Below are 54981 nucleotides of genomic sequence, written 5' to 3' on the forward strand. Positions count from 1 at the left end.
CTCCAGATCATTAATGAAGATATTGAACAAAACCGGCCCCAAGACCAACCCTTGGGGCACTCCACTTGAAACCGGCTGCCAACTAGACATGGAGCTGTTGATCACTACCCACTGAGCCCGACGATCTAGCCAGCTTTCTATCCACCTTATAGTCCAATCATCCAGCCTCCATACTTCTTTAACTTGCTGGCAAGAATACTGTGGGAGACCATATCAAAAGCTTTGCTAAAGTCAAGGAATAGTGACGGGTGATGGTGGGAAGAAAGGAGAAAAGAGCACAGGGAGCGTCGCGGCCAGAGCAGCTACAGTACATAGCAGGTCAGGTGAGACAGGAAGCAGAGGAAACCCAGAGACCTGAAGATATCAGCCTATCTTGAGACAGAAGAGAACCCGGGGGCTGGGGAGCAAGGGCTTCTGAGAGCAAATTGCCTTGATAGAGCTGAGAAGTGCAATATAATCATAATCTGGAGGTTAAAGCAAAAAGCTAGAACTGCAGAGTGCCGGTACAGATCATTTTCCATGCAAATCTACAGAGAAGGGATTGTACTGGGCCTGCTTACGGTGGAGGAAGAGTAAATTGCAGCACTGCTTATGCAAGCAACCCAGTAGGAGCCACTCTGATATTTACAAGCAAGATGCTGGGAATGTGTTACTGACAGCTGCCTTCCTCCTCCGGATCCCTCCGCTGCTGACAACTGAACAGTCTGAAAAAACCCTGCCAGGCCAGAGAGACAAGAAAGGAGGTAAGGGCGGATATGAGCACTGGAGTCAGGGTAGAGCAATAATGAATAGAGTCCTCAGGAGTCAGGGAAGAAACTAGTTCCCTAGCGAGCAATACTTGGACTCCAGGATTCAGGTGAATTTGCAAGAGGTTAATTGTGAATTTACCATCCTGCAAACACGTGCCTTTAGAGGGACAGGTCACCAGCCCTGATAGAATAAGACACCTGATTTAGCAGACACAGAGGGATGTAAACTTGGTTAACTTCAGAGATGAGCCAAAACCAAATACATGTATCTGAACATCCTTGAAAGTTTAGATCCCTGTCCTCCCTTTGCAACTCAATCCCATCTATTTTAAGGTTTTTAAATGCAGCCTATCGCCGTAGGATCTGATCCCATCTCTAGTTAATCCCAGTAAAGCTCTCATCACACAGGCTCAGAGAGTATGCTGCATGGAGCTGGTGAAACTTTGTTTTCTATATGCTGTACCTTTGCATTTCCAGGGATCTCCTGTTCAGCTGGAAACATCTGCCCAGAGATTGATGCAGCCTGTTACAGAGGAGAAACACACGAGTTTTCTCTCCATGAAGCTAGATTTGTCTTGCTTTTCTTGTAGTGTGAAACAAAGGTCATTCTGATTGGAAGTATATATGGTGGCTCTTTGTGTGTGGCAAAACATAATACTGTCAGGCTGGGTCAAGAATTCTCCCTCTGACATTGGCCAGCACCAGATGCTTCAGAGGAAGGGGTAGCTTCGTTTTGAGTCAGTTCGATATTAAACTGCATTTTTCCATCACTGCATTGTCTCATTGGAGCTGTAGTTCAGGAGCCTGATGCCCCCATTCTTCCTCATGGCCTGACTACATCTCCCATAATGCACCCAGAGCCATCTGATTGCCACAATGCACCCCTGCAGCGAGGTCAGAAGGCAATCTGCATTGCATTTTAGAAATATGTAGTCTTCCATGGAGCCCAATCCATAAAATGGATTGGGGACCCAAACTACAACTCCCATAAGATAATGTGCTTATAACGAAAGCAGTTTAGTGTTCTGTTTAAACTGATCAGAAACTAAATGTTTCTGGTCAGTTAAAAAAATGAAATATTCCAATTTGAGTTGAACTGACCCAAAAAGAAATATTTTATCTTGATTTTTCCAATGGAAAATCAAAAATTTATGACAAAATCAAAATTTCAAGTATGTGAAAATGGTATATTGCATCAGAAAATCATTCCAACAGGAATTTCCCAACTTGGTCTAAAGGGTTTACACACACACACACACACACACACACACACACACGGAGCAAAAATCGAAATTGCTCAGACGAAGCAAAAACTGGAATTGCACAAATCAGAATTTCTATCCTATGGGAAATTCCAATATTTCAACCTATGTTTTCATCTTGATTAGGGATGAAAAGTTGAAATCTCAGCATTTTTCATAGAACAAAAAAAAAATTATAATGCAGAAATGTCAAAACAAAATATTGGAAACACCATGAGAGATGTACTCCAGCCACAGAGCCATAGGGGAAAATAGGGTCATGAGGCACCCAAACTACAACTCCCATGAACCTCTGCAGCACCATAGGCCAATGCAAAATTTAATGTTGAACTTAATTCCAGACTAAACATTTCAGTTCAAGTCAACAAACCAAGTTGTTTTTGGGTCAAACCAACTCAAAACAAAAGATTTTGTTTTGACTTTCCTAGTACAAAATCAAAATATTTCAGCAAAATCAAATTTTCTGTGGAAATTGCATTTTCCATCAAAAAATCATTCTGGAAAATTCCTGACTATTTCTAACATATATGTTTGGAAGGAACACTTTGTCTGTTTGTACCTAAGCATAACACTACGTCCCCTTCTGCTGAAAGCATGAATTTTGCTATTCTAAATCTGGAATTAAAGGGACCGTAATTAAATTACATTTTAGGCCATATCTACATTTTAGGCCATATCAGGGGATTGACACTCCTCCGGTCAAGGTAGTGGGGGTCGATTTAGTGAGTCTAGTGAAGACCCACTACATCAACCATGGAACATTCTCCAGTCAACTCTGGTACTCCACCAGAATGAGAAGATTAAGGTAAATACACCACAGTAAGTCAACCTAAGCTACGTCGACTCCAGCTATGTTATTGACATAACTGGAGTAGCATAACTTAGGTCAATTTACTGAACCCTCCCCCATAGTGTAGACAAAAGCCTTAGATTAAAATCAAACTTTGTGTCTCACCATGTGCTAAGGAAATGTACTACTTAACCAGAAGAGATCCATGAATTCCCATGCACTTTAGCCCTCTGGTGAAAGACATAGAGGCATGAATATGCTTATCTTTTATTAATATTATTAATACTAATGACTAGAATTAATAAATATAATTTAAATTTTATTTTTAGCTCTGAATCTTGACTACTGTTACTATATGGAACAAATCAGAACTTGAGGGATAGATTTGCCTTCTGTAGCACCTAACAATGATAGTCTTTACATTCACTGGGAAGGAAGAATTGATAGCATAGAAATGAACTTTGGAGGCTGATGGTTTTATTTCATTGAAAGGAGAGTGAATACATCTTCATGCTCCTCTGATGAATGGCTCTGGAGAGCGTCTCTCCAGAATCTTGGCAGCATGCCTGAAAAGGAGCAGTAAGCTGGTAAAGGAAGCAGGGGATGCTCAGAACTGAGTCTATTGAATAGCTTTATCTGGGATCAGGTGCTGATCAACACCTCAATCTTGCAAGTCCCCTCCCCGAGACTTTTGCAGCAGCAGAATGAAGTTGTTGTGAGCAAGTACAAGTGGAGAAGAGGCCTGGGACGCAGTACCGGGTTTACAATGGCGTCAGTGGTGCCATAGAGCTGGGCTCATGCTCAGAAGGGGCCCCGGCCTGCTCTGCTTGCACTGCCCCTCGAGACCCCGCTGGCTCCCCCAGCCCACCACTTGCTCCTCTCAGCCTGCCCACTGGCCAGCCAAGGGCTCCTCTGTGCCCCCTGGCCAGAGCCCAGTGTACCCCCAGCTCCGGGCAGTCTCTGCTTCCCACCACCTATGGGGCCCCACCTGTCTCCCTAGGACTGAGCCACCTGGGACTGGTGCAGAAGCCTGGCCAGTCTCAGCAGTCGGGGAGGGATGGGGGGTAGGGGAAAGGGGACCGTGGTTAGGGCTTGGCTGGGCTCCTCCAGGCAAGTGGATCCTGAGGGAGCCCAGCCAGGGCAGGCCCTGGTCTGGCTGATCATGCCACTCCTGAGGGGCTGGAGTGATTCCCCACTCTGGGACCAGCCCGGCAGACACAACTGCCTTCCAGCAGGGCCAGTGAGTGTGGCCGGAGGCAGGGCCCGGGGGAGTGGGTGTCTGGGGGGCAGGTGCTGGGCTGTGAGGGGGCAAGGAAGATGTGTGTGTTGTAGCACTAGGGAATGGAGGCTCGAGGGTGTGCTGGGCAGCTGTGGTGGGGCTGTGGGCAAGTACTCGGGTGGAGGGGGTGCTGGGCATAGCGAGTCTGGGGGGGCTCTGACCATAGGGAGTCGGGGGGTGTTGGGCAGGGCTGCTGTGTGGCAGCACCCACCCCCGACAGGAAGGGGCAGGCTGGCAGCACAGGGCCGGGCAGAACATCGTGTATCTGGCAAAAATAACAGCGCCCTCACACTGAGCTGGGCTGAGTGGGGCCATCCCTGCCATACCATGTCCCTGGCCAGCCCCTCGCTCTGGGGACTGATCTTCCCGCGCTATGGTCCATTGCCCTCATGGGGGCCCACAGATATATATATATAAAAGTTTAATCCAGCCCTGATGGGACTGGAGAGGAAAGCTGATCCAGTGGCTTAAGACGTGGGTGACCCTGGTTCAGTTCACTGCTTTCCAACAGGCTTCCTGTGCCACCTGGGGAAAGGCATTATGCCAAGGGCCTCAGAAGTATTTAGACTTTAAACTTCCACTGAGCCCACCTTTGAGCCTTAGCTTCTCTGGGCTGAATGCTCAGTAGGATTTCGATAGATGTTAGGAGCCTAACTCCTTTTGAGCATGCAGCCCTCTATGCCTCAGTCCCCAATTATACAATGGGGATAACAAAACTGCCCTGCCTCACAAAGGCACTGTGAGAATAAATGCATTAAATATTGTGAGGTGCTCAGATACTACAGTAAGGGGTACCAGATAACTGTAGTAAGTGAAGGCCCTGCCAAAGGCCCAGTATGAGGCCTGAGGCCTGAACTAAAGTAATGGTTAAGACTTTGCTAACATAAAGCAAAGTAAAGCTGTGAGCCAGAGGCAGGCCCTGCTCACAGAAGCTGGCAAGGAAAGGGCTGATGCTGCAAGAAGATACGCACCTAAAAGGTACTGAACACTAGAGATCAGAACATTCACATATTTGCACATTCCACAGATAAAAAGGAACAGACTGACCCATTCCAATGACAGGAGCAAAAGGGTAATATGATGGATGTTTTGTTCAAACCAACATGTACAAGGTGAGAGGCGGCACCTTATTACGTAGAGGGGTTGTACCTCGCTACGTAGAGGGGTTGCACCTCAATACGTCAGGAGTGATGTGTAACTTGTTTGTACCTGTTTTGTCCCGGTAGGGGGAGTGAAAGTCCGACATGACTGAGCCAGTCCAATGACTGGGTAGATATTAAGTAGTATTTGCCTGAATTAGGTCAGAAATCTACAGGGAAACTATTTTATGTATCCTATTACGAGCGCATCTGGCCGACGGTGCCTTATCTGCTGTGTCAGCTACCTGCGCAGAGCTGGGGCAGCACACAGAGGGAACACATGCACGCAGCCAAGTGATACCAACAAGGAGAGAGCAGAGCACCACACCGGTAGCATCTGACAACACACCTCTTGACAACAATAACTACCTTAGATTTAGTATCAGGAGCCCCTATATACATACACTAAGTAGTGAGTCTCTGGCCACCTATCCACCTGCGCTGTCATTTGCAAATTCACAAGGTAAAAAGGAATTGGCGCATTGGTGTATCTGAGGGTGGATGGGATTCCAGATAGTTGTCATTAAACATCTCCATGCTCTCCTCTTAGCTTTCATTCCTGCCAAGTGGCCAGAGCCCTCGGTGTCCACCCAGCAGTGCCTCACTAATGCAGGACCTCCTTCCCTTGCCTATCCGTTTGCATCTGGCATTTATTGTGCCACACTGCGCACCTGCCCAGCCTAGGATCAAGCTCTTAGGCTTTGCTGCCATTAATGGAAGTTGGCACATAATGACCTTCTGGTGCCCAGCAAAAACAAGAGGTGAATCTGGCCAAAGCGCAATCTGATGACACCAGGTTGGCTTTCTCCCCTTTCTCCCACTCTGGTGCTGAGTTTGACATATTAATATGGATTAGGACAAAAGTTTTACTAAGGGAACCCTGCTTGATACCAATTCTGGTGAAGGTCCCCCTCCCCGCAAGTCTGCTTATTCTTTCTAAGATTCCGATTTTTAGCAAAACAGATGATTTTTTAAACTTGAATTTGATTCTAAGGCAGCTCACGTTATGGGACTGGGGGACTGATGACATGAAAAGTGACTCAGCAACCATCAGAAAGTCACGTGTGGTGCACTTGTTGCAAGAAAGAAAGAGCCCTGTGTTGTATCTGGGGGTGGGGAGAGGTTCCAACTACCCTCCCCCTTCCCCAGTCCCAGGAGTGGGGAGAGACAGTCCTGGCTTCCCCTATGGCATTACACTGGGCAGAGCTAAGCTGGCCCAGAGAATCCGGACAACCATCTTTTTATGTGTAAAGTGAGCAGGTTTGAGCAGGATGCTGGCAGGCCTACAACAACCTGCACAATGGCCAGGCTGTTGTTGTGCTGAGACCACAGCCGATCATGCTGACCACCATTGTCTCCTTGGTTCCTTGTATTCCCCCGTCTCTCTGTATACTTAGATGATTAGCTCTTTGGGGTAGGGGTGGTCTTTTTTATCTGTGTTTGTACAGTGCCTAGCTAACAGGGTCTTGGCACAGGATAACCCTTAGCCCTGCCCTGAGTGTAGGGGACTGGAGTAGATGATCTCTCGAGGGCCCTTCCAGTCCTACGATTTTGACTCTGTGACTAGGGTACCTAAGTGTTATGATCATGCAAATAATAAACTAATGAATTGCAACCCTGGAGACATGATAATAAATATGGAGCCCAAGGATGCCATTCTTACAGAGACACATTCAGAGTGTAAGGGTACGTCTACCTTCAGTACAAGAACTGCGACAAGCTGGGGCTGACACGGGCTTTCAGGGTTTAGGCTGCAGAACTATTTAATTGCAGTGTAGCCATTCAGTCTCTTAGACCCTGCGGGCAGGGAGGGTCTCAGAGCCTGGGCTCCAGCCCCTGCCTGTATGGCTACCCTACAATTTGATAGCCCTGCAGCCCAAGCCCTGCAAGCCCAAGTAAGCTGCCCCAGGTTCTGAGACTGGGAGCCGCAAGTTTGTTACCTATAGAGTGTGCGCCCCCTTAGGGCGTGTTGGGTTCAGGTGGTGTTGGATCTAGCCTGCCCTGCACGTTGGGCCAGATTCACCAGTCCATTCCAGCTGCTTTGTGGCACGCTGGCAATGCAAAGTCCCCATCGACTCAGTGTAACAGGCTGGTTAAGCTGTTATTGGTGGCTCTGAGATGCCCGAGGGTACCATCGGCTCTGTCCCTTTAAGTAAAATGTAATCTTTCAAAATATAGCTCTTAGAAGAAAATAGATTTTAAAAAGAAATCTACCACACAGCCCCTGGAGACCAACCTCTCCACCCAGCCCATTAAGAAAATTATGCCCACATGCTGCACTGCAGAACCATTTTGTTACTGGCAATTGTGTGCTGAGGTCTATGCTTATTATGGCCCTGATTAATTTTTCTGCCTCTGTCCATTAAATGCAAAAAGTACATGCTAAAAATGTTGAGAACAGAGGTGGTAATTAAGGGGGGACTAGAAATGCTTCTTCTCTCCTCTATCGGCTTCTCTGAGCCCTTGTTACATTAGCACTTTGTCTTTATTATTGATTTGATTATTGGAGGGAGGGAGAGAAAAGACCACAGAAATAGATTTCTGGTTGGGCCTAGTTTTAGGGCTCAATGAGGTCATACAAGCCAGGATGTGAGGCAAGCCTGACTTCCATCCTATTATGCAATGGCTTTCAGACTGTCCTTTTCCTTGGCTAAATTACAGTTAGTAGCCCGGGGTGACCAACCTGTGGCTCCGGAGCCACATGCAGCTCTTCAGAAGTTAATGTGCAGCTTCTTGTACAGGCACCGACTCCATGGCTGGAGCTACAGGGGCCAACTTTCCAATGGGCCGGGGGGCACTCACTGCTCAACCCCTGGCTCTGCCACAGGCCCTGCCCCCACTAAACTCCCTCCCCTGAGCCTGCCATGCTCTCGCTCCTGCCCCCTTTCCCCAGAGCCTCATGCATGCCACAAAACAGCTGATCAGGAGGTGCAGGGAGGGATGGGGAGGTGCTGATCGTTGGGGCTGCTGGTGAGTGGGAGGTGCTGGGAACGGGGAGTTGATGGGGGACTGCTGATGTATTACTGTGGCTCTTTGGCAAGGTACATTGGTAAATTCTGGCTCCTTCTCAGACTCAGGGTGGCCACCCCTGTAGTAGCCAAAGGATCAGAGCATGAGGGAACGTGTAAATCCAGTGTATTCTACTCCCCCCTGAATAGCATATGACTCATGCTGCCAGCTGGGGTAAAAAAGAGACACAGCAGAACAGATCCATCGATTATAATCATCTGAGGACTAAGATACTAGGGTGATGGGAGGCCATATATGACTCTAAAATAGATGATCATCTAGTCCAGTGGTTCTCAACCCACAGCCCAATCAGCACACAGCTGTGACATCCTCAGGGCCACACAGGCAGTGTGTGTGTATATAGTGTGGATATAGCCCGCATTACACACAAAAAGATGCATATGCAGCCCACAATGGTAAATAGGTTGAGAACCACTGATCTAGGCTGACCTTTTGCAGAACACAGGGCACAGAGTTTCACCTAGTGAGCCTTCCACCAAGTCCAATAAGTTGTGGTTGAACTAGATCAGAGCTTTTAAAAAGACAAGTATCAAAGGGGTAGCCGTGTTAGTCTGGATCTGTAAAAGCAGAAAAGAATGCTGTGGCACCTTATAGACTAACACGTTTTGGAGCATGAGCTTTTGTGGGTGAATAGACAGTTCATGTAGACACAAGTGATTCTTAAATTTGCTGACACCTCCTGGACAACTTCAGGAAAAGCTTCTATTCAGAAACAATCCTACCCTGGCATCAGTTTTCTGGGCGTCAGATTCCTTAACTTTAACAGGGGCTGGAGCTCCAGACAAAAAAGCTGAGTTTATTTGTTTACTGCTTTCTCCTGTTTCGCTCCTCCTTGAAATCAGAGAATGCTAGGCTGGCCACATGCTAGTTGTCATGGAAACTCACAGGATGTACATTCTGGAAGTTTTCCTGAGGAGTTGTGCAGTCAGGTGGGGGGAATCATTTGTTGGGACCTGAAGTGAAATCCCAGACTGGCAAGGGACATGTGGGATTGTGAGTCAATTTCAAAGGCTTTATCAGAGATAGAATTGTTATCTTCCTACCTTGGAATTTTATACTGCTGTGCTTCACCATGGTATCTGGGCACTTTGCATGTAAAATCCACAGCAATAGTCAAATCCCTAATGGACTTTATAGAGTCTCTGGCACTTCTCCCTTTTGGGGGTCAAAACTCTGGTCAGGGTAGATTGTTGTTGTTGTTGTTGGTTGGTTGGGTTTGGGGAGGGGGGAGTTTGAGGTGGGTAGGAATAAAAGGAGTGTTTGGATTGCAACTGTCATGGTGGAAAAGTTTTCTCAAAGAGGAAGGCTTTGCAACATTTCCTAAAGATGGCCAGTCTCTGAGTGTGCCTGACCTCTGGAAGATTGTTCCATAGCTGGGGCCTGTTAACAGAAATATTTGCCCCCAGATCTCGAATGTGTCACTGTGGCCTTTGTGCTCTGCACTACCCTTCAGAAGCACAGGTGTTGCGGTGGTTCTTAGATCAAAATTCATTCCTGTCTAGCAGAACTCAGAGAGAGAGGTGATGAGTAATTGCTCCTGCTCTCCGAAGGCCTCCATCTACAGGGTCCCACAAGGATCCCCACTAGCTCAGCTTCTCTTCAATATCTGCACGGGACCACTGGAAGAAAGAGTGAAATATCATGACCATAGCTGTCAACAGTAAGCCAGGGATGGATCTGTGAATTGCTTTGAAAATTAGGTTCAAGGCCTCAAACTGACATCAGAAGTTGTTTGAGAGTCAGTAGAAGGACTTGAGCCCAGACCTCATGTGCACACAGTGGCCTGAACCATGGAGAAGGCAGACAGGTGCATTCTTTGCTAGCTGGAGCCTGTTCATTGTCTTATTCAACTTCAAATACGATACAGTAATCCTGCGTGGAGGTTACAAATGCATGGATCACTGGGTCCAGGTCCTCATCCAGGAGGAAGGAACAAAGCTTTTTTATGAACTGGAGATAAAAGTAGGGATTTTGGAAAATGGAAGATATCTAATTATCCAGGCTTAATGAGGAATCAAATAGGTCCCTGAGGCTTCTCCCCATTTTGACACATGAGGGCTGTGAGACTTAGCTAGAAGGTGAAGACAACATCTTTACCAGCTCTTCAAAGGGTTTCCCCTTTTCAACCAGCATCACTTGGGTCTTGCCTGGGTGCAGCCTGAGCCAGCTGCTCTTCATCAAAGAGCTAATTTCCTGTAGACACTCCGACACTGGAGTAGTGCAGTGGCTTGGAGTGGGTCCTCCCTGTCAGCATCAGAGGGAGGGCACTCCACCCTGTTACAAGTAGTCATGGTAGTAGACCAAGATATACAGTTGAGTGTTATCAGCACCCTGTTGCTGAGCCTTTGCAGGGTTGTGGCAGGAACGGACTCTCTTGTGTCCCCACCAGACCATGATTTGGGCTGCTTGTGGAGTCTTTCCCCTGCTTGTGGCACACAAAAGATTCTCCAAACAATAGAAACAAAAATTGGTTCTTTCCCCTTCCTAGGAGACGGAGAATCAGAGTCAAGGGGGAAAAAAAGACAAAGATAGTCAGTCTCTTCAGCAGTCTCTTGATGGCCCCTTTGGGGCCCAGCTTATCTGCAGGCTCTAGTGTCATTGATCAGGGTTAGGGTGTGTCTCTAGGCCCCCTCCTGTTGGTAACCCTTGCTCTGTACCTGGCCCATACAGTCTCAGGGTATCAGGGGCTGCGAGAGCAGCCTTCTTCTTTACTGATCTGTCCCTGTAGCCTGCTATCTCCCAGGCACAGCGACCTCACCCTAGTTACCACCCCCTCCTGCATGAGGACGCTTCCTTCATCCAGGCAGAAGACGCCTTGCAAGCATGTTTGGTTAGTGCTGGCCTAGCTCATAGGATCTCACTAGCCTAGGCTTTGCCCCCTGACCGAGGTCTCACCGTCTCTCCCAGGGATCCCATGGAGAAATGTACAGAGACGGGGGCAGTATGGGGGCCCCACCGGTGTGGGCCTTTGGAGAAGAGGAGCAGTTACCCCACCCCCCGAGTTGTGCAGGAGAGGAACAACTGGAGCCAATGTAGTGCTGGACCGACTCTGCCTATCCTTGTGATTATTTCTTTTATTGTTCTTTCTGACTTGGGTCCTTTTAGATTTGCCAGTTACTCATATTCAACCCTATACATACATTTCTCCTGTGTTCTCCGGTGGAGACTAATAGAGTTAAAATAACAGTAATGTAGTCAAGGTGGAAAAGGAATCTTAATGTCCTCACAGCTCAATTTTCAGTGGTCACAGGATCCCAGGAGTTAACTCCTAGCCCGGCTACAATAAAGCATATCATTAGACTGATGCTGTATAAGGTAACGTCTGTACTCAGGGCTCTTCATCAACCACCAATTCAGTTCCAGGTGAACTAGCTGGATTGGCCAGGTCATGACCTCAGTTGTCTGGGATCAGGGTACCTTAGAGACCACACTCCTTCCTGTGTCCTGTCACAATGGGCTCCTTTGATTGGGTAGATCCTCAGCCTGGGGAGTACTTCGGAGTATCTCAACTTCCATTCCTAGCTCACACCAAGCTCTGGCCTCTGAGGAAAAGTCCCTGCAAACTGGGGCTGGGTTTGTTTTCTACCCTATCTAGCCATAAAAGCAGCTTGGATCTGAACAAAATGTGTTTTCAACAGCCTATGAAGCATATGCTGCAGCACCAGTTCTCAGGTGCATTCCTCCTCCATTTCATTGATTAGCCCTTTTTAAACAGCATTCAAACCCCACCTGTCCTCCAGTGCCCAAAACCATTATTCATACTGTTATGCCTTGTTTGGCTTTGGTGAGGCCCCAGCTGGAGTACTGTGTCCAGTTTTGGATGCCACCCTTTAAGAAGGATGTGGACAAATTTGAGAGAGTCCAGAGGAGACCAACAAAAATGATAAAAGTTTTAGAAAACCTCACCTCTGAGGAAAGGTTAAAAAACGGGGCACGTTTAGTCTTGCAAGGAGAAGACTGACGGGGGGACCAGATAAGTCTTCAGATATGTTAAGGACTGTTATAAAGGGGATAGGAATCAGCTGCTCACTTTGTCCACTGAATACAAGTTAAGAAGTAATGGGCTTAATCGGCAGCAAGGTGCACGTTGGATATTAGAGAAAACTTTCTAACTCTCAGGGTAGTTAAACTCTGGAATAGGCTTCCAAGGAAGGTTGTGGAATCCCCGTCATTGGAAGTTAAGAACAGGCTAAACAAACACCAGTCAGAGGTGGTCTAGGTTTACTTGGGGCCTGCCTCAGCTCAGGGGGCCGGGCTAGAGAACCTCTGAGAGGGCCCTTCAACCCTGGTTTCTGCACACTGGCGCTCAGTGGGCCAGCTAGCTATGCACTAACAGATGTGTGCGCGCCAATCCTCAGTTTACATGCAGATTGCCAGACAGGAGCCCATCTAGCCGCATACGCATGCAGATTAGCTGCACGTCTGCAAGCAGACAGCCATTACTGCCTCTTGCAATGTATGCTTGTTTGCCTGCTGCAAATGACTGTTATTAAGACGACAGAGGCTGAGAGTCAGGGAGGTTGGTTCTCTTCATGACTCTGTGGGCCCTTGGGCATGTAAGTCCTACCTTTGGAAAGTGCTTTGAGATCTTTGGATGAGAAGTGCTATGTAAGTGCAAAGTGGGATGACGATCAGACCTTCAGGTGTCTACCATCCACACTCACTTCTTCATGCAGTATTCCCAATGCTGCCTATTGAGACTTTTATGGACATGTCCCAATTGACCTGTCATTCCAGTGATTGCCCTGTGCGGTAAACATAACCCACCCACTGAAAAATCAAGTACGGAAGCTTATGTTCTGAGACAAGGAATCAAAATGCCCAGACGAAACAAGAACTACATTGCACAGATGATCAAGAACTGCATTCCCTACTCTATCTATGATTCTAAGAGGAAAGAATGCACAAACCAGGATAGTTCTTCATGTGGGGAGCTTTCAGGTTTGTCACTCATACTACATTGCTTGAGGCTCTTGTTAAACTGGAAACTTGGATATAGCAGAGAAGGTACGATTGTGAAGGCAAGTATGGGCGAAAAGTGCTTGCCAGGTTTCTTAACAAAACATCGCAGAAGGGACTGGAATTTGGCATTAGGAGACTGGTTCTAGTCCTGGCTCTGTGATGCCTAGCAGCCCCAGTGTGACAATCAGGGTCCAGAACCCCAAGGGGGAAACAAGGGGGCTGACGCCCTACAGAATAAGCAATTGAATCAACTGTTGTACACAATGTGATTATGTATTGTAAAATGTAGGTCTTTTATGAAAGCTGGAAATGTTATGACTGTGGTGGTCATTAGGAGACACGTATACAGGCTGATTAGGAATGTAGGCTTGTATACGTGTGCAAAAAAGTGTAACTGCGGTGCAACTTCGGCATCACAACTTCAGCACTACCTCACAACAGGGCAGTGGGCAGCCAAGTAGGAGGGGCTGCCTCCCCACCCAGAGGATACTAGCACCAAGTGTGGGGTTTGGTCACAGAGACTTCCTTGGGACTGTCACCTGATGTGCTGAAATTACCTCTGAGCCTGTTTTCCCTGCCTGCTTGGGACTCCAGAACCCTGCCCTGTTGAGCCAGGCACGCTAGCCTGCTGCAACACAGCAGTGTCTGATCCATGCCCCCAAAGCTGCAGACTTAGATAACCAGCCGAGCTGTTTTCAGTTATCTCCAGCACCAAGACACCTAGTTCCCAATGAGATGCAAACCCCAAATAAATCCGTTTTACTCTGTATAAAGCTTATAAAGAATAAATTCATAAATTGTCCATCCTCTATAACACTGATAGAAAATGCCCAAAACTGTTGGAATGTGGTCTCTAAGGGACCCTGATCCCGGACAACTGAGGTCATGACCTGGATAGAAAGTCCCCAAAACTGGTGGTTTAATCTATAATTAGATTCACCAAGCCAGTAACAAAAGAGCTGCTCTAGCACATTGGTTAAAAAGAAGCCAAACACCGTCCCCTTTAGTCCTTCCAACCCTTGGCTCCCATCTAGGCAAACAGGTCATAAAGTGCTAGGTTACTGAAAACCCTGTTCACCAATCCCAAAGGATCAGGCACTCACTCTCAGGTCAATTTAGATTTCAGTTCCTATTCAAATCAGCCAATCCTTAGTAAACTAACTAAAGATATATTAAGAAAAGAAAAGATAAGAGTTATTGAATTGTTAAGGAATCATATACATACAGGTGAGTTTCAGTGTTCATAGATCAGGATCACAGCAGTGCTGTTACATCTGCTGGTTTGCCCAAGTCTCTTTGGAATTCTCCCAACAGGACAGATTCCAAATGCAGCTTAGAAGTAAAGTCTGACAGAGTCTTTCCATGTATTTTCCAGGATATTCCAAATAACGACTTGGAAGAGCTCAGTCAGACTGCTTAAACTTTCCCTGTTCATCGTTCAGCAGACTAGAGGCAAAAGGATCATGACCAAGGTTCAGTATTTATAGCTCTCTAGCAGACTGATAAGCCTCCTCACAGGAATTGTCACAACAGGCTTTCCTCTGAGGAAGAATAGACAAGGCAAATAGTTTGTGGATCTTTGCTTTGAAGTTAAACTTCTATTTCCTGTGCATACACAGGTAAACTAAAACAGGAGTTTATTTATTTGACAAATTTATTTGAGCTTAAGTTTTGCACAAATAAATTGGTTAGTCTCTAAGGTGCCACAAGTACTCCTGTTCTTTTTGCGGATATAGACTAACACGGCTGCTACTCTGAAACAGGTAAACTAGTTACACAAAGCAATTAGCTGGTCCTCCATTATAAACAGAGATAGTTAAGCTGAGGACAATGTAGGAAACACTATTAGTTTCCTGCAGTATCGCAAATCTTTGATCTTAAGGTTAACTGAACCCAGTCACATACATAATATAAGGCAGTTAAGACATGAAAAGGATTTAGCATCTAAAAGCTAATTTGGTTACACTGATAAAAATTCTAACAGGAGATAGGTTAACATGGACAAATACACTCAGCATCTATCCTTGATTTCTATTACTACAAATGGATGGGTTAATGATTGCTGGTATATACAGTGGTTCTCAACCAGGGTTACACGTACGCATGTTCCCTGGGGGTATGCAGAGGTCTTCCAGGGTACATCAACTCATCTAGATATTTGCCTAGTTTTATTAACAGGCTACATAAAAAGTTCTAGTGAAGTCAGTACAAACTAAAATTTCATATAATGAAATTCTGCTCTGTATATACTATATGCTGAAATACAAGTACAATATTTATATTCCAATCATTTTATTTTATAATTATATGGTAAAAATAAGAAAGTCAGCAATTTTTCAGTACTAGTGTGCTGGGACACTTTTGTATTGCTATGTCTGATTTTGTAAGCCAGTCGTTTTTTCTTGGATACGCAAGACAAATCAGAGTCCTGAAAGGGCTACAGGCATCCGGAAAGGTTGAGAGCCACTGGGCTAGTACATTGAAATTCACGTGCACGAGAATTGTCCTGATACAATTGTAATGCCTCTTGTTAAGTTGTTATGGGTCAGACACAGGTTGGGCTGGGTTGCCAGTGTCACACAAGGAAATTGGTCAGAGAAAATAGGTAACAGACATCTGAAAAAGGAATTAAAGCCTGAGGTTGCGTCTGTCTGTTTGTTTTCTGTGTAACTTGTCTGCGTTTGCTCTCTCTCACTATTTCATCTCTGAATCTGCGATTTTCCTATTAAATAAACTTTGTGTTTATTTTTACTCCAAGCAGTCTCTGGTGTGCAACGTGTGTGTGCCAAAGTGAACTAAGGAGGGGGCTGTTTTCACACTTTCTGGGAGCTAGAGGGGGAAAGTCCGAGTGTCTGGTATTTAAGAACTCGAAGTAGAGGGAATTGGGGAGACAGGACCAGAAGGGCTACTGGGGTCACCCTGCAAGGAGTAACTGGGCTGGTGGAAGCCAGGGTGAGACCTTTATGCTTCTAGGCAGACTACTGGTGTCAGAGCTCAGAGCCATCACAATGTAGCTTTAAGTCATCCAAAGTTGCAAGGCAGGTGGTGACAGAACCTCTTAGTGGCCTGGGTGATCCCCAAAATGTCACACCCAGACAGGGACCAGGACCCTGTTGGGCTAGATTTTGTACAAACACAGAACAAAACGACAGGCCATGGCCCAGGAGGCACAGTCCGGTCAGCTGTGTGTCCTTGGGCAAATCACGTCCCCGCTCTGTGCCTCAGTTTCTCCATCTGAGAAACAGAGATAACGATACTTGCTTTCTCTGATGAAGTCCTTTGGGATCTACAGGTGAGACTATTACAGAGCTGAGTATTGTTATTATTTAGCTCCTATGGCTCTTTTCATACCCCTAAGCGCTTCAGAGCTAACTCATGCAGAGTTAGTGTCTCTTTAAGAGGCACAGTGCTGCAAGGGTGTAGTAACATCTCACTGCTCCATTGCTGGGAGTGGAGTGAAGCCCTCCTGCCCCGCAGTCCTCAGACAGTGAAGAGGTTTGTGGGGCCCTGGCAATCACTCCTGTCCAGTGACTCGTGCTGCAAGAAGAGGCTAACAACGGTGGTTTACAGCAGGGCCTACACAGTCAATAACTAGGGATCACACTGGCTGGGCTAATTTCTTAAATGGCTGTTAGGGTGCTGGATGCTTGTTGTTAGCAGTGAGGAAGGACAGTCTTGGGGGTCAGGACCTGGGACTCAGGAGGGGTGAAGTTAGCAGTACGACCTACCCTCAAAGTTCAAAATCCACGAGGCAGACCTTGAACAATCACGATTGGCCCCAAAGCCGGGAGATTTCTTATTACAATAATTGTACGGTGTGTTTTGCTTTTTCTTTCCCTCTCCCCTTTTCTTTTTTTGCTGTTTCACCTCCCCTCTGCCCTTTCTGCCTCCCCAGGGCAGACGAGTGACGAAGTCACCAGCTCCCCACATTTACCAAGTGAGGGTGGTTCACTGCAGGGGTTCTCGCTGCTGCCCAATGGCACGGAGCTTCCAACTGCTCCCCCAGCCCCGGCTTTGCCCTCATTAATTCTGCGTCGGCCCATCCCCAACCCAGCAATTAATTATGGGACACCCCTTGTCAAGGCTGATTCCCCACTCTGGCACTTCTAGTGCAGAAGGTGGGGGCCCGCAAGAATGCTAACAATTAATACTGGCCACTCCAGGCTTGTATTAAACTCCCAAGCTTACAGCTTCCCTCTGACCCTGGATGGGTAGATGCCGTCACCACCCAAATACAAAAAACCCAGGAAGGCGGACTTGGGAATTCCTCCCTGTGGGGGTGTCATGGTACAATTCCCCACTCTGAACCTTAGCGTCCAAAAGATGGGGTACCAGCATGAATTCCTCTAAGCTTAATTACCAGCTTAGAACCTGTAGCGCTGCCACCAACCAGGAATTCCAGTGCCTGGTACACTCTGGTCCCCCCAAAACCTTGCCCGGGCCCCCAAAGAACCAGACCCTCTGGATCTTAAACAAGGAAAGTAAACCCTTTCCCCCACGTTGCCTCTCCAGGCTTCCCCTCCCTGGGTTACTCTGGAAGATCACTGTGATCCAGACTCCTTGAATCTTGAAACAAAGAGGAAAATTAACTTTCCCCCTCTTCTCTTCCTCCCTCCAGACTCTTCTGAGAGAGACAGTAATCCTGACACAGAGAGAAATTATCCTCTCTTCCCCCTTCCCTCCTTTCCCTCACCACCATTCCTGTGAATCCAGACCCCGTCCCCTGGGGTCTCACCAGAATAAAAAAAAAACAATCAGGTTCTTAACAAGAAACTTTAATTAAAGAGAGAAAAACAGTAAAAATTATCTTGAAATTTAAGATGGATTAGGTACAGGGTTTTTTTAGCTATAGGCACTGGAATACCCTCCCAGCCTAAGCATTCAAGTACAAATTAAAATCCTTTCAACAAAATACAAATTTGAACTCCTTCCAGCCAAAATGCACATTTGCAAATAAAAAAAACAAACGTAAGCCTAACTGCCCTATCTATCTAGTACTCACTGTGTTGAACATATAAGAGCCTGTATTGGAGAGATTGAGAGAAACCTGGTTGCACATCTGGTCACTTTCAGAACCAGAGAGAACAACACCAAAAACAACAGCACACACAAAAACTTCCCTCCTCCAGAATTTTGAAAGTATCCTGTCCCCTGATTGGTTCTCTGATCAGGTGACAGCCAGGCTTACTGAATTTGTTAACCCTTTATAGTCAAAAGAGATATAAAGTACTTCTGTGCTATTAACTCTTCTTATCTGTTTATGACAAGGGGTACCCTCAAGCCCTTTCACACACACACACACACACCCCGTTCGGGGAAGAGCTGAGAAAGAAAACAAAGGAAATCAGCTGTTGCCACCAGCTAATTAAACAACATGTGCACAAAATTCTTAGGACACAAAAACCCAATCCTGGTCTTAAAAAAGGTAAATTTTATTAAAGACAAAAAGAAAGAAAATATATTTGGAACTTGGGCTATTGCTAGATTTAAGAAGAGCAAATACAATAATTAAACATCAAGAATGGTTTTCTTGAGGTCCAGCTTAATAGTTACAAGCAAAACAAAAGCATTTGGGGGTTAGCCCAGACGAGACCACAAACCATAAAAAAAATAAAAGAAATAAACCAAATCGCATCTTCCTAGACATTTCTTGATCTACTTACATATCTGGGGTTTTAAATGAGTGGTTTCTAGGCATGAGCTGATGATTTCCATACCTGGCAAAAAGCTTTTTACAGCATAGTTCAGCCTGGTCCCTGCTCTGTCCCGTCTCTGGAGAACAACAGACAGAAAAAAGGGGAGTCTTGTTTCAATTTTAACAAGTTCTAGCCTTCCCATTGGCTCTTTTGGCCAGATGCCCATTCACTTCCTTTTACCTATGCATGCAGTCAGGCTTTTTAACCCTTTACAGGTAAAGCAAGTAGAGAGCAGCTACCAAGAGGGATTTCATGACTAACAGGCTGGCTGGCTGTCTATAAAAGGGAGCTACCCCCCTCTTCATTTATCACCCGCCCCACATCACTTCTGCCCCCTTCCAGTCCTCACATTTGCCCAGCCCAACTATTAAACCTGCCTATCCCAGCAGCTCCCAGGATTCCTCACTCCCATCTCCCTCCTCTCAGGCCAGGTGCTGCAGGGAGGAGCAGAAGAGACGTCTTGAGCCGCTGGGCTCTTTCTGTTCCCTCCTCCCTGCTCCCCACCCCCAAACTTTGTCTCAGTTCTGCCAGGCAGGAGGGAGCACTCTGCTGGCCTCCTGCAGCAGTCCTGATTGGCTGCACACTGCCGTATGGGGTTCTCCCTCAGGCAGGACTGAAATTCCCGAGAGGGCTGGAGGTTCTCACACTGCAGCCAGGCTGGTTCCCGCCATGGCTGAAATCCCGACTTGGGAGGAAATGGCGAGAGCTGCCAACACCATGTTGTTATTATTAGTAAGGTGGTAGCTACAGGTGCCAAGTGAGACCGGGGTCCCATTGTGCTAGGGGCTGTACATACTCCTAGTAAGAGACAGTCCCTGCCCTGGCAGTGTGCAGTCTAAGCAGGCAAGACAGAAGAAGGGTGGGTGAAGGGAGTATTAATGTGCCCATTTTACAGATGGAGGCCTGCCAGCCAGTAGAACAGCCAGTTAATGTGAAGTCCATGAGGCGGTTAACAGGCTGATTCTTCTAAATCACACACACACACACTTCCATTTTAAAGCAATGAACCATGGAGAGTTTGAGTGATTTTCCAAGGTCACATGGGAGACTATGGCAGAATCAAAAGCTGTACCCAGACCACCTGAGTCCCAGGCTAGGGCCTTAATCTCAAACCCACTTTTTCTCTATGAGCATGAGGGTGTAGGCAGAAATGTTTATGGAGTGCTCAGATATTCCAGGAATGGGAGCCACATCAGCATCTCCAGAGAGAGAGAGAGACCAAACGACAAACCCCCTCAGCAGAACTCATGCCATGCTTTCTTTCAATGGAGAAGATAAGCTGTATTAACTAGCATTCTCCCGGCTTGTGGGAATCTCTCATTTCCCAGGGGTTGCCCTTCTCCAGCCACTTCAGCAGGTTGCTGGCAATGCAATTTGAACAGCTGGGCAGTTTGGCAAGTGTCCAGAAAGTAGGTGGACCAAGTGAAGATTTACTACAGCATGACTTACTGTGGAGGAAGTAGGAAACCTCCTAGGGACTGAGATCTTGAGAGCCAATTCCAGATGACAGCTGCCTGGCTACTGATTCACGATTGGGGAGGGATAGCTCAGTGGTTTGAGCAGTGGCCTGCTAAACCCAGGGTTGTGAGTTCAGCCCTTGAGGGGGACAATTTAGGGATCTGGGGCAAAAATCTGTCTGGGGATTGGTCCTGCTTTGAGCAGGGGGTTGGACTAGATACCTCCTAAGGTCCCTTCCAACCCTGATATTCTATGATTGCATCAGTCTTGGGTCCCAAAGATGCACACAGAGACTAGATTGTGACTTTGGGCGCAGGCCCAAGAAAGGGGTGGTATGTAAGCTGCACCAACCCTAGGGTAGCAGCAGGAGACTTGAACTCACAAGTCTGTCTCTGCTCCCTGCTTGTTCCTGGAGTGTAGGAATTTACTACTTGCCTAGAACATCAGTAAATTACTTCCTGCTTGTGTAGCTACTCTGGCTAGCAAATAGGGGAAGGGAGCCAGAGCCCTACTCAGCCTATACCCAGGCCTGCTCCAGAGAGGGGCTCAGGGTACATATACACAGCACACTTCTTATGGCAGCATGGAGCATACATACACTGCACAGCCCCCTGGCCATAAATTGCAGTGAGATACTGATGCCCGGCTTAGGTGAGTGAAGACACACCTGAACCTTTAGGGCATGTACCTAAAAGACTTTCTATGCACTCAAGCACTGCCTCCACTGCAACCCTGTTTTTAGCAGTGCAGTGTCCTGCTGACAGTGTCTTTCCCTGCCGCAGGAAAATGCTCCAGCAGTGGAAAAAGGCTCCAGCAGCTCCCCACTGCCGGTGCCTTTCCCCACTGCAGGATGCTGCCAGACTCTTTCCACACTGCCTCTCCCAGCCAGAGCCTTTCACTGCCACATGTAGCTACACACCGCAGTGTGGTGGTCACAGCCTGGTTTTCACCACATGTAGCTACACCTACCCTATGCACCACCGCCGGCAGTGTGCAATATAATCACAGCCTAAGTGGGTGAGGCACCTGCCTGATTCTTGGACTCAGGAGGTCAGACTAAATGATCACAAAGATCATTTCCAGCTTCAGAGTCTATGAAATCCTGGGTGCTCACTAGTGCCTCTGTTTGCAGGATCAGGGCCCAGCACATTAGAAATGCCTCGAGCTGTACTGAGGGTTTTCCAGGCCATCTCTTAATGAAGAGATATTTCCATATTTGGTCTTTAAAGGTGACAGTGATACCTGCAGGGTTCTAAGGACAGGCAAGGAGAGAAAAAAAAACCCAGGGCAAAATCCTGGGCTTCTCTGGGATTTCATGGGGTAACAGGGGGCAGAATCCAGCCCTGAGTGCAAGTTTCTCTCTCATTTTTCAGGACATGTTTCTCGCTGGGAAGGCTATCCCAGGCATCAGTAAGCCAAGTGCCCTTGGTGAGAACCTGGGCACGTGCCACTGGGCTGCAGCAGAGCCTGGCTGTGATCAGCTGAAAACCTCCTGTCCACACTTTCTTCTGATTACCTCACACTCATTGTTTTAGCTATTTGTAGCAATGTGATCCACAGGAACCAGAACCTGTTCTTTGTCCATGCTCCTGATAAAGCAGGGGCAACTGTAACGGGGTGGCTATCACCCAAGCACCCCCTCAGGGGCAGGGGGCTTTGCAGCACCCAACCCCTATTTTCCCCTTCTTCAGGGCTCCTTACAGAAACCCCACAGCCTTTCTCCTTCAATCACAGCCCTTCTTGGCATCTGCTTGTCTTCATTTACAACGTTCCAAAGAAGGAACTTCCCCCATTGCTCACAGAGTCCCCAGAAATCCGTCCCAGGGCCCGACTCATACCTCAGACTCTGGGGAGCAGAAAAAGGTCCCTTCACAGAGCCTCTCTTGGCAGCTTGCAGGTTTCTTCCCCCAAGCTAACTCCCTTACAGCTTCTCAAAACCAGCCCCTTCCCCACGCACCTGGAACCACTTCAGCTCTCTTAGGAGGAACCAGCAGCTTGAGGCTCCGTCCCGGCATTAGGTGTCTCTGGTTGGCTCCTTTAGCAAATCTGTTCCAGGCTTCCAGGCTGCTCGAGGCTGCTCCCTCCCTCTCACTCCCTTTGCTCTCCCACAGCAACTTGTGACAGAGATTTCTAGCCAGGCTTGGAGTTCATTGCGTTAATCTGTGTCGAGTCCCTATGAGAAGGAAGGGGTCATGATTTCTAAACTGAAACAAGCACAGACCCCCTTATCTGGGTGACTCTCTCATTCAGCCACTGAACTAGGCTCTATTCTAAAGCTGTGAAATTAATAGCGCTATGGAAACACTGGAAGTGGGTTTGAAAGCAGCAGATTCATAGCATACCTCTTCCTAGGGCTTTGTCTACATGGGAAAGTTTGTCTCCACTTGTAAGTAACTTGCTTCTCTTCATGTGCCAATATATATTTATGCCTGTATCTGTAATTTTCACTCCATGCGTCTGAAGAAGTGGGTTTATGCCCAACTAAATCTGTTAGTCTTTAAGATGCCACTGGACTCCTCCTTGTTTTTGTGGATACAGACTAACATGGCGGCCCCTCTGATATAGGAAAGTTGTTTTAGTATAACCTAAGGTGTGAATTTAAATCAATCTAGTTACACTGGTATAGTCTTCTCTGTGGACACTCTTATTCTGGCATAAGAAGACCTTGCTATAATTTAGGTTTCTTGGGAAGTGGTCCACATGGGAAGGCTATACTGGTATGACTACACCTGTGTAACTATACCTGTATGTCTGGTAAAATTTTCCATGCTGTCAAGGCCTACCTAAGGGCTGGGCTACTCTGAAAAGTTACAGCACCGCAGCTACGTCTCTCAGGGATGTGGATTTTTCACACCCATGAGAGACATAGTTAAGCCAAACTAACCCCCAGTATCATGTAGACAGTGCTAGAGCCATGGAAAAATTCTTCCATCAACTTAGCTACTGCCTCTCGGGGAGGTGGATTATCTACACCAACGGGAGAACTCATCCCTTCGCTGAGTGTCTACACTGGAGTGCTACAGCAGCACAGCTGTGCCATTGTAATGTTTTAAGTGTAGACATAGCCTCCGTTATGTGTTATCATTTCTGCTCCATGACTGGATCACTGATATTTTTAAAACAGGAAAATAGAAGGAGAAAGGAATGCAGTTGTTCAGACTCCAGTCTCTTTGTTTGCATGAGAATATGGGTTATCAGTGGTCTGAATCCTAAACCCATTGAAAACATCTGAAATGTTCCAACTGACTTTTGGAATAGAGCTGTGCAAATAACCAATCTTTCAGTTCACTGGCAGTTCAGGAAAAAAAACAGATAAAAAATTGTTTCAAGTCAATCTGAAGCGAATTTTCTTGGAATTTTTGGCAAATCGAGAAAGTTGCTATGATGATAAATACCCCTCACAACACACCTTTCAAGATCCATGGGTCTTACATGTGCTTATCACAACATGTGATGTACCTCATCAAATGCCCCAGTAACAACAAAGTGGGTAAACCAGATAGTCACTACGCTCTTGAATGTCTTAGGGTTAAACTACTCAGTTTCCTCCTAGAACAGTGGTTCTCAAAATATGGTCTGCTGACACCCAGGACGTCCATGCTATTGGTCCACAACACCATCAAAGATTAGAGAGAGAACACCATAAAGGAGATGGGGTGAATGCACGGGGAGGAGATTCTGTGCGAGGATACAACCTTTGCAATACTCCCCAGGCTGGAAAGGTTGGAAGACTTCGGTTTTAGAGGGCAGACACCAAATTTCCCTTATCACAGCTGGGTTTTAGAATGTGCAAGGTTTGGCCCTTAGTTTCTCCAGCCTCCTCCATCCTGAAGGATCCACAAACATTATGCAGATAGAGGTAAGAAACCATTTTCAGTCTCTCTTCACAGATACTATGGCGGAGAATGGTTTAGAAGAGTTATCTGAGGGAAGGGATTAAAAGGAGACCCCATTGACCGGAACACATGGGATGCCTTGTCCTAAGGATGGGGGTTCCACGAACACCTCTCCCAAGAGCAGGAGGCGGGTGGTGATAGTCAGGGACTCCCTCCTAAGGGGGACAGAGTCATCCGTCTGTCATCCACACTGGGAAACTTGAGAAGTGTGCTGCTTGCCTGGAGCTAGAATCCAGGAAGTGACAGAGTGTCTGCAGAGACTGATCATGCTCTCAGATCGCTACCCCTTCCTACTTCTCCATGTGGGCACCAATGATACTGCCAAGAATGACCTTGAGTGGGTTTGGGAAGAAGGATAAAGGAGTTTGAAGCACAAGTCATGTTCTCATCCATCCTCCCTGTTGAAGGGAAAGGCCCAGGTAGGGACCATCAAATTGTGGAGGTAAATATGTGGTTGTACAGGTGGTGTTGGAGAGAGGGCTTTGGATTCTTTGACCATGGGATGTTGTTCCAGGAAGAAGGATCACTAGGAAGAGATGGGATCTAGCTAATGAAGAGAGGGAGGAGTATCTTTGCAGGCAGGCTTGCTAACCTAGTGAGGAGGGCTGAGGGAACTGGGGTTATTTAGTCTGCAGAGGAAAAGAGTGAGGAGGGATTTGATAGCAGCCTTCAACTACCTGAAGGGAGGGAGTTAGGCTGTTCTCAGTGGTGGAAGATGACAGAGCAAGGCACAATGGTCTCAGTTGCAGTGGGGGAGGCCTAGGTTGGAAAAACTATTTCACTAGGAGGGTGGTGAAGCACTGGAATGGGTTCCCTAGGGAGGTGGTGGAATCTCCTTCCTTAGAGGTTTTTAAGGCTCAGCTTGCCAAAGCCCTGGCTGGGATGATTTAGTTGGGAGTCGACCCTGCTTTGAGCAGAGGGTTGGACTAGATGACCTCCTGAGGACTCTTCCAACCCTGATATTCTATGATTATGTGGCTTTTGCAGAGCAAGAAGAAATCACTGAACTCACTACCTCTAGGGTGGAAAATGGCAGCTGTATAACAGCGTGATGCAACACTAAGCAGAAGTTTAGTAGAGGAAGTGATGAAGAATGCCATGACCAGCTGTAAATGCAGTGGGCACAATTAAGGATGCAGAATATTGGCCATGCCTCTGCAGCTGACAGCCTTACATATGTGAATATAAATGGCCACGAGTGGTTGGGACTTTGCTTTTACATCTCATTTAATTAAAATACTTTACCTCCTCTAGCATCTTGCCCCCTAATGCCAGGCTGGAGAATTGATCCAGAACTAGGCCCAACTGTTTGCTAAATGACCACTCGAATGTCACACTTCTCTGCACTTTTATTGCAGCTTTCAGCCAAAGAGCTCGGTGCACTTTACAAATGTGAACATTACCAACTCCCTGCAAAGGGGGTAAGCGCGATCAGACACATTTAAAAGTACTTGCCCAAGGGTCACGCTGTGAGTCCCTGGAAGAGCCAGGAATAGTACTGAGGACCCCTGGTTTCCAATCGCTCAGTGTTACCATTCCACAACACGGCTTCACCCTGCAGATAATGTCCTTGCATACAGTGCATTGCACCAGATATGGCCCAGTCTGAAATGCTGGCTATGGCATGTGCTGCAGACATCAAGCACAGGTAGGGATTTCCTCTCTCAGAGAACATGCTCTGACATTGGCTTGTCAGGTGTATTCACGTCACCGCTCTGTGCCTCAGTTTCCTCATTTATAAAATGGGGATAACAATATGCACTTCTTTTTTCAAGTGCTTTGAGATCCACTGATGAAAAGCCAGGGATGATTATTATGCTATATAAAGATAAATCATTATGCATTATCATTAAGGGGCACCTGGCATTGGCCACTGTTGGAAGACAGGCTACTGGGCTAGATAGACCTTTGGTCTGACCCAGTATGACGGTTCTTATCTTCTTCTTTTAAAATTTGATCTCTTAAAAAATTCCACTGGCATTTTTTGATCCACTTAGTATGTGGCACATGTGACCGAATGCCCCCACTGCACTGCCCATGTGTCTGGCGCATCTGCCTGGGAAGTGGCACAGTAAAACACCAGAGCTTGGCCAGAGAATCTCAGCCCTGGCCAGAACCCTGCTGTCACACAACAGCTGTGATGGGTGTGAGAAGGGAAGGGGTAGACTTAGTGCTGGATCCTGCACACAACATCTCAGAGAGGCTGGACTTGATCCTGTGCTGCGCAGATGCAGAGCAATGCCAGGTATATGAGCAGGATAGGAAATGCAAGGGACCTTCACGTTACTGGCGACCTAGCTCCAAGCAGAATCCTTTCTCCCACCTGGTCCCATTTATCTTGGGAGTGAAGGAGACAGCAGGCAGGGAGCCTGTCATATACTAAAGATCAATGCCAGCTATTTAAACCTAATATTTCACCTTATGTGTACTCGGCTGTCCCTATCGTCCAGACTGCCACTGGAGTGTAAAAACTTTGCTCAACCTGCTGCATGCCCAAGGATTTACAGGATCAAGAGGAAAATAAGTGTTAAGTATTAATGTTATTGGCATTATTACTGTATGGGCTCCTTAAATAATCTAACCCCACTGTGGAATACACACCCTGTCTTCTTCTTTCCCCTCAGGTGGAAAACTCGTCAGGGTTAGAGGGGCTAGTGCTCCAAAGGGAGGACTGATCGCTCAGTGGTTACAGGCTTAGGGCATCTGCCCAAGCTGTATTAGCCCTTAGTCCAAGTCCCTGCTCTGCTGTAGGACCTTGGGCTAGTTGCTCTACTTCCCCATCTGTAAAATGGAGCTAAAGCATTTCCTGTGTTATGAGGTTAAATCCATTAAGGATTGCGAACAGCTCAAGCCTGACAAGTGCCCCAGATAAGCAGCAGTGCTCTGAGCTGTGCATTGCCTGTGACTGAGAGGAAGCCAGAGGTGATGGAAATGCGACCAGGCTCCTTGAGTCACTACTAGCCCCAGTGATTCTACTTTAAACTATCCCCCTTCCATTGTATATTCTGACCATGCATCTGGATCCCTGACCCAGATACACACACACTTCAAACCAGACAGCGGGGAAGCAATGAACTCTTTGCTGGGCTGGGGAATGAAAGCAAGTTAGGGGAAATGATTGAGATGTTTTGTGTATCTGCTTGTTAGATGTTAATCAAATGACAATGCAGCAGGCACAATCCCTCCTCCGCTAAATCAAAGCCAATGCAGAATGCCAGCAGAGGCTTAGCTTAATGCAAAAATCCCCCTCAGGAAGGACAGGAGGGGATAACAAACCCAACATCTTCCTTGCTTCTAGAAGGAACAAGAGCAACAAAATACATACACATGGCAGGGGGGAAACAGCATAAGGTGAATAGGAGCCCAGGGTGATGTAAATCTGGAATAACAGCTGCCCACACTGGGAGAAAAGCCAAAGCCTTTACGGAATTACCCACTGGAAAGTCTATTCCCTCAGGGCCCAATCCGGAGAGGCGCTGAGCCCTTTACTCAGTGGGTGTTGAGCATCAAATCCAAAGCATGGCACCACCCTTGTGTGCGTGTAACACTGCGGACCCCCGTGTTTATGAATGCAGGGCCAGTGTGTACACGGAATAGGTGGTCAGTTCCATGTGCACGTGTGTCTGAAAGACGCCATTGGAGGTGTGGCTATGATTTAGTTGGGGACTGGTCCTGCTTTGAGCAGGGGGTTGGACTCGGTCCCTGCCAGCCCTGAGATTCTCTGAAAGCTCTAAGTGTGTGTGTGTAACTATACAAATACCGCTCTGCATTATCTCCAGCCATAAACACACCCATTTGGCGGAGCTGTGATTCACATCTATAGCTGCCGAGCCTACATTTCTCTCTCCCTCCCGCTGAATGAGCTGAAAGCCCAGCTGGGATCCCCCGGCAGCCTTTGGCGTAGCCTCCATGAGGGAACCCCCGCTCCAGCTGTTCCAGCTGGGAAAGAATTCGCCCTTTCGCCTCCTGCCACTCACGTGCCGGGTCTCCAGGGGGGAGGCTGTGGGGGGGTCTCACTTTTCCTTTCCTCGGAGGCGGCAAGCCCAGCTCGGCTGAGCAGAATTCCCAGCCTTTGGGGCGGTTGGCACGTCCTGATCAGAGCGCCCAGGCTGTGCTGGATCCTGTTGTTATCGTTATTATGGAAAGGCAGGGAAAGAAAAGGGGGGAGGGGGAGGAGAAGAGCTGGCAAAACGTCACAAGGAGAGATTTCCTTATTGGGACTCCCTAGCCTACATCCTGAGTCCATGTATGGGCATTTACGTCACAGCCCGCCTCACTGGGGACTCCAGAAAAGGAAGCAGCGTGGAGCGGCGGAAGATCAGAGGCAGCCGCGCTGCAGGGATAAAAGGCGCCGCAGCGCTGCGAGCCGGGAGCACCAGCTGAGCCCCAGCGCGGCAGGCGGAGCGCACATGCCCCAAGGCAGCCGGGCACTGGCCTGGGAGGGAGCCCGCCGCGGCGCGCAGGGGCTGGAGCAGCGATCGGGAGCAGGGCAGAGGGGCTGGAGAGCTGGGGACTTCCCTTTCGGTCCCACCCCCACTTCCTCCCCGAGCCTGGGCTCACTGGAGATGTTGAGCGTGATGGATTTCTCCTGCCAGGACTCGCCGTATGCCAAGTACCAGGAGAGCTGCGAGCTGCGAGCGGAGGAGCTGCCGGGCTCAGCCCCGCAGGAGCAGCAACTTCTGGCGGGGCAGCAGAGGGAGGCGGCGGCCGATTTCCTCGAAGGTAAGAGCCCCCCGCCGCCCCCCTTCAAGTTGTAGCCAAGCAGGATTGCCGGGGGAACCCGGCTTCCAAGCCTGGCGCTGAAAGAGGAGCAGGGTTCCTGCTTAGCGAGAGTGGCCCTTGGTGATGATCCAGAGCTGACTAATGCCTGGTCAGGGCCTTCCGCGGAGCTCTCGGGGGGGAATTGGGCTGGGGGCACGGTGCTCTCCCGTGACACCGCTTTGGGAGGGAAGCCGCGTGGGGCAGACGCCGCGATTTGTTATATAACACGGGAGCGCCACACAGCTGGGCTGTGAGTTCCTGCATGGACCGCTCTAGCCCCGCTCCTTATGCAGCCCTTTCTGTATTCCCCGCCCCCCAGCCGAGCAACGTCTCTAACCAGCTTCTGTTTCCCCTTTTAATTCCCAGGAGAATTCATGGGCTCCACAATAAACGGGGAAACGGCGGATTACTTCTTCCTAGGCAGCCAGCCGGCCCCAGCGCTCAGCTACACGGGCAGCTTTCTCATCAAGGCCATGCCGGAGCAGCCCCACGACCAAGAATCCCTCTTCAACCTTATGTCGGGCATCCTGGGCCTTTCTCCGTTCCCTGGCTCCGAGGGCCACCAGAGGCAACTGGACGCTCTCTACTCGGTCCCCGAAGCCATTCAGAACCACCTGGACCTTTACTCCACCTGCCAGCCTGAACTGAATCTCTCTGTCCAGCCCCCCTTCGCTGAGCAGGGCTACCCCGCCTTCCCCGCCCTGGAGAATGCGCCCCAAGTCCCAGCCTCCCCGAGCGTAGGCAGCTCCGGGCAGTGTCTCTTTGAGGCAAAACTGTTGGAAAACAAGCAGGACATTAAGATTCCCCCCATGGCTCCAGCCCTGGACAAATTTAAGGTTTCCTGCTCCCAATGGGAGCCACTCGCTCAACCTCAGAACTACTTGCCAGATGGCTACCAGACCTCCGAGTCCTTCCAGCCCCCGGAAAGTAGCCAGGCCATGTTCCACCCCCTCGGATCCAAAATGGAAAACGTGTTGTCCGTCAGCTGCCGGTCAGAGCTCCGCAGCCCGGCTGAAGCCTCGGGGACCTACAGCAATAACTTAGGTTTCAGTTGCGAGCCAGAAAGTTTCCAGAATCTCGGCAGCCAGGGGCAGATTCCCAGCGACTTCGGTGAGGCCAAGCTCCATAACCTCCCACCGCAGTTAATGCAAGACTTCGACTCCTCCTTGGCCCAACCCGAGGTCGTGCCAAGCTTAATGAACCCAACCGAGCTCCTCCACCGCCACCAGTCCCCGTCAGTCCCTAGAGCAGACTTTCTGGCCCATCCCTCCACCTCCTCAGCCAACCCCAACATCCTAACCGAGCCAAAGAAGAGAACCCGCAGGACCAAATGCTCCTCCAAATGCTTCTGCCCTAAGCCGCACGAGAAGTCCTTCGCCTGCCCCGTGGAGAACTGCATCAGGAGCTTCGCCAGGTCGGACGAGCTCAACCGGCACCTCCGGATCCACACCGGCCACAAGCCTTTCCAGTGCCGCATCTGCCTCCGGAACTTCAGCCGCAGCGACCACCTCACCACCCACATCCGGACGCACACCGGGGAGAAGCCCTTCTCCTGCGACATCTGCGGCCGCCGGTTTGCCAGAAGCGACGAGAAGAAGAGACACAGCAAAGTCCATTTGAAGCAGAAAGCGAGGACCGAGGAGAAGCTCAAAGGCCTCGGCTTCTATGCGGTGGGGCTGTCATTTGGGACCCTCTGAAGCCCAACTGGGAGCCCCGATTAATGTCGTTTTCTGGGGTGAGCCCGGTCACACCTCGCTGAAGGGATCAGGCTGGAGAGTCCATCTCCAAATGGCTCCTGGGTGGCAGTGGCGAAGACCATGACAACTGGTGGCGTGCAGGGATCGCTCCATCTGGCGATTCATTCTGCCCAGAGAGAAGGCGCTTTAGATGTACATAAGTGTTACGATGGGATCCAGGGGCGATGCACACTCCATGTGCACAGTCACTGCTGGAGGAAACCAAGAGATCTCGGAAGTGAAGGAGAAAGCAGAGGAATAATCCGCGCTACAGGCAGTCACGCAGTTTCAGCACCACGCCGGGTGGACAGCTCCAGCTAGCGGGGGAGCTGCGCGGGGCAAAGGACGTTTGCAAACTGCAGTTTTAACTTCAGTTTCCAGAAAGAGAAACGTGCAGAAAGAAACCCTGCCCACATTTTAGACGAATAACACTACGCACTTGTTCAGGCTGCATTTTTAATAAACTGAATCCGATTTACCTTGCTAAGCACTTTACTGAACTCCCTGAATAATCCATTGTAATGTTCTCATGTCGAAACTGCACCAGAAGTCTCTGTTTGGGGGAGGGGGAACCAAAATGGATGCGATCAACGTGATTTACTGACGCGTTAATAATTGAAGACAGGTGTCTTACCAACTTTGGTTCATAATGTTTTGTACAGAACTATGGGTGGGGGGTTCACCCCCCGTAAATATTTTTCTCTTTGCAAAAACAGAACCTACCAGGACTATTACAAAGCTGTTTATTTTTGCAATTAAAGTTTGTTCTACTCTAGAAATCCTTTTTGCATTTTTTTTCTTTACAAACCCTATAATGTTGCATATCAATAATACTTTTGATCTCTAGATCTCCCATGACCTTACAAAGATGGCTCAATATCCTACAGAGATAGGAACTGAATCCCACTGAGATCGGTTCTGATAACTGTGCTGCACCAGCTCCTCACATTGGCCCATTGAAATCAGTGAGGACTAAAGCACTCATTAGCATGCTGAAGGCAGGTATCTACCCCAGGGGAGTTAAGAACTTACCTATGGTCACACATCCCATCAGTGGCAGAGCCAGGAATAGAACAGTTTCCCTAGCATAACTCTGAGCTACGTCTCCTGTATCTGAAGCAACCTCTAAACAAAATGAGTATTTTACAAGGAGACGTGTTATTCCCCTTGGAATTGCCTAGAAAGGAATATGAAATGAGCCAGCCGTCAGCCAGTACTGAATGCAAAGGGCATGTATGCACCAGGGTCACTCAGTAAGCTGTGGGCAACATTGCATCATTAAAGGTCTGCTTCTGATAGCCACAAGTGGGTGCCTCAGGTCCCTGCCAGAGTGGGAGCCAAAGCCCATGAAGTCCCTGAGTATCTTCCCATAGCGTTTTGTGGGCTTTGGCTCATACCCCCAAAGGAGCCCAGATCTTTGCCAAGTCCCCCAGTGGCTGCATGTAGTGAGGAGATGTGGTCCTCCACTAAGACTGACTGGGAGGAAGCCCTATCCACCCCCTGGTGGGTGGAGCAGGGCAACCAATGTGTCTGCCCTGCCCAAAAGCAGAGGGGTGGGAGAGGAAGCTTATAAGGTGGGCCCTGCAGCTCAACTGGAGGGGAGACGGTGAAGGAGACAGACATGTCCTGGGCTTTGCCAAGTCCCATGCCTTAGGACTAGCCCAGCAACACCGAGGACCCTAAAGGACTGCTGGGTCAACCAGTCAGTGGGAGCAGGAGATGGAGGATGCCCAGTGAGCTGAGATTCCTACAAACTCGCTGCAGCGTAGAAGCCCACAGATAACAGATGATAGTCCAGCTGTGTGGCCAGAACACTGATCAGTGTGGTTGTGGTGTGTTGTGGTGGGATCCCAGCTGACCCAGTGGGGGAGCCCTCTGCCATTGTCAGGGCCCTGGGGTGGGACCCGGTGGAGTAGGGTGGGCCTCCTCCCTGTGGCCACCCTGCCCCTGGGCTGGCTGCCTGCCTTAGGCCAAGAGACCCGCATTTGTCCTCTGTCTTCCTGAGTGCCTTAGACTGCTTATAGCTATGCCTTGCCAGAGACATTGGAGCCCTATAGATGACTTATAGCTCTACCCTACCAGAGGGACTGAGCCCTGTAGACTGTTGTTGCTCCACCCTGCCTGAGGGTCTGAGCTCCCTATACTGCTTACTACCCCGCCCCATCCAGAGGGTTAGAAATGCATAGTCTGCTGGTGGCTTGGCCCTGCCCACAGGGCCAAAACCTCATAGACCGCTTGTTGCTCTGTCTCACCTATGTGGGAGGGAGCAAAGCCTGAAGAGCGCGAATTCCCCTTTGAGCTTTCTTGGACAGCCATGCGCTAGCGAGTGGGTGTGGCCCCTCCTGAGATTGATGGGGTGGGATGACCACGGACCATTTCACTGCAGTAAGGCTGCTGTGGGGGTTTCTGTTTAGAACCCCTCCTGCACCCCCAGGATAACACAGCTTGTTCTGCTTGCAGCCTCTCCAGTTGCTGATCAACAGAGTGGCCCCAGCATTAGCTAGGATCTGCCTGGCTCCATTCCTCTTGTTGCCAAGGAGGAACCAGAGCAAATAAGATGGGAGGAGCTGGTGAGAAATGCCAGGAACTCACACAATTGGAAATGAAGTTGACTAAACACCTATTCACTCATTTAACATGTGGCATTGCTGCTTGCTTCTGTCAGCCCCAGGATCATCCATATTGATTTAAATCCCCCCAAGGGAGGAAGGACATGTGAACACTCAACCTGTCCAGGCCTCCTGCAAAGTCCTCAATGAGCTCCTGCCCGTTGGTGTGAATCTGCCTTCTTTGTCCCTAGACCTTCAATGAGGGGAAAACCTGGCACTCTACCCTGGCAACAATGGCTTTCAATTCTCCGAAGCCAACGGGGCAGTCCCACCCATGGCACTGGCATAGTGATACAGGGTCTTTCCCCTCTAGGCTGGTTGCTCTAGTTCAGCCCATGCTTGGAGCTGCTGGTGGCTCTATATATAGCACCTGTTACCATTGTAGTTGAACATCCTCCCAGGAGGGCAGGGCTGTTATCCCCAGCTGGGGAACTGAGGCACTGCCCAAAGTCCCACAGGGAATCAAACTCAGGTCTCCTAAACCCAGGCTAATGGCCTAGCCACCTATAGTGGGGCAGTTGCCCCACTTTGGCAGAGGAGGGGTTAAAGCAGGCTGGAGGGCTCCTGTGCAGAACCTGGCCAATCAGAGAAGGGCAGAAAGGCAGCCAATCAGGGCCAGACAGGGCCTTATATAAAGGCCACAAAGCAGAGGCAATGTCAGTCGCTTCCTGACAAGCAAGGGAGAAGGACTGGTTCCCTGTAGACAGAACACCTTGCCTAGATCAGTGCTGAACAGGCTCAGGGGAGCAGAGAGCGAGCTCCAGCCCGTTACCTGCCAGGCAGTGGCCCCTGACGAAAAGGGCCAAGAAGGTGCACAGGCCAAGGGGAAGTGGCCCAGGGTACACAGGGAGAAGAGGGGATTGAGGGAGAGCAGTTCGAGGTTGCCGCTATAGGGTCCCTAGTTTGGGACCCAGAGTAGCGGGTGGGCCTGGATCCTCCCCTCACTCCTTACACCATACCTTACCATGGAGGACAATGGCTGATGGACTGTGCCTTGTCCCTGAGGCAAGGGACTAGACTTTGGGATGGCAGGTGGCCACAAAGGCAGGTGTAGACTGAGGACTGCTGATACCTCCAGAAGAGGGGAGAATAGAGCAGGGGCACACCTGGAGGGCTGTGTCCAGAAGAGGACACCGCAAGCCAGGGAGCAATGTGGGTCCCAGACAACACAGCAGAGCAGAGAATTGGCAGGACACCCACCCACAGTGGGTGCTTCATGGCTAGAATGAAGCTAATTCCCAGAGTAACTGGCAGGAGGCGCCACGGTGGTGAGTCTGTGCTCCATTAACCCCCCAAGCCATCTTTCTTCCATCAAGCATGTCTTAGCCCAGCACCAGGTGTTGACATCACACAACCACCACCACCACAACTGGCCCTGCCTTTGTCAGGCTGGCTCAGTGCACAAGGGGTCGAATTCAGCCCCTCCTTCTAGGCAGCAGAACTGGTGTGATTGTACAGCACAAGGGGAGGAGGGTGCTGGATAGGGATGGAGCATTGCCTGGGCAGCATGGAGCCCTATTCCCCGTCAGCGTCCTGCAGAGATGGAGCTGTCCGTCCCTAAGGGACCGATTAGAGGCGATTACCTTGAACCTGGCCCAGCAAAGGGAACTAGTGACAAAGTCCCTGACTTGAGGGTTTTCTAGTATTAAGAATTTCCCTGTGCCATTACATTTGTTTTCTGTCTGCAGATCTCCAAGCTCAGGGCTATTCTGACTCAGCCTAGGAGCCCTCCTTACAAGAAGCTTGTTGGATTTAACATTCTGTTTTATTTCATTTTTGGCTGTATTTAGAGATTTTTTCCAGGAACAATGCTCCAAGGTTCCACTCTTAACGAATCAGAACAGACCTGTAGTGCAGGCAGGCTTTGATCTACCTGTAAAATGGGCACCCTTATGGAGCAGCCACTTTTGGCCATTACAGATCACCTAGCACTTTTTACATGCAGCATTGTAACCCCTGCTATTGGGTGAGTTTGGGTGAGTCTGAGGAGGTGGTGTGGCCTAGTGGATGGAGTACTGGTCTGGAACTCAGGAGACCTTGCTTCTGTTCCTGGCTCTGCTATGGGTTTGCTGCAAGTCACTGCCCCACTCTGTGCTTCAGTTTCCTCTTCTGTAAAATGGGGGTAATGATACTGACCTCATTTGTAACATACTTTGAAATCTGCTGATTAAGAGCACTAGCTATGAGCTAGGGGTTATCGTTAAATTCTCCCTTCAGTTCCAACTAGACATCTTTCTCTTCGCTTCCTTTTGTAACCTAGAGGACCTATAAATAGATTTGGAGAGATGTTAATTATCATCAGACAATAGCAGCTGCCGCGCCTAAGGTCTGGTCTACACTACAGAGTTAGGCTGATGTAAGCTACCTTATGTCGACCTAAGCGTCTACACTAAAATGTTGCTCCCAGCCAGGGAACTCACCCACTGCAGTAGCGTCAATGTCGATGTAGTTAGGTCAATGCACAGTCAGTGTAGACACTGAGTAGCTTACATCGACTGTTGCTGCCTTTCAGAAGCCAACCCACAATGCCTCATAGTGGTAGCTAAATTGGTGCAAGTGCTGCGGGTGAGTGCCTTGCCCCTATATGCAAAGGATGGGGTTATAGTTAACACTGCATTGCATTTGTACAACTCCCTTCATCTGCCAGGATCCAGAGAGACACAGGGCCCAGCTCAACCATGGAGGACCTCTCGGGACACCCAGATAAAAACGTGGTGTGTTGGGTATCAGAGGGGGACGTGAAGGAAAATACCTGTGACTGAACATCAATGGGGGGCTGAGTCAAGCAGAATTTCATTGGCCAGTTGGCTAGGACACCTGGGTCAATGCAAAGAGTGCCCTGGGCTCTTGACTGGCTGCAGCTGGATGTAAAGCGCTAGGCTAGGTCACTGTAGATCTTGGATCGATGCCCTGCTAGTGTCAGTGTGCCTGAATGAAACAAGGCGGGTTACCTTTCCCCTGTCTCCCCCTGTGGTCTTGCCTTCATGGCTAAACCAGGTGTGTGTTTTACCTCAGGGTAACGAACGGTCGTGAGGCATCTGGTGGTAAAAACATAGCTGAGAAAAGGCATTTGAGTTTTACCATGAGTAGCTAGACAAGGTCAGTGCTGACCCCACCCGGGGTTGGCCTGAGGGAGTTTACCTTGCGTTAAAACCGATGTGTCTTGTTGTCAGTGGTTTCACCTCGCTCAGCGCTGCTCATGTGGGTTAGTTCCTGGGCTTTGTCTGTTTCGATTGCTCCTTGGGGCAGGGACTGAATACTGCTCTATGTACAGCACCCTGGGCACTCCAGCGTGGTTAGAGACTCTAGGAGCTACTGCAATGCACACATAAGGATGTCAGTGTTATAAGTCACCCAAAAGGCAGCACCCATTGGCATTCAACTGGCAGTACTGCTCACCACACTGGGCTGCCCACAGAATCATCAGCACCACATTGGCTTTCCTTGACGGTCGGCCATAAGGGCAGTGTTGCTTATCTTACGAGCTCCACCAAAGTCCCAGACCCACGTACTGTGGGTACAGAGATGCCCAGGCATTGGAGGAGGTAGCTACGTCTCCGATGGAAAGTCTGAGTCGGTTGTTCCTTCCAAGAGGTAGCACACAGGTGTCACGGACTCACAGATTGTGCCCACTCTTGGCCCCGTGCGGTCTGTGGCGGGGGGGGGTGCCCCTTTCAGTGAGACAGCCCGTTTCCTGGGGGTCCACTCTATCTCTTGGGATTAGGCCCTTCCACCTCCAGTCCCAAGCCCCACCTCTGTCCATTGTCTTCTCTCCAGGTAAACAGGGTTGCCTGGGCCTCCTCTCCTCTCTTCTGTTCTCTGGCCCCCTCTAGCTGGAACCGGCTGGTTAGGTCACCGGGGTCCTCTCTTTACAGCCCATTGTCCTCCCAATGGCCAGAACTGGCTGTGATTCCTGAGCTGGGCCACCAGGTCATCAGGACACCATTTGCTGAGGTATCCGTCTTCCAGGCCGTTGGCTGTGGTCCCAAGTTCTCTCTCCGGTCCTCTGTAAAAAACGCCCTCTCCCCTCACCTTGTTAAACCAGTAACACCTAGGGAAACTGAGTCCCATTCCCACTGCATGCAAACCATTGGAAAAACAAGAAAATCCCCCACTTCGTCACAACAGGACAAAAAAATATTCAGAGTCTGCAGCTCATATTATTTCCTTCTCTTTAATTTCCCTTCCAATTTTCTTCTCAGCCGACGCAGGGTGAATAGAAATGAGCTCTCTCTTCTTGAATTTCAAATATCCAGCATCAATCCCACTCAATTTCATTCACGTCCATGGAGAATAGGAAGGGATGCAGCAGACTTTCCGTGCACACTTAGCCTTCCTTTGAAAGTATCCAAGATGTTATAGAAGTTCTAGCAGTATCCAGGCAGTGCGCCTTGTTTAGAAGCCTCTTCTGAGACACTTTCCAATAGATGCCAAGGAGGTTTCAGACATATTAGGGAAGTTTTCCACAATGTGCGTGGGATTTTAACTTTGCCCATCTTAGGCTCACTCTTTCCACAGAGATCCTCCAAAGCCAGGTGCCGCACAGGGAATGAACAGAGCAGGCAATTACCAAGTGATCCATCCCCTGTCGTCCATTCCCAGCTTCTGGCAAGCAGAGGCTAGTGACACCACCCCTGCCCATCCTGGCTAATAGCCATTGATGGACTGATCCTCCATGAACTTATCTAGTCCTTTTTGGAACCCTGTTATAGTCTTGGCCTTCACAACATCCTCTGGCAGGAGTTCCACAGGTTGACTGTGCCTTGTGTGAAGAAATACTTCCTTTTGTTTGTTTTAAACCTGCTGCCCATTAACTTCATTTGGTGACTCTTATTTCTTGTGTTCTGAGAAGGAGTAAATAACACTTTCTGATTTACTTTCTCCCCACCAGTCATGATTTTATAGACCTCTATCATATCCCCCACTCAGTCGTCTCTTTTCCAAGGTGAAAAGTCCCAGTCTTAATCTCCCCTCATAGGGAAGCTGTTCCAGGCCCCTCATAGTTTTTCTGTACCAATGTGTCCGATACAGGCTGGTGCTGGAACTGAGCCCCAAAGACTCACACCTACCTGGAGGCCTAAAACAAGTGACCCAGGAAACAGATGCATGTGTAGAACTGAGCCATTCCTGCTGCACCCCACTAACTGTTTCTACTAGAGCATAAGCGCACAAGGCCCCTGACTGGTCTTACAGCCCTAACTGGAGCACTTGAGAGCAGGGAACAAAACATTCCCTGGCGAGGGGCTCTGGCTGAGGCATGAATTTATAGGAGAGGTCGGTGAATCCAGCTTCTCATTAGCTTTAGACCTTCCTCTTCGATACAGCTGTTCTACCAGAGCAAGGATGATTCTCATCACTTGCCTCCCAGAACTCCCTGCCTCCTGCCCCCAGCAGAGTTCTCAATGACCCCAAAGGCAAGAAGAACCAGGTAGTCCACGAATAGCTTTGCTGTTGCCACCCTAACGTGGAAGGCACTCAGCTACTCCAAGGATGATGGCAGTACCAAATAGGGGGACCAGATGTTCTGATTTTATAGGAAGAGTCCCAATTTGGGGGTCTTTTTCTTATATAGGCTCCTATTACCCTCCACCCCCTGTCCCAATTTTTCACACTTGCTCTCTGGTCACCCTAGTACCAAACCATAGAAAGATTAGATACTTTACCAGGCCAGACCCCCTGTCGGTTCTTCACCATTAATGGTATTGTGCATCTGAGGCACATTAGCAACTAGAAGATACAGAAGACAGTAGATCCGACATCAAGACATACGCAGAGGTTGAGTATTTTGGGCAGAGTCATGTGGGAGAGGTGGTATCTGAAAGGGTTAAATGAAAGTCCCTGTCACAGATATGGTCGAGCTCCCCCTGCTGGACATTTTCCAGACTGCTGCGAGGGAGCCAAGCAATGAATGCCAGGTGCCCTCAGCTTGCTGGGGCTGGGTGGAGTTAGGCACTCTCGCTGACTCTAGTCCTGCACTGGTGTCTGACACCACTCTTGGCAGTGGGGATGCCCATGATCTAATGGCCCAGGCCCTGAAACTGGTACAGTCTCCCTCAGGCCACCCAGGAGCTCTGGCACGGTCTCCTCTGGGCCACCCAGCAGCTCTGGCATGTTCCCCAATATCCCACTGACAGGAGGAGCCTCCTGGCTCACAGTTTGTCTCTTTGGGACATGAGAGAACAAAAGCCAGCCAGATACAGACTTGCCATAGAATGCTAAACACTACTGCTCTTTACACAGTAGCACGAGGAATACACAGATCTATACAAAATCACACACACACACACACACACACGTCTCCCTGCCTCAGGTTCCTCACCAGCCTGGAGAGTCCTCCGGGCTTGGGCACAGTCCTCTGAGGTGGCCAGGATCCTTCCCTTGCAGCTCAGGACTTCTCTTCCAAATCACAGAGTCTTTCCAGCCCAGCTAGCTTCCTCTGACATAGTCTAGTCAGCACTTAACCCAGATCCCCTTGCTATGAAAGCAGGCCCAGCTCTGCCCCTTGTCTGCCCCTTTCCCCTTGTATGACGGGGGAGACTGATTAGTTTAACTTCTGAGCCAGGGAAGATAATGGACAAAGTAATTAAGGAAATCATCTGCATTGCAAACACTTGGAAGGTGGTAAGGTGACAGGGAATAGCCAGCATGGATTTGTAAAGAACAAATCGTGTCAAACCAATCTGATAGCTTTCTTTGATAGGTATAAGGAGGTCTTCGTGGGAATAGGAGAGAGAAAAGAAGCCGGTGGATGTGCGTCGATAGCCTAGACCTTTATGAATGGCGGATTGATACGTCGTCGCGATGATATTCTTTATTGCATAACATAGGGCCGAAATAGCAACTTAAATGGGGCTACTGTAAGGTGGGTGCATAACTGGCTGTTGATAACCGTACTCAGAAATGTAGGTTATTAAGTTGGTTCTCAATCGGCTGGCGTGGAATAGGGATAACAAGTGGGTGCCGCGAGGGGTTGTTTTGGGAGCTGGCTCTGGTTTAATATCTTCAACGACTTAGATGTTGCATAGAAAGTATGCTTATTCAAGTTTGCCCAAGATGATGACCAAACTTGGGAGGGATTGCTAACTTGCTTTGGAGGACAGGTGTCAAAATTGAAAATGATGCTGGACAGATCTGGAGAAAATGTGCGACTGGTCTGATGTACACAGGACAATGAAGTTTAATAAAGGCAGATGCAAGTGCTTCCACTTAGGATAGGTAACAATCAGATCTCACACAGACAGAAGGGGTAAGAGATTTGTCTAGAAGGAGTACGGCAGAGAAGGGATCTAGGGGTTGTATAGCTGGATCCACAAAGCGCGTAACAACTGAGTCAAGTGTAGACTGCTGTTGCTCCAAAAAAAAAGGCAAACGATGATGGGATTCTGGGGATGCATTAACACTGGTCTGTTGTGGAGCAAGACGATAGAAGTTCATTGCTTCCGCTCTAACTCTGCGTTGGTTAGGCCGTCAACTGCGGAATTATTGTGGTCCAGTTCAAGAAAGATGTGAGAATGTTGAGAGGGTCCATGAGAGCAGGCGATACAAGAATGATTACGGTCTTAAGCTACATGAGCCTTAGTGAAGGAAGGCTGAGAAGAAGTTGGCGTTTGTTGTTTTGGAAAAGAGAAGATGATGAGTGGGGACATGATAGCAGTTTCAGGTTATCTAAAAGGCTCATAAGGGGAGAGGGAGGATAAATTTGTTCGCACTTAGCCTGCTTAACAGAGATAGCTAATGGGCTTAACTGCAGAAGGGAGGGTTTAGGTGAAGACATTATGGAAGAAAGTTGCCTAACTGTCAGGGTGGTTAAACACTGGAATAAATTGCCTAGGGAGGTTGTGGAATCTCCATCTCTGGAGATATTTAAAAGTAGGTTCGATAAATGTCTGTCAGGGATGGTCTAGACAGTATTTGGTCCTGCCAGAGGACAGAGGACTGGACTCGATGACCTCTCGAGGTCCCTTCCAGTCCTAGAGTCTATGAATCTATGACAGCTGCTGGAATCCTGTGTCCAGTTCTGGTGTCACAATTCAAGAAGGATGTTAACAAATTGGAGAGGGTTCAAAGAAGAGCCACAAGAATAATTAAAGGATTAGAAAACCTGCCTTATAGTGATAGATTCAAGGAGCTTAACCAAGAGAATGTAAAAGAGTGACTTGATCACAGTCTTTAAGCACCTACCTGGGCTCTTCAATCTAGCAGAGAGAGATACAACATCTTCCAATGGCTAGAAGTCAAAGCTAGACACATTCAGACTGGAAATAAGGTGTGTATTTTTAACAGTGAGGGTAATTAACCAAGAATTGCAGTGGATTCTCCATCATTGACAATTTTTAAATCAAGATTGGAGGTTTTTCTAAAAGATCTGCTCTAGGAATTATTTTGGTGATGTCCTATAGCCTGTGTATACAGGAAGTCAGACTAGATGATCACAAGGGTCTCTTCTGGCCTTGGAAACTATGAATCTTGTTGCTACTGTGAGCTCACATCTGATCATGGCGGCTCCCTGCAGCCAACACTCTCCTGCTTGGAGGACACCTGAGTTGTTGGTCTGTGGGGAGAGGAGGCTGTGCAGTCCCAGCTCCATTCCATGGGACAAAATGGTGAGTCACAGGCAGAGAACAGGAAGGATGGAGATGCCACCACTGCCAGAGGCCCCTGCAAAGGGAGTGAGAGATCAGCGCTGATGATCCCATCAGGCAAGCCATGCCCCATGCTGCAGAGAAAGGCAAAAACCTCCAAGCTCCCTGCCAATCTGAGCTGGGAGAAATTCCTTCCCAGCCCCCATCAGTTGGACCCTGAGCACAGGAGCAGGATGCTCTAGCCCGGCATCTAGAAAGGATGCTCTGTACCACCTCACACCCACCTTTCCAGTGCCCCATCTCCAGACGGGGCCAGTCCCTGATGCTTTAGAGGACAGCAAAAAAGCCCTCCAAAATCCATGTGACCAATTGTGCAAATTCTTTCCTGATGCCAAAGGCGACTGGCTGAAGCCTGGTCAGTTGGGGCTGGGAGTCAGATGAGCTGGCTTCGGTGCCTGGCCCTGCCCTTGGCTTCCTGAGTGAGTCAGCCCACGTGTTAGATTTTCCCTCTCTGTGAAATGACACTGACCCGGCCTCGGAAAGTGCTTTGTGATTCCCAGCTGAGGTGCTAAGTATTATTATTAAAGCAGTTAACTGCAAGATCTCCTCCACCCCCTGCCCCTCATGTGCCCTGCTTGTTTTCTTTTCACATTTTTAGAGCCGTAGTTCCCATAACAACCGAACGCGGCTCATTATGTGCCGCACACATTCACACAAACTCTAGGCATAAAAATAACTTTCAGGAAGAGACACATACTCAGGAAAGCAGGGAAATTCTGCCAGCTTGGTCCTGGCTTAAATAAAAGCCAGGCTCAGTGCACCTTCCATGCAAGGATCTCAAAAGGGGGAGCTACGATCAAATCCATTTGGGCAAACTGAGGCGGCGAAGTTAACAGACTTGCCCAAGGTCACAGCACCAGTGGCAGAGCTAGAGAGAGAACCCAGATCTGGTGACTCTGTTTCTAACCACCACATCATGCTGTCTCCTACGACTTTTCATCATTCCTCTAAAGACAGGGTATTCCATAATTGTCTGCTACAAAGTTGCTTCAGGGGGAGGTCCAAGAATCAGGTACTGGCCAGATTCTGAACTTGACAGACCCTGGGTCTGATCCAGTCTGGCCAGTTCTGTGATCCTAGAAAGAGCCAACATTGATTAGATGACCCACCAGCCCAGTAATTCTAGTAGCCAATGAGAGTCCTTAGACAGAACAAGCAAGTGCTCTCAGGGGCCATAAGAACTTTAAACGCTTCCACTGGTCCTCTCTGACAGGCTCTCAGAGCAGGGAGATGGACCGTCTGCCATGTCCTCCAAAGCTTCCCTGAAGTGAAATGCTTCTGAGCGGAAGCAGGGTAGCATTAGAAGGACTGACAGAACTGTCTCCAGTTGACCTTAAGCTGTTCAGCAACCATTGTCACAACCCAATGGCCCTTCGGGAGGCAGATCAGCATTGTATGTTGCTAACACTGTTGCAAGCATCGCAAGGCATTTTGGGAAGGTGTAGTAGGGCGGGACTGGGGCTCAACCCTCCTACACGGGAGGTGGAGGGGAGCCGTGCTGGCTCACCGCACTCCGTCGGCCTGGGGCCCGCCCCTTGCTGGGGGTGCTGAGGGAACTGGCAACAGTTCGTAGAAGGCCCCGGCCCTGTCAGTCGGGCTGGGCACGAAGCCAGGAGTCTATATAGGCCCAGGCCCTTGGGCAGGGCAGGGCAACACACACAGTTCGGCTCAGGCCTTGCAGCAGGGCTGAGCGAGAGGTCACCACTGCAGATGGCCTCCTTAGGCAAAGGGAGGGGGAGTCTGCCACCCTTGGAGGGTGGCAGGGGGAACGCAGGCCCTCCCACTCCACTGCGTTCCAGCCCGGGGCCCTTGCAGCGGTCAACGCCGCTGACGGTCAGTGGGGGATCCTGACCGAAACACATTGACATGGGCTCAGGCGAGTCTGCAGCCGGACAAGAGTCAGCTGCCCCCGGGCCACTTCCAACCTCCCCCTCCCTGGGTACCTGCCCTTCGCCGGCGTCGTCCGGGGGGTCCCAAACCATGGGTTCCTCAGTGGGTCTGGCGGCGGGAGGTCCGGTCCAGTCCTCCGGGTGCCAGGGTTCAGGCGGTCCGGTCCAGTCCTCCAGGTAGCGGGGTTTGGGCAGTCCGGTCCAGTCCTCCGGGTACTGGGGTTCAGGCGGTCTGGTCCAGTCCTCCAGGTACTGGGGTTCAGGTGGTCCGGTCCACTCCTCCGGGTACCGGGGTTCAGGCGGTCCGGTCCAGTCCTCAGGGTACCGGGGTTCGGGCGGTCCGGTCCAGTCCTCCGGGTACCGGGGCTTGGGCGGTCCGGTCCAGTCCTCCGGGTACCGGGGTTGGGCGGTCCGGTCCAGTCCTCAGGGTACCGGGGTTTGGGTGGTCCGGTCCAGTCCTCCACAGGCCGAGTGTCAGAAGGCTCAGCCGGCTGCTCTGGGTACTGGCCCCAGGGGAGGTCGGGCCAGTACCCCTCCCGATACCGGGCGCGGGGTAAGCCGGGCCCAGCGGGAGCTCGGGCGTCAGCATCTGCCTTCTCTGGCAGCCTCCTCCTAACGGAGGGCTGGGGCCGGGCTTTTATACTTCCTGTCCCGCCCCTTGACCTCCTGGGGGCGGGGATAGGCAGAGGGGGCCTTGGACTTCCAGTCCTGCCCCTTGACCTCCTGGGGGCGGGGACAGGCAGAGGGGGCCTTGGACTTCCAGTCCTGCCCCTTGACTTCCGGGGGGCGGGGATAGGCGGCAGGGCCTCCGCCCGGGGCCGCAGCTTCTCTGGCCTATTCCCTTCAGGAGCGTGGGGGAGGAGGGCCCCCTCACTACAGAAGGGTTAAAGGTGTGAGTGTGGAGTGGAAGATTCCTTTGAAGGTTGCGAGAGGCCAAAGGAGGAAGAAAGCAGAGAACAGGTTAACTCGACACTTCAGCTAGCTCAGTCTGAAGATAAGATGCTAGCCCCAGTCCAAGGTCACGACGATAAGTCTGCAGCTGCGTTCACATCTTACCCAACCCCAGCCAGCCATGAGAAAAGGAGAACTAAGCTGAGCAGGACTGCAAAGAGTGCAAAAACAAGCGAGACGGCGAAGGCCAACGGGAGGTGGGGGTGGAGGAAACAAGGTTTCGCGTCCCTGGAGCCAGTGTGTTTTGGGAAAGCTGAGAAGGCCACAGAAAGCAGATTTGGACTGGTACAAAGAGCACCAGGAGCAGAGGTCTATGAACAAAACACCCCCAAAAAAACCCAGGACTTAAAAACCCTCCTGAGAGCAAAGCAAGTCAGAGATCAACAAAGGACCATGGACGACCCGTGCACGGGACAAGAACTCCTGTCCACCCTTCCCCCTCTTCTTCTTACCTTACACCCAGGCTTGGCCAGCCTCGGGTAGCACGGGTGTGAGTATGAAAAAGGGTTAGGGCTTGGGGCACTAACGCTTCCTTCCTTCCTCTGAGAGACGTGAGGAAACTTCAGTGCTCTCCACTGTTATTTTATTAATAAAACTTTAAAATTTAGTCACTTGGTGTATTTAGTCATCTCCTCCCCTAAAGATCCCGTGGCCTCAGCCTGATCACCTGATGCCCCAGGCAGATTGGTAACATAAATCTGTCACATCATCGCTTATTGTCCTTATGTCTTTACAGCTCTGTCTCCCTACAGGGAGCGAGAGCCAGGCAGGTGGGTGGGCGTCATGGTTAGGAAAGGTCTGTCAACACAGCTGCCTTTGGCTTCAAGGAAGTTAGCACACAATAATATTAATGTCACTGCATCATGACGCTGTGCCATCACGTCACGATAAACCTTGTCACGATACAGCGTGGTGCTGAGTTGCAAAATGTCGCCCTCTTCAGGGCATGTTGTCACCACCTCATGACCCAGGTGGGACAACCGAGGAATGAATAGCACACAGAAGTCACTGCTCCACGGCAAACATCAAATGCTGCTTCGGGAAACAAAGCACTGGGACTCCAGCATCCCCACAGCAGCGCTCTGCTGGCCCCACGACATGTGCCACATCACCATGGCGTGCTGAAAAGCAGGGTCTACAATCGTTACTGCATTAACTCACGAGCTGAGCTGCGCTAGGAGGATGCAGGACTGGCCTGTGCCATCAGGACTGGTGGAAACTCAACACTTAGAACATATAACCCCTGCCCTTCCCATCTCCTCCACCACATACAATGCTAGTCACGCTGGGTGCAGAGGTAGGGGCTAATCCTAGCCCAGGATGGGATGCCAGCCTTCCACCCATGCCATACATGGGCTAAGGGAGGGAGTAACCCTCCGGCTATCAGCCCCCAACGTGGGTGAAGGGGAAGAGTCATCAATTGTTAAGGCCAGAAAGGACCATTATGATCATCTAGCCTGTGCTTCAGGAGACATACCAAGACTCTGATCTCTCCTTGGCCCAAACCTCCCGCCCCATCTTTTTTTTTTTAACTTAGCGCATCATTCCCACAAGAGGCCTCCCAGTCTGGTTGCGAGCAGCTGTTGCCCAGCAGAGCATGAGAGCCATCTGCAGGCTATGATGCACCATCCACTCCCACCTAGCAAGAGAGATCAGGAGGAGAGATCATACCCAAGAGTGGGCACCCGAGGCGAGGGGGAAGGGGCAGAGAGGAAGCAGCGTTCGTAGCATCCTCCACTCAATGAGCCCTTTTAGGAAACCCATCAAATTCCAGTGGTAAAGAGACAGATTCTTCCTTGCTGAGGCAGGAGAAAGACAGGATCACAGGATTCCTGTCCAGGAGTCAGCCCTCAGGAACCAGCATGGCCAACACTACGGAGTCACATATTATTTTATGTTTTCCATAAAGCCCTGGAATCATGTGACTGTGTGAGGATCTCAGCTTTTGTTTTATGTAAAAAAAAACCAACCCCCCCGCCCCCATTTCTAACCCTCCTGTTTGCAGAGAAAATCTGGAGAACAGGAATCCTAAAGGCCCGAGAAGGTCACAAAACAGATCCTACACTGATGATTTTTTTTACAAAAAAATCTCATGATTTTCTGGGCCTGGACTCATGAGTTTTGAACACTTGTGATACTGAATAGTTCCCAAAAGCTTGCTCCTTGGAAGAGATGTCATCTAGCAGTCTGAGCACAGGCCTGGAAGCTAGGAGCTCCAATCCTCTGTCTGACCTTAACTGAGCTCCTCGGTAATTTGATTTCCCCATCTAGAATATGAGGTTCATTAAAGTACCTGTGTGCCTTGTGGTGGGAGGGCTGCAGTATTGCATGAGATTTAAAAAAAAATCAATTTGGGGGTTCTGGGGGGTTATTTGTCTCTGGGTTTTTGAGCCGGAAGGGCAAGGGAGGGTAATTTCATGGTTCTCTCTATCACAAAGAAGGCTAGGAACTACCTTTCTTTTTCTTTGAAGGAAAGCCAAGATTCTGATGTAATCACATGACTCCAGGAGCTGGGACTTCAAGAGAGACACCAAATAACACAAGACTTGAGATAAAAGTTGCAAGACTTGGCAACACCGGGGCCACAGGGAAATTGCCAGATGTTGTTTGCAAACTAGTCCTTGACTGAGGCTCCTATGTGCTGCAATAATACAAACAACCACAACATCATCACCATCCCAACTGAGTGATGCATAGAGGCCACCACAGCAGGGTCACAAATTCAGGACCCTGCCCTAGGTGCGGCGGTCACTGGCAGGTTCTGACAAGGGGAGATGCAGTTGGTGTCACCTCTCCCGGAACCATTCTCAGTGTGGGGACAGAGTAACATGACCCTGTGTGTAGCAAAGGAGCAACTCCCTGTGGCAGGGGTTATTACAGGAGGCAATCCCTGCAGGTGTTTGTACTCTCTATGCATAGCACACTCAGGAGCGGTGTGCTGGCAATAAAGGGCCCGCTGACGGTATAGAAGTATCCTAGAGGTCTTCATTCACAGTCATGCTGGAAAGGCATAATGAGTGGGGTCCCACAGGGATTGGTTCTGGGTCCGGTTCTGCTCAATATCTTCATCAGTGATTTAGATAATGGCATAGAGAGTACACTTATAAAGTTTGCAGACAATACAAAGCTGGAAGGGGCTGCAAGTGCTTTGGAGATTAGGATTAAAATTCAAAATGACCTGGACAAACTGGAGAAATGGTCTGAAGTAAATAGGATGAAATTCAAAAAGGACAAATGCAAAGTCCTCCACTCAGGCAGGAGCAATCAGTTGCACACATTCAAAATGGGCAATGACTGCCTAGGAAGGAGTCCTGCGGAAAGGGATCTGGGGGTCATAAAGGACCACAAGCTAAATATGAGTCAATAGTGTAACACTTGCAAAAAAAGCAAACATCCTTCTGGGATGTATTAGCAGGAGTGTTGTAAGCAAGACACAAGAAGTCATTCTTCCGCTCTACTCTGTGCTGATTAGGCCTCAACTGGAGTATTGTGTCCAGTTCTGGGAACCACATTTCAGGAAAGATGTGGAGCAAGTCCAGAGAAGAGCAACGAAAATGATTAAAGGTCCAGAAAATATGACCTATGAGGGAAAAATGAAAAAAAAATGGGTTTGTTTCGTCTGGAGAAGAGAAGACTGAGAGGGCACATGGTAACAGTTTTCAAATACATAAAAGGTTGTTACAAGGAGGAGGGAGAAAAATGGTTCTTCTTAACCTCTGAAGCTAGGACAAGAAGAAATGGACTTAAATTGCAGCAAGGGCAGTTTCGGTTGGACATTAGGAAAAATTTCCTAAGTGTCAGGGTGGTTAAGCACTGGAATAAATTGCCTAAGGAGGTTGTGGAATCTCCATCATTGTCCAACCTGCTCTTAAAAATCTCCAAACACCTGTCAAGGATGGTCTAGATAATACTTAGTCCTGCCTTTAGTCCAGGGGACTGGACTAGATGATCTCTTGAGGTCTCTTCTAGTTTTATAATTCTATAATTTGCCCCAGACAGGCTGAAGTCACTGGCACTAGAGGTTATGCAGAGCAAGAACCTCTAATGGCTCTGCCCTGAGGAACTTCCATGGAAGCCTGCATCACAGTGATCAATTGTTCTGTGTCCACTGGAGTTAAAACAAGAAGCAATGGGCTTAATCTGCAGCAAGAGAGATTTAGGTTAGATACTGCTGAACTCCTGCCAGTCCTCGGAAGGGGAGAGCGGTCTGCTGAGTCATCTGGTGGTTGGAGCCGCAATGCACAGGCCATGTGACTCTGAACTCGCTGCCTGCGTAGAGCTCCCTCTGCAGGCCGTTCTGTCAAGAAGTCACCCGATCATTGATCTGTGTGGAATAGTCTATGTCCAATGTCCTATGTCTGTCATTCTGGCTGATGGGAAGCCGCCGCGACCAAAGAAAAGACCAATCTTTGTGCCCGTTCAAGAAGAGCAGTCACCCAACCAGACCCTCCATGCATGACTCAACACCAGCCTTAAAAACGAGGGATCGAAACGACACAGAGGTAGCAGAAGATGGTTAGTGATGTGGTATTAATCCCTTCAACATCATTCTTTACTATAAACACACTTTAATACCAAAATTATTCAAATACTGCTTAGTAACATATAAGCCCATCAATGCTCCTTGAGCCAGACATGGAAATTCCACTGTCAAAATCCTTTGTGTAAAAAGAGGATCAAAATCACAGTTCCCCTGCAATAAACTATGCACCCACAATCCTGCTCTCAGTGAAGACAGGACACAACCTCATCCCAGTTTATTTCCTTTGCAGGTGCCCTTTAAGAACAGCCAAGTGAACAAACACACCTTAACACATTTCTAAGTAATACGTAAAATCCTGGCCCTATGCAAGCCAACAGCACAATTCCCACTGATTTCAGTTTGCTAGGATGTCACTCAATATTTTTAGGATCCAACCCTGCTAAAAATCTAGGTATTCACTTTATCCATGTGCATAAGTTTTTGTAATACTGGGCCCACATTTATCCTCACTAAGATATTAGACAGATACTTTGCAGTAAGTCTCTAGATAAATAAAAAAAAGGAAATTTACAAAATGTACCATGTGATGCACAAGAGTGTCTTATAAAAAGAGCCAAGTATCAGAGGGGTAGCCATGTCAGTCTGTATCCACAAAAACAATCTGAAGAAGTGGAGTTTTTACCCACGAAAGCTTATGCTCAAATAAACCTGTTAGTTTTCAAGATGCCACCAGACTCCTCATTGTTTTGATAACAGCTATTGCTTTGACAAGTTGTAAAAGTGCATAATTCCATTAGTGATCTTGTGAAGTGTGAGGTATTCTACAACGCAAACAAATGGGAAGTCATTCTCCTTTTTGTACTTCTCATTTTTTTAAATTAAACACCAACAATCACAATAGCAATTAATTTTAAACGGTGGAAAATCAAATTAGGAAAAAAATTGACTTCTTTAAAAAAAAAAATGCAGGGGCAGACTTAGGCACTTTTTGCCTTTGTTCTCTATCCCCTCATCCCATTATTGTGCTGTATGTACATGAAATGTGTTAAGATCGTTGGTGAAATTGCTAACTTAATGATCACTGTTTAATTCCATAATATTCACAATGATTCTTCCCCCCATTTCCTCCAGTTCGACGGAAGAATAATAGTTTGGACTGCTACTTTGCAATATTAAATATGCATTAATGATTTTTAATTGCTTTAAATACCAGTTGACTTGTGTGTATAGATCTTTAATTGTTGGCTAACTTGTGAGCATATAGTTAAATGCTGGTTTCATATCTTTACACATTAGTTCCCTTGACAGGGATGCAGTTAATAACCATGGTTATTTTTATTTCTCTTTAACTCAGTAGCTTTACAAAGTACCCTAGGATCAAGTGGGTGGACAAAGCGACACATGGGCCAGCTGGGACATTTGAAAGGGAATGGTGCACTGAAAAAAATCAGATGCCAAGAATAAAAAAAAAAGTATGCTCCAGTGACTCATTAAACTGCTAATTTTTGATGAACCAATGTGAAAACCAAGCATCCTAGAGTTATGAAATGCGATGGAAAAATCATTCCCTGCCCTACATTGTGCACCAGAACCTTCTAATAAATCCCATGCTCAGATCAAAAGTCAGGCCCTGATCTTGCAATCTCTGTTCTTAAAAACCTCCAGTTTTGGGGACTCCACAACCACCCTTGATAACCTATTCCAGTGCTTAATCATAGATGATCAGGGTTGGAAGGGACCTCAGCAGGTCATCTAGTCCAACCCCCTGCTCAAAGCAGGACCAACATCAACTAAATCATCCCAGCCAGGGCTTTGTCAAGCCAGGCCTTAAAAACCTCTAAGGAAGGAGATTCCACCACCTCCCTAGGTAACCCATTCCAGTGCTTCCACCACCTTCCTAGTGAAATAGGATTTCCTAATATCCAGCCTAGACCTCCCCCACTGCAACTTGAGACCATTGCTTCTTGTTCTGTCATCTGCCACCACTGAGAACAGCCAAGCTCCATCCTCTTTGGAACCCCCCTTCAGGTAGTTGAAGGCTGCTATCAGAGGCTCATTCTTCTTTTCTGCAGACTAAATAACCCCAGTTCCCTCAGCCTCTCCTTGTAAGTAATGTGCCCCAGCCCCCTAATCATTTTTGTTGCCCTCCGCTGGACTCTCTCCAATTTGTCCACATCCCTTGTGTAGTCAGGGGACCAAAACTGTACACAATACAACAGGTGGACGAAATTCACCAGTGCCTTGTAGTTAAAGATTTTCCTAATATCTAACCAAAGTCTCCCCTGCTGCAAACTAAGCCAATTCCTTCTTGTCCTATCCTTGATGGATATGGAGAACAAGAGATAGCTATTCTCTTTGTAACAGCCGTTAATATAGTTGAAGGCTGTTATTAGGCCCCACTAATCTTCTCTTCTCAAGACTAAACATGCTTATTTTAATTAACCTTTCCTGATAGGTCAGTTTGCCCACCGCGCTCTAGATACTTACAAATGGATAATTTGTTCCAGTATCTTTCCACATATGAAAGTTAGGCTGTGTGATCTGTAATTCCCCAGGTCCTCTTTGTTCCCCTTTTTAAAGACAGAGAGTATGTTTGCGGTTTGCCAGTTCTCTGGGATCTCACTTGTCCTCCATCTGTTCTCAAAGAAAATTGCTTATGGTTCCAAGATTGTTTCAGCTAGTTCCTTAAGTACCCTAAGATGATTTTTATTGGGCCCTGATGAATTTAATACATTTAACTTTATTTAAATAATCTTTAGCCTATATCTTCCCTATTCTGGCCTGCATGCTTTTCCCTGTGTTTTTAGTATTAATTGTGCTATGCATCTGGTCACAAGTAACCTTTTCAGTGAAGACTACAAAATGAGCATTAAATTCCTCAGCCTTCTGGATGCCATTATTAGCTCTCCCCTGCTGAGTAGAGGGCCTACACTTTCCTCTGTCTTTCTCTTGCTCCTAATGTATTTAAAGAACCTCTTCTTATTGCCTTTTATGTCTCTTACTTGGTGTAACTCATTGCAAGGTTTAGCCTTTCTGATTTTGTCCCTACATACTTGTGCGAGGCTTTTGCACTCATCCTTAGCAATTTGTCCATATTTCCACTGCTTGTAGGATTCCTTTTTGATTTTCACATCATTAAAGAGCTGCTGATGCAGCACTGTTGGCTTCGTTCTGTTCTTTCCATCTTTTCTTTACACTGAGATAGTTTCACCTTCAAGAAACTGCCAACTCTCCTGAGCTCATTTTTCCTCCTTAGATTTTCTTCCCATGGAACCTAACCAATCAGATCGGAGTTTGTTAATTGTCTTTATTCTGCTGCTCTCCTTTCTTTCCTTAGGATCATGAAACCTATCATTTCATGATCTCTTTCACCCAAGTTGCCTTCCACTGGTGTGTGATTTGAGGATCAAAGCTTCCAATGGGAAGTCAAAGAGGCTTAAATTAGAACTTCCAATGTCACTACCGTGCCTCCAAAATCTGTTTCTCTTCTATACAATGCAACGCTGATGATGAACCTCTTTCATTGCAAACTCTTTCCCCACATCAGTCATGCTATCTAGTGGAAATAAATGAGGAGCTGTCGGAGAAAAGGGTTACTTTCAAATGAGATGAAAGCTCAACAAGAGAGATATGGGGAGGGTGTCCCAGGAGCCAAGAGCTGAAGAAAAGGCAATTGCCCCAAAAGTCATGAGAACGTGTAATGGGAGAAGGAGGCCAGCACAGAAAAAGAGAGAGAACATGGAGGGGAGCAGTCAGGGACAAGGGCCAGGAGATAAAATGGAGTAAACGAATTCAGGGATTTACAAAAAACAAAGAAGAACAATTTTGAGCTGAATCCTGAGCTATACAGGGAGCCAGTGGAGGTGATGGAGATTGGGAGTGATGTCTCCACTCAGGGCAATAACTGAGCCTGCTCTGGGGCGAAAGGTAGCAGCTGGTTAGTACTACACAGCAGTCCCAAACAATGGTTTTGGACGGGAAACTCAGAAAAATGTTGTATCCAGCCGAAACAGCTGGGGGAATTTAAAGAAGCAAAATCTAGTTTCCCAGTTTAGCCCATTCACTTTCCTTCAGCATGTCCAGGGCCCGTCCCTCCAAGGCCTGAGCTCTTAGTGATAAGTCAGTTACTGCATGGATGGTACCCTCAGCTGGGATTTCACACCCCGCTATGGATATTTGTGTACACCAGGGGTAGGCAACCTATGGCATAGTTGCCGAAGGCGGCACGCAAGCTAATTTTCAGTGACACTCACATTGCCCGGGTCCTGGCCACTGGTCCAGGGGCCTCTGCATTTTAGTTTAATTTTAAATTAAGCTTCTTAAACATTTTAAAAACCTTATTTACTTTACATACAACAATAGTTTAGTTATATGTTATAGACGTACAGAAAGAGACCTTCTAAAAACGTTAAAATGTATTACTGGCACACAAAACCTTAAATTAGAGTGAATAAATGAAGACTCAGCACACCACTTCTGAAAGGTTGCCAACCCCTGGTGTACACGAAACTGCAGGAAACCTCCACTGCATCTACAGCCTTAACTGAGCTGCACTACTTTCAGGGCTTATATTACTCTGTGAATTAATCACGATCCCAAGAGCTGTGCCAGTGCCAGTGTGGCTAATGAGATTGACCAGATGCCAATGGTTTATACCTGCTATATGTAGCATCCAAGTAGATGGGATACATCATCATTCTTTCATGCTTAATAGAGTAGCATTTAAGTATTAGAAAGAGATTAGTGCTTAAAACAATCACTTTGCATCTCTTATTTAATACTGATACTTCTGTAATGCCCAGAAGCTTGGGTCTAGGACCCTGGATGCTGGGTGTTGTACAAGTCACAATCCCTACCTAGATCAATTTATTACACACACAAAAAACTACATTAAAAGACCATTAAGGTGGCCAAGTCAAACACCCCCAAGTTAGGAAAAGCCATAATTAAGGTTGCAACCTTAATTAGGCCTCCTTGTGCATATACAATATGATGCAGTCGTTAATTACATGACCACAGACTCCCCATCCCCACTCCTGGACCTCGGCCTCATTAAGCACACAGGATGGACACTGAATGAGCTCGCTAGATCTGTTCAAAGAAAAGTTCACCAGAGTTTAACATGGGCAAGCCATATTTTCCATAGCCTCCTTCTCGGAAATGGCTTAACCGTTTTGGGCAAAGTTTTCCAACAAAGTTCAGCCTGAGGCAGACACCCAGCATAAAAGATTTCAGCCCAAACAGTTAAAGTTTGGCAACATTACAAGCAACTGAAAACGGGGTTTTATAACAGCCAATGTCAGGCAACCTTAATAATAGGCAGTTCTACCAGCCCCACCTATAATAACTAAGATGACAAGTGACACACAAAGTGTGAGGGGAGGAGGATATAACCAGATACAACCTTGATTGCCATAGGACAGTTAATGTTAGGAAGCAGCTTTTATATTATGAATTGACCTTTGGATTTCAGCTAATGGGGAGAAAGAGGAGCCTGGAGAAGCTAAAGGCTGCCAAGAATTTAGTAGTAAGGTTGTACTGCATGGTTATTAACCTTTAACCCTCATACAGGGCTTTGGCTTTGCAAACAATAACTAAGTAATACTAGTGACACCCGGTGATATGTGCAAGTATTATCGGGGGAAACTG

At 48.4% G+C, this 54981-nt stretch overlaps 1 protein-coding gene across 1 annotated transcript; it reads left to right on the top strand.

The window, feature by feature from the left end:
• Positions 1–28671: 28671 nt before the first annotated feature.
• On the top strand, positions 28672–30913 carry EGR4 (early growth response 4). Its single transcript, XM_032764864.2, has 2 exons — positions 28672–28983; positions 29389–30913. Exons 1-2 carry the CDS (start codon positions 28827–28829, stop codon positions 30717–30719), a joined length of 1488 nt encoding a protein of 495 aa, XP_032620755.1. The 5' UTR covers positions 28672–28826; the 3' UTR covers positions 30720–30913.
• The last annotated feature ends 24068 nt before the right edge of the window (positions 30914–54981 follow it).

Source organism: Chelonoidis abingdonii, chromosome 5 (assembly GCF_003597395.2).
Source record: "Chelonoidis abingdonii isolate Lonesome George chromosome 5, CheloAbing_2.0, whole genome shotgun sequence".
NCBI lineage: Eukaryota > Metazoa > Chordata > Testudines > Testudinidae > Chelonoidis > Chelonoidis abingdonii.

What these genes read in the sequence shown, in the direction of transcription:
- EGR4 (XM_032764864.2), top strand. Translation starts at nt 28,827, where the DNA reads ATGTTGAGCGTGATGGATTTCTCCTGCCAGGACTCGCCGTATGCCAAG. An exon ending in GGCGGCCGATTTCCTCGAAG is followed by an intron (nt 28,984 to 29,388) that starts GTAAGAGCCCCC and finishes TTTAATTCCCAG; the next exon opens with GAGAATTCATGGGCTCCACA.